The following is a 72089-nucleotide window of genomic DNA, read 5'->3' as shown; positions in this document are numbered from 1 at the left end:
TCACATCAAAAAGGGGGAGATTGTTGGAACCCCAAGGTTGTTTTAGTGTGATCAACAAGTTAAGTTAGGTCCTGTGTGTTTCTAACATTGTGTCTAAGTGTGTAGGAGCTTAGGAGCACAGGTACTCCAGCGGAAGACACAGCTAGCGAGAAGGACGGCACGCGGTGCGTCCGAGGGACAAGGTGTTGCGGAAGAGTACACCAGCGGACGAGAAGGAAGCGTGCAGTGGTTCCGAGGGATGAAAGCCGGAGCGGAAGATTGCTCGGGGAGCAAGAGACGCAGCTAGTGAGAAGGTCGGCATGGGGTGCGACCGAGGGACGAAGACTGAGGATGAGTACGCTGGTGGATGAGAAGGAAACACGCGGTGATTCCGAGGGACGAGAAGCCGGAGGGAAGCCTGTTCGAGAAGACCGAAAGTTGGGTTCGGGTGGGCCCTTTTCCGGATGACAGAGATCACCCAAGTGAGCGGATCCGGAGTAGAAGACCCGGACCAAGGCGGACCGAACCGGAGCAAAGGTTCCGATGGATAAAAGTCAACATCTATTGACTTGGGGGTCCGGGGCGCCCAGAACAATCCGGGGCGCTCGGACCAGCCAGGGGAGCCCGGAACCCCTCCGGGCGCCTGGACCAGGATGTTTGACCAGAACGCGTCTAACGCGTTCTAAACGTTGGGGGATAAAGTTTTATCCTCCCAACCCCCCCCCCCCCCCGAGGGCGCCCGGAACCCTTGGGGGGGCCTGACCGAGGCTATAAATATAGTCTTGGTCTAAAAGCTTTTCAACGAACTCATTACTTGTAATTCCTACGCTTGTGTGCTGTAGAGTTGTAGTTAAGCTTCTGTTTCTGCGCTTCAACGTTGTAAGAGGCTTCTCCGCTTGAAGGAGATTGATAATGGGCTTTATCTTCCTTGGATTAACAACCACATCGGTTGTAACCAAGTAAATACTTGTGCCTCGTTTTTTAATGTTCTATTTACTTTCTGCTTATTATTTATGCAAGTGTTAGCTTAAAGAGTTTAAGGAAGGGTTGTTTGTTTTTTTTTTTATTTTATAGGACTATCCAACAACCCTCTCCTAGCCGGCCGCAACGGTCCAACAGGTTGTAGATGTTAGTATATTGTTTTAGTCCAGTAAGCATTGGTCTATGTGCTGAACTGTATAACAACTTAGTTAGGGTTAATAATGTTACCTACTCTACTAGGGTTGCCAGTACGAACATTACGTTATCTCCCATTATCATTAGAGACTTTTTAAGATTACAACCCTCGGCATGTCCTTTCTAGTGATACGCCCTAGGGATCAACCATTTGGTGATCCCTATTCTCATATCACACTCGATACGATATATTCTTTTTTTTGGGGGGGGGGAGGGGGGGGGTGGGAGTTAGCATATACCGATTGTGACCTAGTTTAGATCTATCACCCTTAGGGTTCAGGATTATGTCCTCTTTAGGGTCTTAGTCACATGTATTCTACCTCTGACTACCTGCGACGTAGCTATGATGTGACCATTTCATTCATTCCTTCTCTATGAATTATGTCAGAGGTTAGACATAGATATCAGTTTGCATATCTTTCATTCCATCATTTATTCAGCAAGTATTACCACTAGCTAGCAGGTCCATATGCTTTATTGTCATATTTTAACTACCTACATAACATCATTGGGTATTGATGTCACCACGAGTGATGTCAAAGTCCTAAATGAGTTTGATATAGTAGGTGCTAGGAAACCTGTCCTTAACTGGTGTACATATAGAAGATAAGGGTATCTTATCTTGGAGGAGAGAGGCCTAGCATCAGCCTAACCCCGCAACTCAGCCGCAGCTTGACCCAACAGGCCAGCCTCAACCTGACCCAGCTCCAGGAGAGGAGGCAGATGATTTCATGGCTACTCTTTTTGGGCTGCCCCCACCTCCAGCGCCTTGTCCTTTAGACGACAGAGTTACTGGACTTGAGGCATCCATGACGAGCCTTCGACAGGAGGTCTCCGGTCTTCGACAAGAGGCCTCCGACCTTCGACAGGAGGTCTTCGATCTTTGAGAGGAGGGACAGACTCATCATATTGAGTTGATGGACAGGTTACGATCTTGGGGTTCCGATCCCTCTTCCTTGCCTTCTTAGTAGTCCAGTTGCTACTTTGTTTTTCTAACTTGATGTTATTTACTTTCGTTATTGGCTATTTTATTTCACTTCTCACATTATTCTTGAAATCAGGTTATCATTGCGTTAAAAGGGGGAGATTGTTGATGTAATTTACACTAATGATCTAATTTATATTTTGATGAATGACAAGGGAATTAAAGTTAGATGTATTGTTTGTCTAACCTTTCTACTAAGTGTGCAGGAGTTGACTAGTCTAAAGGACCTGACACTAGGCTGAAATCTAGCTAGGTCCGTGGGACTCGATAGCTGGTGCAAAGTTTAGATAGGTCTATGGGACCTAATATCTGGCGGGAAGTCCGGTTGGGTCCACGAGACCTGATAACCGATCGAAGTCTAGTTGGGTCCGTGGGACCTGACAACTGATGGAAAAACCTGGTAGGTCAAAGACAAGTCAAGCGACTGTAGCTGGTAAATAAGAGATAAGCAACTGGAAGAGAGATCCAGTGCAGACGCATTCCCGGTTGAGGGAACTGCGTGCATCGGTCCAACTTAGGTCCATTTAGGAAACCTAAGTTGAGATTTTAACTAGATCCTAGTCTCGAGGAGACAGAATCTATTTACTACTATTATCCTGCTATATTGTTCTAACTCTATTTTGCAAGATAAACATATTTTTGGTTTCTTGGACTAACCCTTTTTTTGCAGGGAAGAGTGTTGGAAAAAAGGGAGTCTGGGCGTCCAGAGCTTGTCCGGGTGCTTGGACTAGCCTCGCCCGGTGGGTACCAGGCACCATGCGGTTCAAGCGCCCGGAGTTGGTCCAGGCGCTCGGATAAGAAAAATTATGAGCGTGTTTCCGGCTGAACCCACGTCAATGGTCCATGCACCAGGAATGAGCCTATATAAGTGCCTTTAACCAACAACTTTAGGACATCATCTGCTACGACTTTCCTTCCTGCGTGCTACTTCAAAAAGGCTCCGATGACACTGTAACGCTCCACCGACAATCGGACATCAAACTTTACTTAGTTTTCTTTGTTGTCGGTAATCTTTCATATATAGTTTTTGTACTTTATTATTGTATCTTTTTGAACTATTAGTGGATTGTCCAAAGAAAGCACTCAACGAGTGCGGGCCTTGGAGTAGGAGTTTTTGAAGACCCCAAACCAAGTAAAAAATTATTTGTGTTCCTTCTGGTTTCCTTTTTTATTCCGCTGCGTAATTTATTTTAACTATTAATTTTCAAAAAATGCTATTCACCCTTCTCTAGCGTATTTATGGTCTTACAAGGAGGACTCTATGTTTTAGATCAACTCAAAGTACCAGAAGTAATAACTTCGAGTGTGGATTTATCGTCTTTTTATCTAAGTCGTTTATCTTCGGATTTTTATTTGTGGCACTCTCGTTTAGGTTATGTTTCAGTGTCTTGTTTATAATTTTTAGCTTTTACAGGAGTATTAGGACCTTTAAAAAGTTTTGATATTTCTTATTGTAGTGGTTGTAAACTGGTCAAATTTATAAGTATCCCATGGTAATTTTTGATGTGATCAGCCAAGTCAAGTTAGGTCATGTTGTGGTTTGATCATTGTGTCTAAGTGTGCAGAAATTTAGGAGCATAGGAGGTCGAGCAAAAGATGTAGCAAGTGAGAAGGACGGCATGGAAGAGAGTCGACGGGCTTAGTGAGTCCGAGGGACAAGGCACTACGGAAGAGTACACTGGCGGATGAGAGGGAAACACGTGACATTTCTGAGGGGCAAGAAGTCGAAGTGGAAGGTTGCTCGAGAAGACTGGAAAATGACTTCGGGTGAGCCCTATTCCATATGGTCAAAATCACCCAGCAAGTGGAGCCGGAGCGAGAGCCCAGGCAGAAAAGTCAACAAGTCTTTTGACTTTTGTCCAGGCACCTGGACCCCTGGAGTCAGCTAGGGCACCCCGAGCTTGCGCCCTGGTCGAGGGCTAGTTCAGCCTAGTCCGGGTGCCTGATCCTAGTCTAGGCGTCCAGACCATAAAACTTATCATTTACCGAGCTGTCGCGATCCATTGCGACATGGATAAATTTTTATCCACGCCTAGGCGCCCAGAGCCCTTTTAAGCGCCTGAATCATGTCTATAAATATAGTCCTAATTTCAGTAGTTAAAGAACAACACTTGTAAATGAGTTCTCTGTCTGTTCTACTACTATGTGAGCTGTCAATGTTGTAAGAGGCTACTCTTCCCTAAGGAAATCTTCATAGTGAGCTTTACTTGCCTTGGATTAGCAATCTTCTGATTACAAACTAAGTAAATTTTTGTGCCTCTGACTTTAATTAATTTGCTTCTTAATTCTTTTGTATAAGTGTTTGTCTCAATCAAGCTATAAGATCTAGAAAAGTTTGCGTTTGTATTTTCAGGCAATTCACCCCTCTCTTGCCAGTCGTAAGTGACCAACAAGTGGTATCAGAGGCCAACAATTTTAGAAGGACTAACCACCGACCAAAGTACCAAAGAGGATGGTCGGAATAAGCATCCACTAGATGAAGTTCGAGGGAGACTTCGTACACTAGAAGAAGAAGATGGAGGTATATTTAAAATTGACTTCGATATATTTCTAATCATAAAAAATGGTTTTGTAGTACCTACTGATAGCAACGGCGAGCTAAAGAAAGAATACTATTAGACGAAAAAGGAACAAGCCAAATTTGTGACGAATGGAAAAGTAGAGTTCCATATGCTAAGCACACTGCCATCATAAGAGGTAAACTGAATCGGAGTCGACAAGTCTGCAAAGAATCTCTGGGAAAATTTTTTGGAGCTTCACGAAGGAACTTTTGAAGCCAAGCTCGCAAGAGATCTTCTTCAAAACCAACTGGCGAATCTGTGACTCAAGGAAGGTGAAATAGTTCTTCAATTACATGCCAAGCTTAAAGAACTAGTCACTGAACTCATGAATCTCAAAGAAAAGGTAATCAACCGAGATTCGTTAAGGTATACGCTTAACGTTTTCCCTAGAACTCCTGAATGGTCAACTATAGTAGATGTATATTATATCTCTAGAGATTTAGAGGTAAGTAATTTAGAAGAGTTATTTTCCACTTTTGAAATTCATGAGTCTAGATGCGTAGATCTAAAGAAGGAGTCGAAGCACAACATTGCCTTGAAGGCCAAAATGGACAAACTAGAATCCGAAACGTCTCTCGATGATGACGAAATAATTTTTATGGTAAGAAAGTTTAAAAAGTTTATTAAAACTAAAAAATTTAATCAAGTGCAGGCCAAGAAAAGGAGAAGAAAAGTAAGATGCTATCAATGCAATGAAGAAGGGCACGTCAAAGACAATTGCCCAAAATTAAAGAATAAAGAAAAGGGCAAGAAGCCGACCCAAACAAAGCACAGAAACATAAAGGTGACGTGGGATGAAATGTCATCAGAGTCAGAGATCGAAGCTCACACCAGACTTGTTCTAATGGCAAGTCACCAAGAAGAAGAAGATTAAGCGAGCTCATCTAAGATGAGCATCAAAAGCATTGAAGGAGGAGCAACATCAGAAGGAAGCAACACTACAGGGGGAACTTCAGATAAAGGGAATGATGAGGTAAGTCAAGTACGGTCTCTGCCTCCTGACAAATTGTACAAGTTTATAAAAATCTTGTCTAAAACTTCCTATCAATTAGAAAATGAAAATAAAAAGTTATTAAAATAAAATAATGAGTTAAAAGGAACTTTAGAAATATCTTGTCGATTGAAAGATTTCGATAAACTAAAAATGAAAAATAGAAATAGAAAAACCTAAAGAATTCTGCATATTCGAATGTTGCTATTTTAAATTTTAAAAAGTATCAAGAACTAAATTGACCATTTAGATACAACAAGAGCTAAATAATAAAATTTTCACATAAATATGTTCCTAGAAAAGTTTTGATCAATCCGGTAGGAAGGAATCAATTTTGGATTTCAAAATCATGCTTAGATTAAATTTTTATGCATATATCACTTTTAAATTAATTTAATTTTGCTTAAAATTGACTAACATTCTAAATAAATTATTTTGATTTAATTATGTTCGAAATTAAGTATATAGTAATTTGTCTAAGAAAGATGATTGCATCTCTTATCTGTAGACAGATTTCCAGAATTTTCTGTTTGCAATATTATTTTTTATAAATTTCTAACAAAATTCATATTTTTCATTTTAAAAATATTTATCAGAATTATCTTTGCTAAATTTAGTTTTTCTTTGAAATCTTATCATTTTTTATATCTAAAAGAAAATCCTGAAACTTTTTCATCGTTGGTGAATTTTCTATAAATTAGTTATCCAAATACAGATTTTTAATATTAAAAATTCTCAAAAAGTTACTTTTTGAATTTTTTTTTGTAAAGAAACTAATTGTAATACATATTCATAAAACTTTTCAAGATTTTTCGAGCTTAAAAACTATTTTTAAGTAATTTTTAAAGAAAATATATCTTTATGCAGAAAAGAATTTATTACTCCTTAAATTAATTTTAATTTTTCATGAAAATTTTATCTTTGATTTGGATATGGATGTTTAACCATTATAAAAATTTTCATAATTTCCCCATGATTAAAAATATTTTTCAAATTATTTTTTCAAAAATAGTTTATCAATGGTAAAAATCTAAATTTTTGAAATTTAAAGTTTAGGATTTTTCTGGATAATAATGACCATAATTGTATCCCTTGGACTTTGTTTTGAATATACTTCAAGTTATTTTCATAGCATAACTCTATTTTTAATGTGATCAAAGGGGGAGAATTAGAGATTAAGTCTAGGGGGAGGGTACAATTTGATTTTTGCACATTTTTTTAATTAGAATTTTTACACTTTTTTTAATTTCAAATTATATACTTGTTACCAAACTATTTTAGTTTTTATTTTTACCCAAACTTAACTTGGTTTGCTCATATCAAAAAGAGAGATATTATAAATATCCCGTGATAGTTTTTGATGTGATCAATCAAGTCAAGTGATGTTCTGTTGTAGTTTGATTATTGTATCTAAGTGTGCAGAAACTTAGGAGCACAGGAGGTTGAGCAAAAGACGCAACTAGAGAGAAGGACGGCACGGAAGAGAGGCGACGGGCTCGGTGAGTCCGAGGGACGAGATACTGCGGAAGAGTACGATGTTAGACGTGAAGGAAACACGTGGCGGTTCTAAGGGATGAGAAGCGGAGTGGATGGTTGCTCGAGAAGGCTAGAAAATGGACTCAAGTGAATCCTATTCTGGATGGTCTAAATCACCTAAGCGAGCGGAGTCGGAGCAAGAGCTTGGACAGGAAAGTCAACAAGTCAGTTGACTTTGGTCCGGGCGCCCCGACCCTAGGACCAGCTAGGGCGTCCCGAGGTTACGCCCTGGTCAAGGGCTGGTTTAGTCCGGTCCGGGATTTTGGACCTGGTCCAAACGCCTAGATCACAAAACTTATCATTTGCCGAACTATCATGATCCGTTGCAATGCGGATAAACTTTTATCCATGCCTAGGTGCCTGGATCAGGTCTATAAATATAGCCCTAATTTCAGTAGTTAAAGAACAACACTTGTAAACGAGTTCTCTGTCTGTTCTACTACTGTGTGAACTGTCAACATTATAAGAGGCTACTCCGCCCTAAGGAGATCTTTATAGTGAGCTTTACTTACCTTAGATTAGCAATCCTCTAATTGTAAACTAAGTAAATTTCTGTGTCTCTGCCTTTAATTAATTTACTTCTTAATTCTTTTGTACAAGTGTTTATCTCAATCAAGCTATAAGATCAAGAAAGGTTTGTGTTTATATTTTCAGGCAATTCACTCCCCTTTTATCGGTCGTAAGGGACCAACAAAATTTTCTGTCTTACTATTTTTTAAAAGTCTTTCTTTTTCTTCTACTCCATTTGATCTTATCCATTCTGATGTGTGGGACCCTCTCCTATTTCTACAAAAGGTGGGTCAAGGTATTATGTTTCATTTATTGATGATTACACTCGTTACTTTTGGGTCTATCTTATGGAAAACAGGTCTGATTATCTTACAATTTTCAATAACTTTAGATCTCTTATGAATACTCAACATTCCAGTATAGATACTCTTAAATAGAATAGTTTGGCTGAACGGAAATATAGACATCTTGTTAAAACAATCCGTTCATTTTTATTGTTTATCAGTGTTCTTAGTGCCTTTTGAAGGGAAGCAATTCTTACTGCTACTCACGTCATTAATAGAATTCCAACCTCACACAATTTAGACTTCTCACATTTTGAAAAATTGTATAGTCATGCTTCTCTCTATTCCTCTTTCTATGCTTTTTTATTGTACTTGCTTCTTCCTTCATTCACATGTAGAGCGTAATAAGTTAGTCTCTCAGTCTCCTCTTTGTGTCTTTCTGGATTATGGTGTTAGTCAAAAAGGATATCGTTGCTTTGATCCCATTAGTAAAAAATTGTACATCTCTCGTCATGTTATGTTTCTTGAGCATATTTCATTTTTTCCTATTCCGGCTAGTTCTTATAATATTACAAAGTCATATCTACGTTGCGTTGATCCTTTCAATACCAACACTGAGGAAGCTTTACCCACAGCTCCTACTAGTAGCTCAACTGAATCTGGTACTTTGGTTCCCAATATATCCACTCCATATACTCCTCCTTCTGTCACCACTTATTCATCTCCTGAGGTTGCGGATGATCCTTCTATCCATCGTTGTCAATCCACTCGTGTTCGTAAGTCTACTAAACTAAAAGATTTTGTTGACTCTTGTTATTCTCGTTCTTTTACTTTATTTGTTGCATCTATTCATTGTCATTCTGAGCATGTATCTTATAGAGAAGTTGTTTGTAATCCACTTTAACGGAGTGCTATGACTGAGAAACTAACTACTTTGCATCAGACTAACTGTTTGTAATCCACTTTCGGTTCTGCATCTTGCTTTTGGTTCGTGTGCTCTGCTTGTACCTGCAATCAAAGCTATACTCTTCTCGGTCGATCAAGCATTAATTTGTCCATGCAATTCAAATTCAACAAACAATTCATCTAGTTTAATTAAAGATAAATCCTTAGATACCTTGTAAGCATCTACCATGGATGCCCACAAGGTATTCCTCGGAAAGGCATTTAGGGCGTACCTTAGGATGTCGCGGTTATCCACTTTCTGTCCGATTGCGTGGAGTCCGTTGAGTAGATCTTGTATATGGGCATGGAGCTGGCTAGCCGTCTCACCTTCCTGTATTTTAATATTATATAATTTATTAAGTAATAAGTCACGCTTACTTACCTTTGTATCGGGCGTGCCCTCGTGCAACTTGATCATCTTTTGCCACAATTCTTTGACGCTCAAGAACGAGCCGACATGATTTGGCTCCTCCTTGGTTAAGTCACACTGAAGTGTACAGGTTGCTTTGACGTTTGCTTCTACCTTCTTTATCAGAGTTGCATCGCAGTTCTTGCACGATATCAGTTTGTCGTTGCCGTCAGTTGGGAGTTCAAGACAAGTCTTTGAAGGGTGTTGGAATTTCGTTCTGTTTCAATTTCCCTGTACAAAAAAATTGTACAAGAACAGAACTTTTCCTAGCAACCCGCATGTTCGATCAAACATGTGTTTGATCAATCAAACAAGTTCTTGAATGATCAAAGCACACCTTGATCGAAGTACAAGATCGCTGGCCTCTTGTGTTGGCATTCCAAAAACGATACAAAGAAAACAAAACTAGATACGCAGCGGAATTAAAGAACTAGTTGTACCTTTTCTTTGTAGCTAAAGACCTCTTGATCTTCTGCTGTATTCCTCTCCTCTTCTTGGACGTCGTATGGGCGACGATCTACCAATACAACACCACCCTTCCTCTCTTTGGATCCAAACCACCGGCCACAAAAGGAGGCTCTAGGATGGGGCACCTTCTAATCTTCTTCCTTCTCTTCTTCTTCTTCTTCTTCAAGCCCCCGCCCACCAAGGAGGAGGGGAAAGGGGGCGCCAGCCCTAGAGGGAGGAGGAGAGGTGCTTACCGCCGACCCTAGCAATGGGTGAAGAAGTGCTTGCCGCCGGCCCTAGCAATGGGTGGAAGAGAATTGTGGAAAGATTAGAAAATTAGGTTTTAGGAGCTACCACCTACTCCTTTTTATAGGTTTGTCGTCGATTACAAAGAAAGAAAAATAACAGAATTCTGTTTAGAAAAAAATCTCTCTTTCTATAACCGAATTCTGTTTAGAAAAAATCTCTCTTTGTATAACCAAGTTAAACCAAACCAAGTTAAACCAAACCAAGTTAATTTAAACCAAACCAAGTTAAGTTAAACCAAACCAACTTAAGTTAAACCAAACAAAGTTAAGTTAAACTAAACAAAGTTAAACTAAACCAAGTTAAACCAAACCCAGTTAAACCAAACCAAGTTATGAATGGGTGGATGCGAGGCCTTATATAGAGGCTACAACAGGGACCTAGAGGAGGAATTGATTTAGGCCTCCTGATGGGCTTGAGCTTCCTGTGTTCGGCCTGAACACCCAACCCAAGTCCATTAATAATAACTCATACCACTAAAGAGTTATTATTGAACTACCGCACCAATCCCATATTACAATATGGGCTCCTTCTTATCATGAGTGTGTTAATCTCTCCGAGTTTAAGATATCGTATGCCCATTAATTAAATGAGTTACTGACAACTCAATTAATTAACATCTGATTTCAATAGTAGTACCACTCAACTTTATTATCATGTCGGACTAAGTCCACCTGCAGGGTTTACATGATAATCCTTATGAGCTCCTCAAGGGGACATCATCAACCAAATAATTAGGACACAGATTCCTTCTATAATCAACAACACACCATATAAATAGTACTATTTCCCAACTCGTCGGGCCTATTGATTTAACAAATAAATCTCACCCATTGATAAGTTAAAAAAATAAATACTAAGTATACGTGTTTATTATTATACAGGGATTAAGAGGACACATATCCATAATAACAGAGGTTCTGTTCTCTTATATAGTCAGTACAAATCTAACAACCTCATACGGTCCTGCTCAATACACACATAGTGTACTAGTGTAATTTTATAGCCAAGACAGACTAATACCAAATTACACTACAACCATTCTAATGGTTTGTCCCAATCCATCTTGGTTGTGAGCTACTATTTATAATTTATAAGGAACCGATAACATGATCTTCTGTGTGACACCGCACACCATATTATTTATAATATAAATTAAATGGACAACTGCATTGACATATATATAAATATAATATGCAAACATTTGACCAAAGTGATTCTCATTTCAAAATATTTCAAAACAGATGTTCATACAAAAGCTAGGCTTATAGTATACATCATGACAGTCTTGATGATCATCCATACTTCGAAATGAGTCTGAAGGTACGACTCCATTCGGCCCTTCCAGTAGCCGAAGTCTTCTCCGGTGAAGAGCGGAGGTCGGGCTGTACTGTAGCCTTCTTGAAGAGCCATAGAAACTTACACAAGGAAAACAACAAAAAGAAACTTGTCTCAAGACTTGATCCTCGATTAGTAGTGCGGGTTAAAAAAAAAACTAACACGCGATCTCGAGTGGTGTTGCACCAACTTCGAGAAAAATTTGATTACAAAAAAATAGATTGGATGGCGGCAATAATACTAATTCTGATTGACTCTGAAAAACTAAAAATCACTACGAAAAAAATGCTTGATTGGTGGTTGCACCAAATTGAAGCAACCCCACTCTGATACCAATTGTTGAATTGAGATGCGCTAGAGGGGGGGTGAATAGTGCTCGTGGATTTCACTTTTCGTATTCAAAAAACTTTAGAAGTAAACGCAGCAAAATAATAAAGCACAACACAAAGAGACACCAAGATTTACTTTGTTCGGAGCCTGGGGCGACTCCTACTCCAAGGGCCACGCTCGTTGACCGTTTACTTTGGGCAACAACTATAATCGTGCAAAAAGTACAAGAGATTATTACAATTTAATTGTACTAAAATACTATACCGACAACAAAGAACTGAAGTTTCGCAGCTTCGAGTCGTCGGGGTCTTGTTGTAACTCAGCAGGATCGTCTCGTTAGCAGCGTACTGAAGAAAGATTGCCTGGAATGTGTTGATGCAAGCTGCTGGTCGAGACTGCTTTATAAAGGCTGTTGAGGGTGCCTTCAAGCCCCTTGAGGGCGCCTCCATGACCGCCAGATTCGCAGCGTGGATCAGCTCTGAAACAGTCTTCATCTATCCACTTGAGGACGCCTCCAACCTCCTGGAGGGCGCTTTCAATGTCATCCGAGGTGCCTCAGCACTCCATGAGGGCGCCTCCAACTTCGCTGCACGCACTCCTCGGCCTTTGCACCCGAGGTGCCTCCAAGCTCCATGGAGGGCACCTCGAGTACTGTTCATCCGAGGCAAAACTTGCTCCTTTATCCCTGCAAGATATGTTAGTCCCAAAAATACCCTGCAACACAAAGTTAGCACATAATAACATGAATATAAAAGTTTGACGGTCACCGGACTGTCCGGTTCTGACTTCAGATTTCCGACCTGGAAACCCTAGGTCGAACCGATACCTACTGTTCCCTTTTTGGGGAACGCGTCCTCACCTACTCCACTCAGAAGAGTATACCTATTGCCAGACCGGTTCTCCAGATCGACTGGACTTTTGCTCAGCGCCCGAGTCTCCAGGTCTTTCCGCTGGACGTCCACTCCATGACCCGTCCAGACTTTCCACCTGGTTCGCGACACCAGGACTTTCCACCTAGAGTATCTGACTCTAGGACTTTTGCCCAAAGGCCTCGACCCACCAAGGCTTTCCGCCTAGGGTTACCATCCCCTAGGACCTAGGGTTACCACCCCTTAGGATTTTCCTACCTGCCTAACCGCAGCTAGGACTTTTCCCTAAGATACCTTAAGACTTTTCTTGCAAGCTCATTAAACACATTAGATCACAAATAATCTTAACTTTGAACCCTTTGCCATTATCAAAATTCAGGTTCGATCGTCGGATGCTTTCCACACCAACATATTCTAGTAAACAATATACAAGTGCAATCAACAACAAAGAAAAGAAAAAAAGATAGTACAAATCAAGCACACATATGACACGCTAGACTAGGTCATATTTCTCAAAGAAGGATGACTAAGTTAGTAAGTGAAGGATTGTTTGATTCGTCAAACATAAATTCCCTACCAACTTGTGAATCTTGTCTGAAAGGAAAAATGACTAAGGCGCCTTTTAAAGGTCAAGTGGAACGTATGCATGATATATTGGATTTGATCCATACTGATGTGTGTGGTCCATTAAGTGTTAGCACGAAATATGACCATTACTACTTCATTACTTTTATTGATCACTATTCACGGTATGTGTATATATATATGATGAAATATAAGTCTGAATCTTTTGAAAAGTTCAAAAAGTTCAGAAATGAAGTAAAAAAATAACTGGGGAAGAGTATTAAGAAGCTTCGATTAGATTGAGGTGGAGAATACTTGAGTATAGAGTTTAAGGACTATCTAAAAGAGAATGGGATTCTCTCACAGTGGACTCCTCCTGCAACACCACAGCTTAATGGTGTAGCAGAACATCGTAATCAAACGCTGATGGACATAGTTCGATCTATGATGGGATTCACTAATTTACCACCATCGTTTTGGGGCTATGTGCTTGAAATTGCGACAATGTTGTTGAATAAAGTCCATACAAAAGCAGTAGAAAAGATATCATATGAAATATGGATGGGAATGTTAGTTAGAACCCTAGAGCCAATCATTTGATGATTGTATGGACTCATGTATATCATATTCTTGTTTATTAATAAAGGCATTTGTTTGGTTATTATACTTATTTATATTAGTGCCAAATAGACTAAGTATAATAGCGTCCTTGAGTAGAAGGTTCATACCTATATCAATCGATTAGTTGAATCGATAGTGAGATGATATAGGGAACACTACTCTAAATCATTCCTAGTCGAGTATTAGCATTCAGGGACAATGTTAATACAATAAGACTAGCATGTAGGTCAGCTCGATGACTTGATCTCACAAGTCATGGATATAGAGATATCAAGCTGACACATGGGTATGCATTAGAGAATGTATACTGAATGACCCGCCATGAGAAAGTATCATGGATCGTTATATGAGTGTCATATACTTTCTCATGTGGCTATTAGTATGACTATTAGTCCTTAGACCTGAAGTCACCATGGATCCCTACATAAGGAGTTATGTACTTTAGTTTCGTCAAACATCACCCGTAATTGGGTGGACTATAAAGGCGATTACTGGGTATATAACGAATTATGTAGAGGGATGTGAGTGATGTAGATGGGATCTATCCCTCCCATATGACGGGAGCGACATCGGTATTCTTGATAGAGTGAGACCACTAAGTGCATGGCCATGCCCAAATGAGTCAACATTAGATGTTGAGCTCATTTGATCGAGTGAGTCTACTTGGAGTTCAAGATTTAGATTGATTAGAGGATGACACGGTCTATGCCTCACATTGATCAATCTAGATGTCTAGGATAGAAGGACACTTGTCATTATTTTGTGAGTAGTCACAATTGGTAGTCACGAGGTGATGTCGGATCTCGACATTCTTGTAACTTGGGTAGTAATGATGTGTTGCTAGATACCGCTCATTACTTATACTCCTAAATGGGTTTAGGGCATTGCCAACGTTACAAGAACCTATAGGGTCACACACTTAGGACAATTAGGTGGAGATTAGGTTCATATGATGAACCAAGAGGATTAGATTCATTTGATGAATCAAATTGGATTAAGAGTAATCCTAATTGGGCTAACTTGAGTTCGACTCAAGTTGATTCATGTGTTAAATGAGTCTAATTTAGATTTTGACTCATTGAATCAATTTAATTTAATGAATTAGATTCATTATATTAAGTTGGCTCGAATCAAATGGTTGGATTAGATCCACCATGGTAGAGATTGAGTCAAGTTTGACTTGACATGAGAAGGAAGACCAAAGGTCAATTTTGACTTGACCTTTTGCCACCTCATTGGTGAGTTGACATTAGGTGGACCAATAATGATGTTCCACATCATCATGGGTGCCACCTCATGGAAGTGACAAAGCCACTCTCTTAATGGTTTCATATTAATTGCAATTAATGCAATTAATGTGATTTTATGGTTTCATATTAATTGCAATTAATGCAATTAATGTGAATTTTGAAAAGTGGCCGGCCACTTGGTTTTTGGGTGAAAAAATTCATTTTTCATTCACTTGTGTGCATCTTCCTCCTTCTCTCTCTCAAGCTCTCCCTCTCCCTCTCCTCCCTTGGCCGAACCACATAGGTGCTAGCACACCTTGGTTTTTGGTCATCTCCATCTAGTGTGTCCGTGTGGATACTTCTAGATGACCGGCGCTTGACGGTCTTGAGATCCGGCATCATTTGGACGAGCGGGAACGCGAATGGCATCGCATCAAAGGTATAAATGGTTTATCCTTATGTAGATCTACTGTAGATTAAAGTTTTCAAACTCGTACTCGTATTTTCGTTCGGTTTTACCTTGCACGAGATCCGTGGCTTGGGCGATTCGGGGTTTCCGCGACGCGAAAAGCGGTTTTCGCGGCCCGAAAAACCCAACAGGGAAAACCCCCCAAGTATTCATATTTGAAAATATAGGGATGTCCTGCTTATGTGAAGCAAGCAGTGGGAGACAAACTAGATAGTAAATCCACTTTGTGTTATTTTATGGGATATCCAAAGAACTCTGTTCGATATTATTTCTATAATCCCAAGAAAATAGAAGTATTTGTTTCTAGAAATGCCACCTTCTTAGAGGAGTTTCTATTAGATAGAAAAGGCGGGATGATAGAACTCGAAGAGGTTCGAGATGATTCCACAACTAATATAATAGAGCTCACACCCCAATAGCCAGTAGAACAAGTAGACACCTTAAAGAGATCAATTTATGGTCTCAAACAAGCGTCAAGAAGTTAGAACCTTAGATTTGATGATACAATTAGACAGTTTAATTTTATTAAAAATCCTGAGGAACCATATGTGTACAAGAAGGTTAGTGGGAGTGCAATGACATTCCTAATACTATATGTTGATGACATTCTACTCATTGGGAATGATGCAGGAATGCTTCAGTCAACAAAAGTATGGTTAGCCGTAGATTCTCCATGAAGGATTTGGGTGAAGTATCTTATGTATTGCGAATACAGATCTATAGAGATAGATCAAAGAGGATGCTGGGGCTGACCCAATCCACATATATAGATACCATACTTAAAAGATTCTCAATGAAAGAATCTAAGAGAGGATACTTACCAATGTGTCATGATATAACTTTATCCAAGTCTATGTACCCTAAGACAGACGAAGAGATAGAGATGATGACACGCATTCACTATGTGTCTGCCATTGGTAGTATCATGTATAGTATGATATCTACAAGACCTAATATATAGCATACGCTCTGAGTGTCACAAGATGATATTAGTCAAACCCCGATCCATTGCACTAGAAAACTGTGAAAAATATTCTTAAGTACTTATGAAGGCTAAGAATTTGTTTATGACATATGGGGTTGGAGATTTAAAATTGGAAGGCTACACTGACTCTAGATTCCAATCAGATGTGGATGATTCAAAATCAACCTCTAGATATTTATTCACTTTGAATGGTGGTGCGGTCTCTTATAAGAGTTCCAAATAAGATAAAATTACGGATTCCACCACAGAGGCAGAATACATTGTGGCTTCAGAAGCAGCAAAGAAGACACGTTGGATAAGAAATTTCATCCAAGAGTTGAGTGTTATTCCAAATGGAGTTAATCCAGTACCGGTTCACTGTGACAACACTGGTGCTATTGTACAAGCAAAGGAACCAAGATTTTATCATCATATACTAAGAAAATTTCACATCATCCGAGAGATTGTGGGAAGAGGTGACATTATAGTTGAAAAAGTTCCCTCTACAGATAATATTGATGATCCACTTATAAAGCACTTGCCAGGACCATCTTTTAAAAAACATCGCGAACTGATGGGTTTAAAACTAGTGAGTAGTTGGCATTAGGGTAAGTGGAAGTTTGTTAGAGTAGGTGCCCTGCAAAGCCAACTGTTGGTTAGGGCTTTATTGACTCTTGTAAATAAATAACTTTTATTTTAATATAATTCAATTTAGTTTGACATTACTTTATCTTTATACCCATGCGATATGTATAGATAAAGTCCTTGAATATACTATAGTGAGATGTGGTGGTACATATGATGATCATCATAAAATACATCAATATTCACTGTATATTCTAAATTTGTTCCTAGTCAATTGGGTCGCCTAATAAATAAGGATAAAAGACTGCTTGAGTTAGAGACTAGCATCTGTGATGTAGTGTACCATGTTTCATTAGTAAGAACATAGAGATGTTCAAACATATAGATGGGTGATCATATGATGAATTCATCGAACATCCCTCACACAGACTTTCCAAGTGGTTATCATTTATCGAGTGGATAAGTCTTTGGTTGTGGTTGTACACTAGTAGTCCTTATGACTCGGGACAACACTGAGACTCTATATGTTGGGGCTGCACTTTGACTCATTTATTGACTCTAATAGGGTCATCAGGTGGTGAGATTAGGTGTAGTAAAAAAACATATAGGAGTCGGTGTATTGTAGTCGAGGATTCACCACACACCCACAGCTGTAGATATCCTATGTAATATATTATTTTATAGTATATGAACTCTCTGATCAGAGCTGTAAGATGTACTTTAGGAAAGGAGTTTCCTAATTACACATGCGATATCACTATAAGATATATCACATGGTTGTTGAATCAATATACAATTCTCGATATATCAATGATTGTAGATTCGACTGGGATATATGAGATGAAGGGACCGAACTATACATTAACCATTATCGACTGATTCTTGCAAGCACTATTCAGTGATACCTAGGGAATCATGGGGCAGTACTACTAGACGCTCTTATCATGATTCATTGGGTGTTAATCAGAATTAGTTCTGACATCCTATAATTAAGGAGTTGATCATAGGATGGGGATATTAAGGGTATGCCCGAATAAAGGACAAGTATAGTCCTGAATCACAAAGAGTTGTGAACCCATGACTAGCTATATCCCTGAACATTGAGGGTCACACAAGTATTGGTTTCCCTATTTTCCGTTGAGAAAGTCAAATTCAAGTAGTTGAATTTGGCGAATAAAGTTATGTATTGGCAAATAAAGTTTGATATGATCAAATATTAGAATGATTTCCAATCAATGAAAACAAGGAGAGTGGAAAAGTTCCACACAAAGTCTATAAATTAGATTTATATTATTGTAATATCGAGCAAATGCATTTGTCATGTAAATGATATTGGATCATATGATTACAATGGACTTGTATTATTGTGTTCTAGAAAAAATTTAAAAATTTAATAGGTAAAGATGGAAGAAATATTGGGCTTTAAAAGTTTAAGCCCAAAAGAAAATGTAATATATTAATGTTTACATCATGAGGAAATGCAATACATTAAATATTACATCATGAGAAAATAAAAAAATAAAAAAAGGAAAACTTGGTTCAACGTGAGAATGAGAAGAAAAAGATCCCTCATCCTCCACTTTCCCACTCACCCATTAATTCCACTAACACATGAATGAACTCCACGTTTTTCTTTTCTTTTTGGAGAAGAACGAATTGAGATTGGTCTTCGGTGGAGTATTGTTCTTCCTTTGCTTGCAAAAATTTGGATAGCAAGTTTTCTTCCTCTTCTTGGAAAACTTCGGCGGCCACATTTTCTTCCTTAACTTAGTGTTTGGATAGCCACATCTTCATCTTCTCTTTAGAATTTCGACAGCTACTTCTAGAGAAGAAGATAGAGATCTTCTCCCTCTCTTCCAATGAAAAGGTCTCATCTCCTTGTTATTACTTCTCCTCTTCAAGAAGCATTGTAGCCGTCCACCTTCTTGCAGAATTTATAGAAGGTGTAGTCCCTTGTTAAGGGCTATTAGACAACTCCTTGCGAAGGGATAATTGGGTAGCCCATTCCTCATCTTCGAGGAAATCATTTTGACCGTCTCGATGAAAAATGACACCTGATCTCTAGTGCGATCAAGTGTTGGAAAGAGGACTCCGATAGTGGACCGGATTAAATGAAGGAAATACAAGCTCGTGACAATGACAAGGAGTTATTTCGTTACAACCGGAATAGTTGGAGTCATCCCCAAATACAAGTTGTTTGGAAGGTATGTTTATGTTTGTATTTTGATTTATATGTTTATTAATACATGTATAAATAAAATGATTAAATTAACATTATATGAATCAATCACATAATAGTGTGTCTTTGTTATGCTTTTAGGATCTTATTTATATGGTTTGATTATAATGCATGCTTAGATAAAGATCATGCTTATGTTTGTTTTAAAAATCATACGAACACTTCTTTGATTTAACAGTTAAATCACAAATAAAATTTTAAATTTTCGCTGTGCATAGGAGTGTAGAAACACGATCATCGAATTTCGAATTCGGTTCCAACAATTTCTAAATCTTTCACAAAATCTGAGTATCGTGTCATGACCTCAACTACTTGTAAGATAGTTTGGTTACGTTGATTGCTTGCAGATATGGGTATCTCTCTTCATCAACCTACTCTGTTATATTGTGATAATCAGAGTGCTATTCAAATTATGCGCAATTCAATTTTTTATGAGCAGACAAAACATATTGAAATTGATTGTCACATTACTCATCATCATCTTCAGATTGACACTATCACATTACCTTTTGTTCCTTCAAATCTATAAATTACCGATATGTTTACTAAGGCAAATTCCGATTTATCTTTCATTTCTTATTTGACAAACCCTTAATGCTTCTAGCTATAGCATCGTAAGTTTGAGGGAAATGTTAGATTATATATATTTATTTGTTTGTAACTTTTAGGATAATTTGGTATTTTTTCCTTTTCTATTTAGGATTTAAAATTTCTTAACTTAACTATATAAAAAAAAAGGTAGATCCGCTACCTTAACAGCCCCCTAGAATTGGCCTCACGGATATGGAGGGAGGTTCATACAGATACACATGCATTGAGTGCATAGATGTTAATTTAACTATATAAGAATTTATATTCTGTATTTCTGACTATGAATTTTATATTCAATAACATGACTAACTTTCTCTTTTTCTTATTTTCTACAAAATTGATATCTCCAATACTAACAATAATAATAAGTTATAGTTCGAGAACAAGTAACTCAATCATTCAGTAGATTAACCAAATAGCTATGGTTCCGATCCTAATTACGGGCAGGGCATTTTCCTTCTGTTAAAAAAATTGAGACGTTGATTGTTGAGCAAGGAGTTGCACTTTCAAATTTATCCTATGAGCAAACTGGGGGAAGGCCATTGATAACCATGAGTTTACTGTATTATTTTGATTCATATATGCATGGTTTGATGTTGATTTCATATGTTTAAATCACGGTTACATCACATTTTATGCATTGTATCGATTATGGACTTAATTGCAAATTATTTTATTTTCGTGTTATTTGATGCTAATATTTGATTCTTATTTTGTAGGCATCAAAGAATCTTAGATTTGGATCTATTCGAACCGAATTTGTGCTCGAATTGGAGTTTAAACAAGAAGATCAAGCTGCGAAGCATTATGGGTCGTTCATCAAAGATTGGATAGATCTGAACCATCCAGTGAAGATATGGTCCATCTGACCTAAGGGAGAGTAGATCCAGACCCTTGATCAAGATCAACACCCTCGGATCAGATTTTTAGAGACTTTTCACCATTGATCAAGCTCCAAATCAGTTTCAGCCGTCCGTTCAGATCTGGATCTGATTCAAAACAGAAGCTATAGTACCCTTTCTCTTCGTCGATCTCCTCACGCAGCTTCGCGTCGTGCGTTCATTTTCCAGTGGGATTTCCGACCCCATCTCCACTTCAGATCCATTTTCCGGCCAACTTCATCGGCGATGATGTTCTCAGATGCTTGCGACCAGCTTCTGGTGATCTGACCTCACTCCAAGGCGTTCCTACGGCGAGAATTGTGTCCACGAACCTCTGCTCTGTCGCGTCCGATTTGGAGGTGTTCCTCCAATCGGTGGTTCCGCTTCCATCAGTGAGCATTGGCGGCGTTCCTCCACTGCTACTGGACCATTCCCGACGACATTCCATCCATCATCTTCTCCACATAAGATCTGAGGTTGCAGCTCACAGATCATCAGATTTAATGAGGTTGGCAGCCCTGATCTTCATCAGCTTCGCTTGGAGAGGTGTCCAGTGAATCTGGTAAAGGTTTAGCTGAGTTTAGCTACTGAGATTGTCTTCAACGATTGCTGAAGTGAGGTTTCTCCGATGCTTCCTTGTGTGACGGCAAGGAGAAGTTGCCGTGAGAAGTGATTTGGTGTTGAGATGGTTTAGGATTTAATTTTTGCATTCTTTTACTGTTGATAAATTTAGATTTCAGTTTATATTATTTGGATTCAGTAATCATAGTTATTTTTAGCTTAAGTGTTTTAATTCAAATGTTTTTGGTAATTTAGTTTCAATTGATGTTTGAAATTGTTCTTAATTCTGCTTTAGCTTAATTTGTAGCACTGTTGAGAAGTTTAGTTTCTGTAGTTAGGATTTAAATTTTGCTTTAGATCGTATTCATTTATGTCTTGTTGTTCATTCTTAGTTTAAGTGAGTGTTGATGGTTTAATCACAACGTAAGATGACAATGCGTTATGGTTTGATTATTGGCACCTAATTAGATTTTCTTTATGCATTAAAATAATTTCTTAATTGTTATGCTTTCATTTGTTAGATTTAAATTTAAAGTCTAAACTTCTCCATTTATATATTAAAACCCCAAAAACGAGAATAACGTACAATCCTAAGTTATCATCCGATTGATAATTCCTCGAGGTTCGATCCTGAGCTCGTTATTACAATATCATTGTATAGTTAAGGGGTTCAATAGAATATACATTGTTAATTTATTTTACAAGTATGACAGACTTGTTATCAGCCATCCATCTTCCGAATTAATTGGGTAACTCGATAGTTCATAAATAAAATACCTGAAAAATATATAAATCAGATTTCCATTTAGCCTAAATCCCTCAAATGTCGAACCTGATTAAACAAGTCAAATAGTAATGATAATATGAAGAGTGATCCACTTCTCAATATACTGAACTAACTCAAGCATCTCTTTTCAAAAATATTTGTCTGTGTACACTACGTACTTATCCGACCCACTCAAGCTTTAAAGTACATTTAAAATCTCAAAAATATATTTTAAAAAAATATCACAGTGGATTAAATATATGGTAGATTGGAGGATATGATTATAGTTTCTGAATATAATGATATTAATTTGGATTGAACTGATAAATTTAATACCATTAATGAGTTTTAATCAAGACTAGCTAATGACCTCTCAATCAATTCAAATGATGCATTCTTAATAGCCTTTTGAGTTTTACCATGCCCTCAACCTTGATTTACATTTTAGATTGGTTGTTTTGAGTTTCTAAAATTTATATAATTTTGAATAAATTTGATTTAGACTCACTATTGAATTTAAAATTTTGAGCATGATCAACATCAAGAGAATCCCAAAAACACATTCATATTGGTGTTGAGTAAATATAAAAAAACTTAACTCTAATGTGAGTTGTGTTAAAATTATATTAAATTATCTAAATTTCATAATTCCATAGCAGATTATCTAGAATGTGGAATTAAGACTCAAGGGTGTGGTGAAACTCAAGAGGCTCTTATTAATACATTGATTCAGATATGTCTAAAATCATCGATTGATATGACTTGATAAAATTCATTGATGACTTTAAAAGTAGTAATACTTAGACTCTCTTGAGTATAATCATGTTCTTTAATCTTGATTCCATCCTATATTTAATCCGTTGTGAAATTTTAAAAAATATATTTTTTAGAGAGAAAAATAATATTTTTAAAATCATTATAATGTGATTTATTTTTTAAAATTCTAAAGGTACTTTAATGATTTAGATGTGATAACCATAATTTGTAGGATACAATTCTACGAACTGATTTGGGGTCAAAATTAGATCGTAGAATCATATGATCCTACCAAAAATTATTAAATTTTAATTTAACATTTGATAGGATGATTAAATTGATTAAGATTAAATCAATTTAATATTTGATTAAAATTCTCTTTAAAATAGATTAAATCAAATTAACAATAATATTGTTAATGATATTAATGACAATAATAAATTGATAATATATATAATAAATAAATAAAATTTATTTATAAATTTTAAATTAAAAAAATTATATACTTTTTAATAGGATAATTCCTTTAGAATGTCTATTTAAACTATCTCAAATTGACTAAATTAATTAACTAATGTTTTAATTAAAATCCTAAATTTTTTATTTCAATGTTGATGCTCTTTATTGATGTCACTGTGCCGCTGCGCTCACCCACAACCTTGTTGCTGATGCTCCCCTCACTCAGACTTGCGCCATCGCTACCGGCTACCAACCACCGGTGGACGCTTCCCATCGCGAGTAGTTCCATCGGCCATCAGAAGCTGTCCATCCCCTCCAGAAACCTAAGCAAGCTGTCGGTGTTACCTCCTCTACTATCACTGCTCCTCGGTCAACGTGTCCCACTGCGATCAGTCTTATTGGTCGTCGAAGATCGTTCGTCCCTTCTGCAAACCGCTAGCGTCACCTCCTCTACTATTGCTTCCGTCGACAGAGAAGTTTTCCGTCGGAGGAGAATCATTTAGTGTGTCAATTTCCCATTGATTTTATACAATTCCAACTATATGCTCTGATTCCATTATAAATCTAGAAACAGGCTTTTGTAAAAAGCAGGATAAGGTTATATACAATGGATTTTTTCTCGGGACACCGTATAGCGGGAGCTTCGTGCATCAGGTTGTCTTTTTCATATTTTGATTCTATTCTAAATCCAACCCTCAATCGATCGGGAACACGATTTTACAACCCCATGTGAAGGTCAATTACAAGGACTTCATCCATCACCATGGTTTTTTATGGGAGGTCAGGTGATCCACGGTATATTTTGCATACGATAAAAATTGATCCTATGATTTATTATAGTAATATTATAGATAAGCTCAATTGTGACAATTAATATGTGGGTAATAATTTAGGTATATATGATAGCAAAAAGGTGGACCAACGACTCCACATGGTCAATTTTATTATCATATGTGAGAAAGTAAATTAGAAAATTATAATTGTAATTGGTCAGTACGAAGAGGATTTTTTTTCTCAATTTTATCGAGATTCGAACTCTTGTTCTATGATAGTAATTCTGCCCTGAACTAGTCAACCCAACCCTACTCCGGGAGTAATAATTTTGATGCATATGATTAACTAGGCTGAGTAATATCGAGCCTGGGGTGATCAATTCGGCTTCATAAAAATTTTTTATTGATCATCAGGATAAATATGAAAATACTTATGATGGACGGTCTAAAAAATCAATATCCTTTAATTGTAAATCTTATTTGAAGAAAATTTTTTTATAAATAAGTCATAATGGAAAATCGAATTGATATTTGAGAGATAATTGAACGTATCGTTGTAGTATAGCCCGGGGAAATAATTTAGATGTATATGTACTATGGATAGAGAGAGATATCTTAAAATAGATATGTTTAATAATTTGAGGATTAAGATAAGTCAATAATATGACTTACTAACATGTCGTTTTCTTGCCCTTACCGATGCAAGCAGGAAGTCGCCTGCTGGCATTACTTAAAAAGGTTAAATTTGACCAAAGAAATGAGGAGGAAATCTGCACATAGAGATAATTTCTCCATGGCGTGAAGTCATCGCCACGCATCGGATAGAGTCAGAAGTGACTTTCGTGGTGCCCAACGCTCCCGTAGAATTCCCAAACTCCTTTCCAGTTTTCTCATTTTGTTTTTTGAATTGATATGGCTTGCAATAAATGCTGTTTTGCTTGTCTGGTCCAGAGATTTTCCCTTTGAGACAGGTTGAAACTTTTGGCCAAGTCTCCTTATGGATCCTTGTCGTAAGTCATGGCCCTGCAAGACCTAAAAGGGGTCGCCACCATTTTCGAAGATGCAGATGCAGACCTGTTGCTGTTGACACTTTGAGAAGGAAATTGGTGAATTGACTAGATCAGGCCTCTAATTTTCCTATTCGAAAACTTCCAATCTAGGCTCTTCCTACTCCTATTAAAGCAAGAGATCTATAACTTCAATCCTACCATTCTAACTTCTAGCCTCATATGGACAAGTGTGAAAGTTTTAACATATAAATATAAAATTGATCAATCATGTTTATCAAGTTGTTTGGAGATGTTATTTTTTAATGAGCCAAAAATTTGCTAAATTTTATGGTCTTCACAACTTCTCCCCATGTGTTATCAAAATTTAGTATGTCCGGGATTATTGGTATCTAATAAGTTAAACAAAAAAAAAATAGCAGGAATCAAAAGAGAACCTTTCTTTTTTTTAGGCTTTTTATTTTTTTAATCAAAGAGCGCCCAGTCCCGCCCCGCCCCGCCAACTCCCTCTAACGGTATGTTTGGGAGGAGGTGAGGGAAGGGGAAGGAAAGAGAAATAAGGGAAGGGAAGCTTTGAACTTTGTTTAGGAAGGAGTGAGGAAAGGGAAGGAAAAGTAAGGAAGGATAAACTTTAACCTTCGTTACCCATGGAAAGAGAGATTTTCTTACACCCCGAATTGGGGTGTAAGGAAGGGAAGGGAAAACAAAAAGATTTTTTATTCTAATTTTATCCACGTTCTTAATAGTTTAAAAAATGTTTCAATTTTTAATTTTGCTATATCGTCGGAGTCCAATTTCCTCGTCTTCTTCGCAGCTTGCTATCAAATTATTAGAGGAGGAGATCCGGCACGTCTTTTAACTGAATTGAAGGGAGAAATCATTTTTCTTGTCAAAATTTAAGAGGATATCTATTACTTTTTAATTTTTCCTCAAAATTTAATAAATTTTTAAAAAATAGAAATTCTCATTATTAGCGTTATTTTTCAAATTTTTTTATTTAAGGTTTCTAAAATCATTATTTTCATTATTTATCATTTAATTATTTGATTATCGGTAATTCATTATTTTGTTATGAATAGTATAAAAAATTAATTTTTTATTAAAAAATAACTAATTTAAATGATAATATAAAAAATTAATTTTATTATTAAAAATATCTAATTTATATTTATAAAATAAATATTAATATTATGAAAAATGTCTAATTTAAAAAGTAAGGATATTTTTGTAACTTTATCTATTTATCCTTCATTCCCATTCCTTTCCTCCCAAACAAAGTAACACATGTTACGTTAATGAATCTTCTCTCCCTCCCAAACAAGGAGAAGTTAAATACTTTACTTCCCCTCTCTTTCCTTTTCGTTAATGAACCTTCCCTCACTCCATCCAAACAGAGGGTACAGTTATCTCAATATTAGTATTTCCTATCAAATATATTAAATCCTAAATTGATTAGTTATTTGCACGAACAAGATAAGTCTATAATTATTATAGTAACTATAATTTTATAACTGATACAATATAAATATTATTGAATAAGATAAATATAAGTTGTAATAATAACTATGAAACTATAGTTGCTATAAGGTGAATATTAAATAAACAAGTCAAATTCGTGTTATATGAATATAACAAGTCCGCGTTGTAATAACTACGAAATCTTAGCTGCTATCATAATTATAATTTGGGGTGCAAACGAATCAAACATGTTATGAGCTTTTCGAGCCGGCTCAAAAAATATTTAATTCATATTCAAAATTATTGAATCAGAGCTGAATTCGAACATGTTCAATATTTTTTTCGAGCCGAATTCAACCCCATAATATTTTATTCAAGTATTCACGAGCCACTCGGGAGCCGAATTTGAATCGAACTTTGATTATTTTTACACAATTTTAATTTAAATATGTTCAAATTAAGGTTTGAATAATTAGAACCAAACTCGAATTTAAGGCATTTTGAACTATAATTTGATTTTGCTTGAATCAAGGTTCAAACAATTTGAACCGAACTCGAGCTCAAATTTTATTTCAAACCGAGTTTGAGCCAAAATTAGTTGTATTCTCTCACTGCAAATTGAATTCGAAGCTCATATATTTTTCGAGCTCGAACTCAAATATTAATATTTTCATATTATTCAGCTCTATTTAATTCATTTGCACCCCTAGTAGTAACTAAAGTTTCATAGCACTACTGCAATGTGAATATTATTGAACAAAACAAGTTTGTATTGTAACAACTATAAAACCGTAGCCGTTATAACGTGAATGTTGTTACTCGACATGCCAAAACAGCTAGTTACTCGAGAGGAAACATAATTCTAAGATGCCAACACAATGAACCATCACACTTATTAGCATCTTATCTTCAAGACACTGGTTTTTATCGAGTTGTTTGATGAACTAAAGACAATCTCAACAGATTATCCAATTGTAATGCACCATCTATGTGAATTCTTGAGATTCTTTCAAGGGTACAAAATGAAATTGGATGGGTTCTTCCAACAACAACTAGGGATTTGAGGTAAAATGAAATTGTAGGGCTTTTGGACTTACCTTAAACCTTGACATATAGATTCACAGATTCAATACTCGGCCAGTTTGAAACAATTCAATCAGATGTTTTTCAAGTGGTCTGATAAACATGTTTCATTATGTTATCCTGATCAAAACCTACACAGCATGGTACTACAGAAACTAGATCATGGTTAGATGGCAAACATAATCTAAACACCAACAATTAGACATCAAAATGAGATGAGATGGGGATAAATATTGTAACTTTCATTCTCCAAAAGCATAATCATCTGCTCCGATCACTTTTACAGGATACAAATTTGAAGAATAGAAAGAAGAATAACAATCAGAGAACAGCAAAGACATGGTTGGATAATGCGGCCGAGTCTAAAGAGTTCAAGTTTTGCAATAAACGAAATGAGGAGGAGGTTTTCGTAATTTTACCAACATCGCATCGGAAACCCCAGACGAAGAGTCTAGGGCGGCGCTTCACCTGGCTGAGGGCTGTGGCGCCGCGGCGGCTGCGGCCTCCTCAGCGGCAATCGCCTCCGTGAGCGACGCGAGCTTCTGGAGGTTAACGCGGACGACGGTGTCTGCGAAGAGCCGGGTGTCCTCCTCCGTGTTCCCCTCCGGCACGTCCACCACGTACGATTCGAGGACCACCGCCCAGGGCGCGCCGCCCCCCTTGGGGCGCACCTCGTCGACGGTGGTCACGGATCGGTAGTTGCGGAGGCGGTGCTCGCCGCCAACGATGGTGAAGCCGGTGACCCGCGCGGCCTCGTCGAGGACGTCGAGGCGCTCGGTGCTGGTGCTGGCCGGGAGGCCGGATATGACGCTGACCTCGCGGAGGCAGCCCGGGCGGATCTCCCCGCCGCCCTTGATGGCGCAGCTGCGGATGAAGTGCTTGTAGACCTGCGGGCGGTCGAAGCATCGGACCACGGACCAGACGGTGTCGGCTGGGGCGTGGATCCGCTGCGCCAGGAGGGAGGAGCACGGCGCGGGGCCAACGCGGTAGCGGTGGTGGGATTCGACGCGGGGACGCAGATCGGAGTACTCGTCGGCGGTTAGGCCAGCCGGGATCTCATCCTCCTCGGATCCAGGTGCCTCCGCCGGGGATCGCAATGGAGCGCCGTCGTCGCCCTCCATGGACGAGTCAGCTCGGAGGAGTTCGAGTTGAGGTAAGCTGAGGCGGTGGTTGGTTGGAATGGACGGCGGAAATAATGCAGCGGACTCTGGGGATTTTATTTTAGGAAAAGTTGACCACTTCTATATTTAGAAAAAAATTATTTATATATTTAAACTTAAATAAAAATTACATTTGTCTTAAATTTAATGTGCTCATATTTTTAAAATACTAAGATAACATTTTGATGCGGTGATCAGGATGAGCTCCACCTTGTCTGCAAAGGATAGCTGTCACGTCACGATGGAGGTCAAAGTTAAAACGATAAACACTGAAATATCGTCGGTTGGTCAAGCGATCAAGTCAGCGTTAAGGCACCATCGCCCGATCGGGCGATCATGCCCCCGACCGGAAGGAGGTGTCAAACGACCGACGCTCAATTGAGTAGGGGACGCCGGACAGAGAATGAGTCGATGTGCATAAGCCGGGCTGAGTGACACAAGCACAGTGGAATTCCAACCGAGCCGACGGAACACAGGAATAGCGAAGTTCTGACCGAGCGACCAACCCGCTCGGCCTAACAGCATACTCTCTCTGGCATCCATCGACATCCTTTTGGAAGTTAATGTCGCCGACAAAGGGCATAGACAACCAGAAGATAATATGACGGAAGCTTCCACTATCACTTCAGAGATATGCTCAGCCCGTTGAGATACTGTGTCAGGGACACTTTACTGATAAATCTTTCCAAAAAAAATTTTGGGAAGCGTGCTCATCTTGGAGAGCGTGCACACGCGCTACAAGAGTTCTATATAAAGAGGGGGTCCAAACATCGACAAAGGTACACAATACGCGATAAACACTGTTGTCACCACTGTTCATTTTGCTCCGCCTTTTACTTCATCATCGATGACTGACTTGAGCATCGGAGGACCAACATCGAGGATCTCTTTCCTAATTTTACACTGACGTAATTTATATTACAGATCTGAATAGAATCCATAGGAGATCAACAAAAATATCATATCCTTAACTTTTCATCTCATCGACTGAAAGATCACACTTCTTATTTAACTATAGTATATTAAAAAATTCTTTTACAACTTAATGAAATTCACTTTAATCTAATAAGTTTAATTAGAATTACTAAATTTTAAATACAACTGCTAAATATTATAATTACTTTGGTCAAAAATATCATAACAGTGCAATATTTTCTTAGACAAAAATTTAATTTTTGAAGAATAAAAAAAAGGGATTGATATGAATTTTAATGTATAAATAAAAGTTTACATAACTAATTTAAGAGTATTTATAAAGAAACAAGGGATAATCTTTTATCCAAAAAAAATAACAAGGGATAATCTTCCAACATCATACCATCATAGCGTCTCTATGGACTTTACTATTTATCAACAAACCGAGAACTATTTATCAACAGTCCGACTTTACTATTTATCAACACTCGGCCCACAAAAATGGAAATCCGAATCTTACTCGAATGCCCACTCTTCCAACAAAAAAAATAAAAAAAAAAACAAATAAAAAAAAAAAACCACTTTATTGCTGACTGCAACTTGCATGGCTGTTTCTTCAAGCCCCGCATCCATGATTCCATATTTCCATGATCCATCACCACAACTATTTTACACTGCATTTATCCGATATTTTCTTTTTTTTTCTCTCTTTTTCACTTTGCAGATAATTATAATCTCAACATTTCACAATATTGCTTAGATCTACATAATCAAGAAAGCAAGGAAACATCAGGCTTCAAAAATTATTTGTTTGGATAAAAAAAAATTATATAAAGGTGCTACATGAGACTCTCTTAAAGATTCATAATTTTTGCCCTTTACTGTTTTTTCACTTCTCAAGAAAATGTTAAAGGATAAACTGAAACTAACAAATTCATGTGATCACTAAATGCAAATTCAATACACAAGGTTCGAGCAAGTTGATGGGAAGAAAAGGTACCTCAAGATGTTCGAGTTCCTGCTCTTCAAAGATATGCTATACAGGTGGCAAAAGGTGATAATGCTCACCGAGACAGCCCAATCAAAGCTATGCTACATGATTGAATAGGGAGTGGATTTGGCAGCATGAACAAACCCTGACCGGAGATAGTTGGTTATGTAACTAATGCTTTATGATAACTGATCCAACAAAGGACTTTCCTCTTTTGCGAGGATAAACAAACCCCCATCCTTGAGATTCGAAAATCTTGATTGAGGTACGTTTTCAGAAGCCATGATGCAGCTCGGTTTCCAGGCAGTGGAAATTTGAGAGGTGGCTGGCCAGAGATGGAACGAGTTATGTTTGCGGCAGCCTCTTGTATGGGGTTCAGTGTCTGTTGAACAGGTTGCAGGTTGATCTTCTGGCCGAATATATCAACTGTTTCTGGTAGGTCTAGTGATGACGATATCTCTGGAGGTTGGAAGATTCCTTCCTTGAACTGAACCTCTGTAGATGTAACATGCATAAACTTTTATTATATCATCTAAGCAAATAACTTGGAAAGACAATAAAAGAGCAGAATGTTATCAGGACTGGAGTTTGCTAACTTCAATCCTACATTTGATGGACAAGACATTTGATCTGACTAGTACCAAAAAATTCACACAATCTAACAAGGTCTAAAAGGAAGCATACACTAGAATTCTGCAAGGCTAGTGTAATATTCTACTTTCATAGTAAGCTTTTCCAGCTAACAAGGTCTAAAATTTCATTGTGTGATAGTCTCCGGCTAGAACAAATCAGTATTGAAACTGTCAGCATGCCGATGTGGAACTGGTGGAAGCAAAGAGGAAGAGCAGGATAAATAGAAGAGCCTTATTGCTTATCTTGTCAAACCTGCCCTAGCACCTCGTCAAATCTACCCTAGCAATAACCTGTCTCGAAACCTATATCGCGCTCGCTGAGAGTAACAGCTTCAAGAATATGCTGGTATGCACAAAGAGAAGACATCAACGAAAGAAAGTTGTAACTCATTTTTCTTATCCACCTATTTAGCCTTGGCAATCAGCACATCTAACTATAGTGTTGGGAAAAATAGATATGAAATCACTTTTGACTACCGAGAATACTTCTCCCTAGCTAGAAAAGCTGAAACTAGGAAAGAGGGGACATGAGATGCTCTTATAAAAATATTAGTTATTCGGCAAATAGAACATAAGAAATTACTTTTAATCTCATAGAAGATACCTGTATTCTGGATGAAGTTTGAACCTCAAAAGAAGCGGTAGAACTAAAAGAGAAGGTAGCAAACGGGCTGGAGAGGGTTGTGGCATTAACAACTTCTAGTGTCTTACTGTCAATAACTTGAGATATCCTTTTAACTTTCAAAAATGGTGTTGCCCCCATTGCTAAAAGAGGTGAGAGCTCAGCAAATGCAGTATACCTGAAGAGAACAAAAAAACAATACAAAATTAGCTAACAACAATCACATTACATAATGCCTTAAAAACAACAATGGAATGTTGGGGTTGCAAGTTGCAAACATAGTCCCATGTTGGAAACATATGGGAAAGATCATGAGTTTATAAGAGAAAAAGATATCTCCATTGGCATGAGACCTTTTGAGGAGAGCCCAAGAGCAAAATCATGAGGACTTAGGCCCAAAGTGGACAATATCATGCAATTGTGGAGATATCTAAATTCTTTTCGATCCTACAATTGGTATCAGAGCCCGGATTGCCAGAAGGTTTAGCCACCGACTGTGCACAAGAGCTATGATCTGATTGAGCCATGTGGGTACAATATTGACCTCGATCAAAGAAAGTGGGGGCTCCTATGTTCGGATTAAGAGGACCAGACACCAGGCAAGGAAGTCCTAGTAGGTCGGGTGGACCGAGGGGCAGGAAGACCTGGTGGGTCTAGGATCGAACGTGGGAACAAAATCATAAGGGCTTAGGCCCAAAGTGGACAATATCATGCAATTGTGGAGATATCTAAATTCTTTTCGATCCTACATGGAACTCTTTCAATATACCACTTATCCTCTTCAACCTAATAATAAAACAACAAGGCATAGTCAAAAATTTTAGCAATGAATCAGAATCTAGTAATTAATTATTTTTCTAGAAAAAAATGTAAGAATTTTATCAAAGAAACTAGGTCCAAAGTTATCTCTCACAATGAACATATTTTAAGAAACTACAATTGAAGCATTATGCATCAGAATGAATATCATGGCTCACAGCAAAGGTTCACTTTCTGCAACTATAGAATCAGCAATATCTATTTCACGCTCTCTTTTTTCTACTTGGTATAACGTGAATAAATTCACATCCCTCCTTCCCTCTACAATTAGTGATAAAAGTTGTGTAACTATTTAAGATTCCTCATCCATATCATGTAATAAGTATTTGTTGCAAGGTTATATGAACAAGCAGTGATAAAAAAAAAACTAACCTTCAATCTGTAAAGTATGATCTTTTTCGGATGCGTTATGCTAATCTGATCACTCATAATGTTCTATGTTACAAATTTCTCCCTAGAAACTCACTTATCTGACACCTATTAGATGAGATTATTGTAGGATAGTCAATGCCTATGGAAGAAATCAAGGTTAGTAAGTTTACATTACATGAAAATCCGATTTTTCTACACATGTTAGTAATTTAGTTAATTGTTTTAAATGCAGTGAAAGAGGGCATTATAAGACTTAGGCACATTGTCAAACATCGAAACTCTGGAGGTTGATTGTACCAACAATTACAACATACATGCAAAACAATAAAGAATCATCAAACAACAAACATAGTTTCTTGACACAAAGAAACATATTTTACATTGCCAAAATCTGCAATCTAAAGGCACTACAGTGACATTGTTATTCATATATATATGAACACAATGATCTTCCTTGAACAATGTATTATGTATTAAAGCAAAAATTGTGCAACCAACAATTGTTTGATCTAGTAGTAACTGAACTATAACCCCAGGATACAAACCACATTGTTGGGAGGAGTTCGTAATAGCTTAGATCAATTTCCTAGACATGAAAACAATTGGACTGGTGCTAGAGAAAAGTAGAAGGACGAAGTTTGAAGAACTCACAATAAAATCCAATTTCCATCAAGAAGATCGGGCGCCTCGGTCGGAGCCTTAGTGGGATTGGCCGCCTCAAGCTGGTTTACCAACTCCAGGATCTCTGCCCTATCTTCAAGGGTCTCTCTCAGTCCTAACTCCCTTCCGTAGAGCGAGTCCACAAGGCACCGCTTCAAATCCCTGAGTTTATCATCCTCCGGCACAAGGCTTCCATTCCCAGACAGAAACCCTACTTCCGCGCCCCACTCGTCCTCATCTATAGGTGGATCCGGTGTATAAGGAAGCTCAGCATCGGGTTCTGTCTTATTCCCCCCACTCATCGGGGATTCGAAGAACGGGGCCTTCGCCCGAGCGAACGACGACGGAGGAGGGCCGACGGATTGGTGGAACGGCGGCGGCGGCAGAGGAGAAATGAGGGCGGTAGAGAGTTGGAAGGAGGACGGAGAGGCAGAGGTGGCGGCTAGGGTTGGGAGAGGCGGCGGCAGCGGAGGAGGAGACGGATGGAAGCCAGGTAGGGAGAAGGGCCGCCATCTGCGTCGGGAGAAGTCGAAGCAGTGGCTGTGCCTGTGGTGCTATAGCTTTGCTAGTTTTAGAGATCGCCCGTCTCTGCATAGGCACATTTCTATTTAAGTAAGAAAATTAATGGGTTTAAACAATAGGGACCCACACGTCGGGTCCACTTAAATGATAGTAAGGGGATAAATTTGGTGTTTCGAATTTTTTTTTATAAAATTTTATTATTTTTATAATATGATTCTTCCCGTGAGACAAGGAAGGTTCTAGTAGTTAGGCTCTGCCTCTGGTGGTCGATGCTCGACGCGATCTCCTTCCCGATGCTTCGTCTTTCAGCGAAATGAAGGCCCTTCCTTGGATCGGCTCCATCTGTTCTTGGTCATGATCGGTTACGGCGCGCCTGCCGCTCCTCCTCGGGCTTTGGGTAGTTCACTGGCGGTGCACGGGTAAGGAGGTGGCTCTTGCTTCGGATATGGGGGGCGAACGAGGTGGATCGGTGATTCTAGGTGTTCTCTTTGGACATGGAATGGAGGTGTGCGTTCCTCTTGTTAATTCCCTTGTTCGTTTCTCCTGGTTTATTGGGGAACAATTTTTATCCAACATTCATGTATAATTCGATTGGAAAAGTAAAACTATTTTTTATTCTTGAAATGTCGAGATTTCGTTGAAGAGCTTGTTGGCTACCGACTATTAAGTCTGAAATTGAAAATAATTTTTCAAGTTCGCTTCTTCTAAATCGCCGCCGGTTCGACTGCTTTGTTCAGAAATCGCTCTGGAGGAACTCTACGGCAACTACCACTATGCTATAAGTTGATCTTGATGCATGCATTTTGTTCTCCTTTTTCAACATCAATACAGCTTGCTGTATGAGTTATCCGGTTTATCTCTCGATATTTTCATTGTTATTTGAGAAGTGGGTTGCAGAAAGTCTTGCCAATACACTGCAATAGATTGTTAGCATATTTTCTGCTTCTGAATGGTGTTCGTTTAATCTCTTTGCATGATCATGTTGCTGTCTGGAAGCTAGTTACTGACAGCAATGAATTCTACATTGTGTATTACTAATATTGAAGTATATTGGGCACTCGATATTAAGCAATACATAAACCTCTGATCTTGAATAAATGATGTTTAATTCACTGAAGCCATTGTGTTTTTAATTTCAACTCATGTCCTTTTGTCACAGCCACAAGTTCTTTAATAAAACTGCAACTTTTGGTATCAAAGTAAGCCCTTTTGCAATTTGAAAACTCATGTGTTTTCTTTCAATCTTATTTTGCAATTTGTTTCATAATTGTTTATCTTATCATCCGCTCGTTAGACTGATAAAAGGTTATTTGTGCATCTCTTCTCAGTAACTTGGACCTTCATATGAAGCTAATTGCTTCCACTTTATCATGGAAATTGCATTAAACTGTTTTCAGTTTGAAGTTCATACTATCCTCTAAATTGAAGATCATACTAATTAATTAAGTATATATATATATATATATATATAAAGTATTTTAAAGATTTATATTTATTATAGCAATATGTTTTATCGTGTCAACCAAAGTTTAACTCCAAGTAGAAAAATCTTCTTAATTATTGCCATTATCAACCATCCTTATATGATAACTATAATTCACCTTATATGAATTTTCTGTTTCTATATAAATATGGAACACTAAGATAGTGTTGCATTTTCATATATTTACTAAGTTAATACATGAGATAAATATAAAAGTCAAATATAAGCCGATAAATTCTATTGTGTTTTTCATAAATTTACTAAGTTAATACATAAGATCAATAATAAAAGTCAAATATAGTATGATCTTAAAACCTATAGACTACTTAAGGTTCTTAGGCAGGATCTTGATCCTGACAATTTTGTCCAGGATGCTTAAATAAAATTTTCCCCCCCATTTGCACCTCTTGGCAAATTCATGTAATAAAATGCCCCTGGAGTCCAAGTTTTGCATCTCTGGTAAGCTCTTTTCATCCATCCATCTAATCTTTCCAACTCCCTGAATTTATTTTTCTAAACCTATATCGAAAAGGAAACTTTATTCTGATTGAAAATCCATGTGGCCTAGGTTTTTTTCTTTTGTTTTTGGTTGGTAAAATATGTCTTCTTTTTTGTTTGGCTTCCTAGAAGTTTGACTGCTAGTTTTGATTAATCCTTTTTTATTATATTTTTTTTGTTATGTGATTTTGCAGGCTAAACAGGCTCTTTGTGGTTGCATCATACTTGTTCCATCAAACTCTATTGTGTTTTCATAGCCATGGTTAGTCTATCTACTCTTCGATGTTGATTACTTGGCCTTTCTTTAATTGCTGAAATTTTTCATATCTCAAAGTTCAGTCACACTTGTGTTCTGATATTAGCCTGTTAACTTCTGTGTTCTTTTCAACTGAGTTTTCACAATAGCATCACTTTTGAACGGAGTAAACAAAACACCTCGTTTAATTCATACTATTATATATAATAATTACCATATTTGTATATAATATTTGTTACCATCTTATATCTATATTAGGTAATATATAGATCAATTAGATAAATTTATCAATTATCCTAATTATAATTTCCTAAGATAGATTCTAGTTTGTATACAAATATGTCTACTCTAAGTATGTACTCTTTTGTATCTCAAAATAACATGGTACACTTTTCCTAAGATTTTCTTTTGCTGCTAGATCGAGCAGATCCAGACTTGCCGAAGTATCCTGAAACCATCGCCACTGTCCATCAGAAATTACTCGCAGGAGTAGAGGAAAAGAAAGGCTTCTGTTTTTTCCTCGCTCCTTGATCGACCTCCTCTGTTGTTGAATCCGAGTTTCATCTCGGGTTCACCTGCTAATCAAGCGCTCTCTTTTGGCTTTGTTTTGTTGGTTCTTCCTCGATCTCTCTTTGGCAGGCAACTCTTTGGCAGGCAGCTGGAAGCATCCACATCACCGAGCAACGACTATGCATGTGTTGTTTCCATCGCCGCATCGGGTGTCGGCTCCTTCCACGATGTAGAGCAGCGACTGCATCAACCTTATCCCCAATGACCATACCAGATTTTTTTTTTTTACTTTCTTTGGGATAAAGTGTTATGATAGAAAATAAGTCTTCTATTATGATAGATGTGGTGCCATGTCTAAGATCACATAATATAAACTAAATGGTTTAAATTGTTTGGATTAAAGTAAAACAGTTCGTCTTTATCTACAAAGTATTGACAAAGATGATCATTTGATTGATGACCATCATTTGATTGATGACCCGCATCAAGATGATTCGAAGCATACATGGCTTAGAGAGGATACTCGTATGTTCCTTCAGATTCAGAATTGTATTGATAGTGAGGTAATTGATTAATCAATCATTGTGAATTTGTTAAAGAATTAATGGATTACCTGGAATTTCTATACTTTGGAAAAGGGAATATCTTCGGTATGTATGAGGTTTGCAAAGCATTTTACCATGTGGAAAAACAAGATTAGCCTCTGATTAATTATTTTATAGCATTCAAGAAGACGTATGAGGAGTTTAATATGTAGCTGCCCTTTAGCCCTGATGTGAAGGTTCAACAATGCCAACGAGAGCAAATGACTATTATGAGTTTCTTTGTTGATCTATCTCCTGAATTTGAGTCTGTTAAGTCATAGATTCTCTCTAGCTCTGAGGTCTCTTCTTTACAAGATATATTTAGTCATTTTCTCTGTACAAAAAATACTACACCCATTCCGCTTAGTAGTGCTTTCGTGAGTTGCAATAATAGTTATGTGGTTGGAAAATCAATTGGTCGCAGTGGAAACAAAGGAGACCTCTCACGGGACTTTATACTCGAATGTCAAATTCGGCGGTATTATGTGCAACTATTATCGTAAGTTGGGTCATACGAAGTTTGAATGAAATTTTCAGTATAAAAATCAGCAAAAGCACTTAGTCCATATTGCATCCACTGATGATGTCTCTGATAAATCAGTTCTTATCTCTGAGGATGAATTTGTCAAGTTCTCAAAATATCAGGAATCACTCAAGTTTTCATATCCCTCTGTCACTACTATTGTTGATTCAGGTAAATAAAACACATGTCTTCTTTCTTTATCCTCCAAATGGGTCTAGTGCCAGAGATCATATGATAGTTAATTTTAGTCTATTTTCTACTTTTCAATCCAAAGCTAATACTCTTATTGTTACTTTAACTGATGGATCTCTGTCTTGTGTTCATGGGTCTAGCACTATCAATCCTCGCCCCCCTATTTTCTCTATCCTCTGTCTTACATTTGCCTAGTTTATCCTTTAATTTTCTCTCTATTAGTTAACTAACTCATAATCTTAATTGTTGCATCTTATTTTTTTTCCTGATCATTGCTTATTTCAGGATCTTTTAACGAAAAAGATTATTGGTAAAAGACACGAGTTTGGGCACCTGGACTAGTCCATACGCTTGTAAGGGGATAAAATTTTATCCTCTCATCGTTGCGTAGGAGGCGCCTAAAGCTATTCCAGGCGTCCGGAGATGCCACATCATCAGACTGGCTACTTCGACCTGTGAGCTATAAATAGAGCTATGGTCCTCTTAGTTTCACACAACTCTTAATCATGAATTTTGTGCTTTCACTTCTTCAATCTATAATTTTTTTTACTAAGCTTTCAACGTCTGTAAGAGGCTTCTTTGCCTTCTTATCTTTAGTGCTCTCACTTGTCTTGGATTTGTAATCTTTCTAGTTGCAAATCAAGTAAATCTTCTACCTCTTATAATCTCTTTTATGTTTTATTTAACTGTTTAACTTGTTTTTATCTTTGCTAAACAATAAAGCAAAAGCCATTGTTAAATTGAAATTGCAAGGCTATTCAACTCGGCCCCCCCCTAGTCGATCACCAAGGGACCATTAGATTATTCTCGTGTAACTTGGTTGTATTTAATGAAAAATTACTCTGAGTTTTTTTCTTTGTTTTGTGCCTTCCACACTGAGATTATAACTTAGTTCAATGCATCTATTGGTACTTTGCAAAGTGATAATGCCAAGGAATATAAGTTCGGTTTATTCCAATCTTATATGAGTCAAAATGGCATGTTTCATGAAACCTCTTGTGTTGATACTTCATCCCAAAATGGTATGGCTGAACGTAAAAATAGACATCTTCTTAAGACTGCATTGGTTCTTTTATTCCAAATGAATGTTCCCAAACTTTTTTGGGCAGATGCAGTTTCTACAGTATGTTTTTTCATTAACTGTATGTCATCCATAGTTCTTCACAATGAAATCCCTTACGAAGTCCTTTTCCCAATAAGTCGTTTCCTGTTAACCTTAGGATATTTGGCAACACTTGTTTTATTCTGGATGTTCATCCACATGTCATTAAATTAGATCCTAAGTTTCTGAAATGTATCTTCCTTGGTTATTCTCGTCTTCAGAAAGGTTATAGGTATTATTGCCTTAGTATTAACAAATATCTCGTCTCAATTGATGTTACCTTGATGGAAGATACACCTTATTTCACATCGTCACCTACTCCAACTCGTCAAAGGGAGGAAGATGATTTGTTGTATATTTTGTCACATCCTCTACACCTGTCCCAGAACCGACTCCTGTCAAGCCACCTATTATTCAAGTTTATTCCAACCGTCAACCTCCTGATTCATGTCTTGCACCTACTACTTCGTTATCAAATTTAGATCCAGTCTAAAGTGATGATCTTCTTATTGCGTTACGCAAAGATAAACGTCAATGTACTTATCCTACTTCTTATGTTTCTTATAACGACTTATCATCTTCCTCTTGTTCTTTTATTGCTTCACTTGATTCTATCTCTATTCCTAAAACTGTGCGTGAGGTCATATCTCATCCTGATTGGAAAAATGCAATGATAGAGGAGATGAATGCTTTAGATGATAATAACACTTGGGACTTGGTCGATCTACCTTCAAGGAAATGAGCTATTGGATGCAAATCAGTATTTACAATTAAAGCCAATCTAGATGGATCAGCTGCTAGATTGAAAGCACATTTTATTGCTAAAGACTATGCTCAGACCTATGATGTGGAACTTTTTATCTTGTCGCAAAATTGGCATCTGTTCGATTGTTTATTTTAATGGTTGCTACTCATAATTGACTTTTACATCAACTTGATATCAAAAATATTTTTCTTCATTGTGATCTTCAAGAGGAGGTGTATATGGAGCAACCTTCTGGGTTTGTTGCTTAGGGGGACTCAAGGCAAGTTTGTCGTCTTCGGAAAGTTTTGTATGGTTTGAAACAAAGTCCTCGTGCTTGGTTTGGAAAATTTAGTCAAGTTGTTGAAAAATTTGATATGATTAAGAGCAAGTCTGGCCATTCTATATTTTATAAATAGTCAGTAACTGGTATCATTCTATTAGTTGTGTATGTGGATGATATATTATCACTGAAGTGATATTACGAGAATCTCATATCTTAAATCTTTCCTTTATATGAAAGACTTGGGAGTGCTAAAATATTTCCGAGGTATGAGGGATAAAAAAGGTATATTCCTATCTCAGAAAAAATATGTTCTCGACTTGTTAACTGAGACAAGAAAATTGGGAGCAAAGCCTTGTAGTGCTCCAATGACGCAGAATATGCATCTCACAAGAGAAGGGGAACTATTTGAACATTCTGAGAGATATCGAAGGTTGGTTGGGAAGTTGAATTAACTTACCATAACTCGTCCGGATATTGCATATTTGGTTAATATTATCAGTTAGTTTATGTCATTTCCAATCGTTCATCATTGGGTAGCATTAAAACAAATTTTGTGTTATTTGAAGGGAGCACCCGGATGAGGTATCGTATATAAAAATCATGGGTACACTCAAATTGAATGTTTTTCGAATGTAGATTGGGCATGTTCTAAAATGGATAGAAGATCTACTTCAGGTTATTGTATTTTTGTTAGAGGAAATTTAGTCTTATGGAAGAATAAGAAGTAAAACGTTATGTCACGATCTAGTATAAAGTCATAATATAGTGCTATGGCACAGTCTGTGTGAGATAATATGGATATATCAACTCTTGACTGAAGTAGGACTTAAATTTTATCAGTAAAATTGTGGTGTGATAACCAAGCTACTCTTCATATCGTATTGAATCCTATGTTTCATGAGCGAACTAAGAACATTGAAATTGATTGTCATTTCGTTCATGAGAAAATTCAACAAAACTTAATTTCTATAATATATATGAAGACTGAAGAACAACTCGGGGACATCTTTACAAAAGCTTTAAGTGGGGTTTAAGTTGATTGTCTTTGTAATAAGTTAGGTATTATTAACATCTGTGCTCCAATTTGAGGGAGAGTATTATATATAATAATTTCCATATTTATATGTAATATTTGTTACCATATTATATCTATATATTAGGTAATATATATAGGTCAATTAGATAAATTTATTAATTAGTCTAATTATAGTTTCCTAACATAGATGGTAGTTATATAAATACATGTCTACTCTTTAATGAAGTACACACTCTTTTGTGTCTCAAAATAACACATTCTATTGTGATTTCACAATAGACTAGGAATTGAATAGAATAAGAATTTTGTAGTTTTATTCGTCTAAAAGAATAGAGATGAGGTAACATTTTTATATTTTGATTTCTAGGTATATTATGAAGTATAAACCATGAATGATATTAATAATGAGAAAATAATAAGTTATTTAGCTTGCACAATCTGCTCGATTTGATCCAGTCGATCTACTTTGCTTGTTCAATCTGATTGGTTGCTGTAGCTCTTTGGTTTGCTGTCTGGCCCTTCAAGCTCGGCTAACTCATTCATCTTTTCCAATTCACCTTGCCTAATATGTTTGACTTTGAATGCCTCAATTTATTTGTCCCCTCGACTGGCATGCTTGCCCTGCTATTCTTTCCCACCTCCCATGGTTGCCCGGTTTGAACTTGCTAGGTCCTTTTGGGACAGTCTAGTAATTAGCGTATGAAATGCTGTCAATTTAAGATCTGAGATTCAAATTTCGACATAGCTGAAGTAACGTCAGTCACTATTCTAAGAGCAAGTAACCACATGTGATTTATTTTTTCCGTATTGGTCCTGGAATGGATTGATAAGGATGCTAGAGGTGAGTATAGTTGTCTTTTGCCAACTCGATTTGAACTTGCTAGGCTTGTTTGGCTGATTGGATTAAGTCCATCCTCTTGCTCGGCGGAGCAACTCCTTGGGTTTGCTTTGCTCATTCACAACATATTTTATTTAGTGACAATTTTATAAATAGCTAGTCGGAGAATCACAATTCAATAACAATTAGTATTGTGATTATTTTATAACAAAAAAAAACAATTTCACTATCTTCTGTGAGAGTAATTTTTTTATTTAAGGAGATTCTTTTTACATTTATAACAAACTCAACCTCAACCAACTTCATCATTTTATTCAAAAGGAAATGAGCACGTACACACCCAAAAAAAAAAAAAAAAATACTATATGAACTTTATAAGTAAAGGTGATCAAGTTGTAAATTTTTTTTGATAAAAGCTGTGACTTCTGAAAGGATAGAAAAGTTTAAGAAAGTTGTAACTTTCGAAAAGATGGAAAAGTTTTAGGCTCAACTAAAGATTACAAATCCATCAAGGAGTAATTGAAAATTGAGAATTAAAAAGTTCATTTATAACCTCTGAGTGCATGCATCTAAATCAATGTTAGAGATTGCAACCATTTAGACTCTGTGTCTTCCTACACAATTTATGAAGGTAATGCTTTTTTTGTTAACTAAAAGCAAAAATCTTTTTCGAAATTCATGTTAAAGTGCTCAGATATTCTTATCATAAAATTGTTATTTAATCATAGCAGGTCATGTGGAGGGATGACAATGAAATAAGATTTAAAAACTTCCTTAAAATTCTTAAATCATTTTTTTTCTGAAAGACTAAGCCGTAAATATCCAAATAAATATAAATGTTGTTTCTTTAGCAATTTGCCATTAATATGGTTGAACCTTTCAGGTTGACTGACGAGAATGAAGCTTTTAGATGACATCAGTCGCTTTACTTATAATAATCGTTTTCTCCAGATTGGTTCCTTGTTTGGCTTACGACAACAGCACGGCGTCGGCAAGCTGACCGCACAAACCGCCACTATCTCTCCACCAACAAATTGCTGGGCTTCGCAGGTGATTTCGACGTTTCACCCACATGTTATATATCAATTTTTTTTTACCGACAATTTCAATCCGGTTTTCAAATGGATGGAAGCGGTTTGAATTTGATTAATTATATTTTTTATCCGCGGGTATTTTTAAGTGAGGGGAAGGGACGTTTAGGCTCAGTGGTTAATGCAGTTTGCATTTGAATGGAGCTGGGGGACCGGTTTTTCTCCTCCGTCCGTGTTAGACGAGCGTTTTATCTTTTGCACAATAACCCTTAATATTATATAAATTTATTTGTTTGTTAATTTTAATAATTTTTATTTTATTTATAAATTTGATAAGAAGTTTGTTAATATGGATATTATTTATGAATATTATTTTATGAATAATTTATAATAATAATAATAATAATTTGAAAGGTTAACAAAAGTCGGCAGTGGATGAAGGAGCAGACAACCAAAGTCGAGATGAAAAAGGTCCCTTCCTCTCTTTGCCGTTGGATTCCCACTTTGCCTTTTGCCATTTGCTGCTCTGCCCTTCCTTCCTCCTCGGTCCTCACTGCCTCCTCTCTCTCTTTCCCTCTACGATCAGCCAATGGGGTCGCTCTGCCCAGCATCTGCCGTGTGGTCTGTCGGCTCCTGATCTCGCTTCCGTCTCCGGTGCTGCCGGAGACATCGTTCTCTTCCGTGTAATGATTGCCCACGTCTTTGAAAAGGGTCCGAATGTGCCTCTCTAGAAAAAAAAAAAAACTATTCTTTTTCGCAGCCAGAGATCCTGTTTCATTGAGGTTTCTCCTCTCGTAGAGTTTTTTTTACTTTTCAGTGAAAGATTTGATTTTTGGTAGTGTGGAGTCTAGAACGAGTTAGGGTTTCGGAGCGAGATCTGAGCCAAAATTGAGTGACTTTTGTTTTTGCTGATGACTACTGAAAATTGTCGGGCATTTTTTTTTTCCTGTTTTGAAGTGCTTGAGTGATGGTTTTTGAGAGAAGCAGAGGAGAATATAAATAGGGAAACGAGTGTGTGACCACTGACAGTTAGAAGGGAACCTCGGTTAGAAGATGGGTGGAAGCGAGACTGATAGCAAGGTGCCAAAAACATCTGCTTCGCAGGTGCCATATTTTGCCTTTGCGGTTGTAAATTGTTGGGCCTTCTTGTTTGAATCTATAGCTAACTTTTAGACTTGTAAGTCTCTTTTGTTGTTTTTTTTTTCCATCCAGGAGCAGCCACCAGCTACAAGCTCCAGCCACTCTGCAGCAGCCTACCCAGATTGGCCTGGATTTCAGGTGATAGTGGAAACTTTTTATTGTCTGAATTGTTGCATCCGTGAGCTTCTACTTGAAAACTTGTGGGTGGTCTTCAGATCCCATCATGCGATTCTCAATAATTTTGTTTGAATAGGCATACTCGCCTATTCCTCCGCCTGGTTTCTTCCATTCCCCAGTGGTGTCAAGTCCTCAAGCTCATCCCTATATATGGGGGCCTCAGGTGTTTCTTTTCTTTTCTTTCTTTGGAAGCTTCAATTCTGCTGTTATTCCTCTTGTTTTTTATTTCAACCTGGTAAGGCTTTTAGTTGCTAGTTACCTTGTGTTTCTTTCCATGTTTATGGTGTTCAAATATCTGCAAACTGCTGAAGTGACTTAACAAGAATAATCTTGCAAGAGCATTTCATGTATGCTCAGCTATAGCCGCCTATGATGTTCCAATATCTGTACTAGTTCAAATTTTCAGTTGGTGAACTGAGCACCACATCTTGTGTTTTATACCGTTACCATTATTAACATGAACAAAAATGAAAATATTCTGAACAGCATTAAGAATGACATGTGAGGCATTCATGGTTATGTATGTCTGGAGCAAGTTTATTGCAGAGTTTTTCCTTCTCATTTGATCTCTTTCCTTGTTGACTTGTGGACTTTGATGCACATTGGTTTTTTTTCTTCAAATTATAGCCTGTGTTGTTTGTTAAAGTATAGATGTTTAGGCATGTTAAATAGTTTGAAATCTTGTAGTAGAGGATTGCCTTTCTCTGTCACATCGGTCAATTGTATTGATAATTCTCACTCTTTGTGTAGCACCTTATGCCACCTTATGGTACACCTCCACCTCCATATGTGATGTATCCTCATGGAATATATGCACATCCAACAATTCCACCGGTATGTCTACTAGGACATCACAAAATATGTGAATTTTAAGAAATAAAAAAAAAAGGGTTTCTCCATCTATGGCTCCATTATAGTTTTGTTTAAAACTAATATCTGTTCAGGGTTCACAGCCGTTCAGTCCCTATGGTCTGCCTTCTCTAAATGGAAATGCTGAAGTTTGTGTGAGTTCCTAGCTTATGCATGTCAAATTTTGCTAGTGAAGGGTAGAGAATCATGTACCACATCTTTCCATTTCTTACAGGGAAATATGCCTCCTAGTGCTGAAGGAGATGCGAAATCATCTGAGGAAAAGGAAAAGAAACCAATTCGAAGATTGAAGGGAAGTCTTGGAAGTTTGAATATGATAACAGGACAAAACAACACCGACATGGATAAGCTATCAGGAGGAGCTAATGGAGTCTTATCTCATGGGTAACAATATCTTTAATTGATTGTATCATGATGAGATTTTCTTGCATCAAGTATATTACTCCTTTTAGTTTGGATAGTTCTTCCACTGATTTCAATCTCTTCTTGTGCCAGTGAAAGTGGAAGTGTAGATTCAAGTGAAGGCAGCGATGCTAATTCTCAGGTGTGTTATTCCTCTAATAATTGCTAAATTTTTATGGAATTTGACATAAGCATTTCAGTTTAAGGTTTCATGTTTCTCAGTATATATTAGAATATTGGTGATAACTGAGAATTGTCTCAGCACCAGTAGTGACATGTAGCATATCCATTTATAGAAATTTGTTTTTCCTATTATTCTGGGCAATAATGGTATTTGTCTTATTAATTATCGTTGTTTCTGTACTGATCTAACATCTTCGCAAATAAATGCTTAAATTCTTTGACTAGTCGACATCTATTAATCGCCATGTCGTTTCACATAATCTTAGCTATATTATGAATTTTGCAGTCAATAATGTTATCTGCACGATATTCATACAATTTAAACTTTGTCTAACTGGTAATTGTGGTGCTGGCATCATGTCACATATATAATGGATTTTGAAGTCTCAAATGCTGAATAGTCCTGCAGTAATTTGAATGAAAATTAGATATAATATCAATTAGCTTAACTAAGTTTTTGTTTTTCTCTTTCAGTAGTTGTACATTATGGTCACTGTGAACTGCAACATTTTTAAACTGCCCATTTGGTAGAACACTGGCTTTTGTGGAGTCTTCCAAGTTCAAGTTTTAACAAGTCAAAGTCACTTTTACAGACTTTTTCTCAAGCTAAAATTTAATTCCCAGTTATCTATCGCATTAGACATCCCATTTTAATATGAATTCTTGCCTTATATTACTTTCTCAAGGTTAACATGAACGCATTGAATTTAATATAAGACTGACACTGGTGAATGGAGAATGAGCCACCTGCATTGTAAGATATTGCCCGTACTTTGATTTGTTCATAAGAAAGACGAGCCATTATTTGACCTTGGAGCAACATTCACTTGCTTTCAAAAAGCGTTGTGCAGTTTTAGTAATGAATTAAAATCAAATCCATTGAAACTAATCTCTAGCCATGAGGATGTTTTCTATATCTTTTTAGAACCTACTGCTCATCTTCTTTCGTGCTTTTCTTTCCCCCAAAATTTGGCCGGTTACCACTTGATTTTTCATAAGATATGAATTCTCTCTCATAATATTGTTTAAAAATTAAATGCCATAAGTTTAAATATCTATTCTCTCGCCTATGTTATAGCAAAAGGGGGATTACGCTCACCCCAGGCGTCCCTCACAGTCCGTTCCTAGGTTATATGAAGGGAGGTAAACCACGGGGTTAGCTTATAGCCCACCGCCGAGTTGGCAAAGGGGTGGGACGGGTTTTCTTTCCCCGCGGATGCATGAGTCCGTCGAAAATTGATCTCTTGCCCCATGGTAGCAAGTATGTCACCCCTCTAGCCAACTGGGCGTCTCGTGGGGACTATTCTCTCGCCTATGTACTTTCTAAGCTGATTGCTGATGATGCCCCATATATTGTGTAATTATCGGTAGGCCATGTATTAATGTTGTGATAAACTTCTATAGGATTCGGAACCAAAGACAGGTGGCACACAGAAGCCTTTGGATGGTAAACCTAGTTATCTTAATGAACTTTACTTACGATGGAGGCTTTAACCATATCTTATTGCAGAAACAACTAGGAATGGCACAACTTCCATAGATACTACACCATCACACACGACATCATATCCGACAATGCCATTAATGCCTTTGTTAGCCACTGGAGTGCCTGGAGCTGTTCCTGGTCCTACGACAAACTTGAATATAGGAATGGACTACTGGGTTGCTCCAGTTTCGTCTGCCATAGCTCCAACTGGGAAGATATCTGCTACAGCAGTCACAGGATCAACAATCCCTGGCACACTTGTCGGAGTAAGTGGAAAGGTTCCATCAGAGCTATGGCTACAGGTTTTTTCTCTGCATTTCTTTATCATGTCGACAAACAATCTTTTTACCTAAAATTTGAAAAAAAAAAAGGGGGTAAGTTATGTGTTTTTCGGTTGAACCAAAATGTTTGATGATGTTATCGCACTTCTGTTCCTTGAGTGAAGATTTGAACTTTGATCGAGGTAATTACTTATTTTCTCATCTCGAAATTATTGTTCATTCCTCCTTGTCATATGCACAGTAAAGTTTTGCTTCTGCTTTTCCAAGTCTATCATTTCTGTCTGATTCACAGTGTGTTTAGAAACCAATTCTAATAGTTGTGTCGTCGATTAAGGATGAAAGAGAACTAAAGAGGCAGAGACGGAAGCAGTCAAACAGGGAATCAGCACGTCGTTCTAGGTTGCGCAAGCAGGTACACAACACATCTGCCTGCAATCGAATGAGACTCCTAGAAGTAAATATGTGGGTAGTTATTGATTTCAAATTCCTTTCTACAGGCAGAATACGGAGAACTGGCTCAGCATGTGGATGTTCTGAAAGAGGAGAATACAACTCTTAGAGCCGAACTCGACAATGTTAAGAAAGAATACGATGAACTTCTTACCCAAAATGCTTCTCTTAAGGTAATCAAATTGTTTGTGTCATCATGCTAAATGCAAGTAGGATCACTGATAATATTTCTTACAGGAGAGAATGCAAGGAAAAGCCAGAGGACTATCTTCAGTAATCAATAACATCCAGATCGACTTAGATTCCGATCCACAATCTGTGAAGTCAGACTGTAAGCAGGGTGATCACTAACCTGCTTCAATAACATCAACTGAACTTAACCCTAACTAAACCTTGACAGCATCTCCGACTCATAGCGGAGTAGATAATCTGATGCGGGTTACTTATTTCATTCACTGCATCATCCATGTCATCAATACCGAATGCGGATTTGCCTCGATTGATCTTTTAGCAGTCAAGGCAGAGCATAAGCAAGCTGGCTCATCATTTAAGACTAAAGCCATGTAGTTTTTTTCATACCGAGTGAGATTGTAATTGCGAGTGACCATGCAACCTGACATATTCGATATGATATTACGATCGAGAAGTAGAATTACTATCAGCTACTGACTCGATTTATCCATTTTATTAAGTGTGAGCTTTTCGTAAAGGGATTGTTTGAAATAGTTCATCAGTAGCCTGCTTCTAAATCTTTGCACGTGAAAAGTTATTTTTCTTTGGTTGAAACTAAGTCAGCTTCACACTTTTGCAGATAACTTTTGATGTGGCTAGCTCCTTCGTGATTGGTATTTTACTAAAACACATTTCTAGGAAAGGTGTTTCGTGTATATTTTTCTGTTCGTATAATTCTTAGTTGTGAAAATTTTTTCCCTTTAAATTTAGTTTGCAATTATTTTGTGCTCTCAAAATCATGATTTTTGTCAGGTTGATTTATTCCTCGGGTTGAATTTGAATTTTTAAGTGAACAAAAATTGTTTTTATTTTATTTTAAATCTTGTTAAACTGATCTATAAGTTAATTTTATGCAGTACATTTTATATCATTTTTATTATCTCGTGTGCAATGAAATTCATAGATTTATTAATATTTAAACCTTTAGCTAGTAAACGTAAGTACAAAGGTGTATTATTTTATTCTAAATTTTATTTATTAGTTTATGACACATTGTTTTAGAAATCATAAATAAATTTTGAAATATTTCAAACTGAAAATTTAAATTTTCATGTTTTTTTAATATGAATAAAAGTATTACTAAAAAAACTACTCGCATTCAACAGATCGGATTTTTTAATCTATTTTTTATGGATAAGGAGAGGATCCATAATTCAATTATGGTTGGATTGTGATCGTAATTCTTCATTACAATCTCCCTTAAATGGGAAGGTAAATATAGAAGGATCATAATTAATTACGACCGGATCAAATTACGAATCATAATTCAATCGTAATTGAATTGTAAATCGTTCTCATCCTCTAATCTAAAAAAGTGTACCTAAGGATCATTTCCACATTCATACACATTTATTCAGTGAAAATAAATTTTTAAAAATTCATCAATAACTTCTTAAAAATTCACAACATTGAAAAAAAATAATAAAAAAATCATCAGAATTTAAAATCCGAGACCTGTTTTTCAGAAATACGAGTATTTAAAGACTTTCATAACTTTTTTTTTTTCTGAAAAAGCTTCTAAAACATTCATATCATGTGGTCTTTGGAATCTCTTCATCATCTGTGAGTATAACTAACATTCCAAAAACTTTTCATAAATCTATTATTAAAGAAATCTAAAAATTTCATCGTAAATATAGTAATGCTTCTGCCCAGAGCAAAATTTTCACTCAATCTCTATTAAATAAATCAAATGAATTCCTTAGGTCAAACGGACCACTAACATAGAGAAATAAAATGAGCAATTGAAAGAGTAATATAGATCAATCAAATGCCAATAAAGAAAACTGGTCGAGTTAGGCTGAGCAAGCCAAACAAATTGAGAAGTTAGATAAAATAATCGGTCAACTGATGAAACTTATCAAGCATAAAATGAATCATCATTTTCTACAACCAAATAAATAAATAAAAAAGAATGAGCCATTCTCTTTTGCATTTCATTCTAGCCCCATTCGACAGTATCGAATGCACCCTAATTCCTTTCGTTTACTTACAAGTAGCAAGAATAGTTGGAATCCGACTTGCTACAAACAACTAGTGATGTTTATACAAATGGCAGCATCCACATCTGAACCAGCTTATATTGATTGCTTTATCAGTATTTACAACTTTTGTTTCCTCCAATATCAAATTTGTACAAGAGCTTAATATTTGCTAATCTAGTTTACTGAATGATTTGGACGAATGAGGATACAATGTGACCTTCATTTAGAGGGAAATTTTGACATCGTACTAATACTTACATTCTCACTTCAATAATATCGCCATCCTTCAGCTGGGTATGAGGCAACACGAGCTGTCCATTCACCCGCACGAGCTTCCCGTCCAGGCCTATCCTTCTAGCTGCATCAGCAGCAGTGCTACCAGATTTCATTCTCATTATCTCACCATGCGGCCAGCGTATAATCGCAACTTCGCCAAGACCTGTGTGGTTTGATTCACTGTACAAGCTAGATCGACGGTTCTTCTCCCGCAAAGCTGCTTGATTCAACACTTGTTCTTCCCATTGAAGCATCGCACGAAGAAAATGAACCTTCATTGATAATAAACCAAGTGAGCACAGTGTGATAGGAGAAACTATGTGACGTAATCGCAAGGTCGTGTTTACTTGAGACAAATGAAGCCAAAGTAGAGGATAAGAGTAAAGGATCAAAGATTGCATGCCTACTTTAGAAGAGATAGCACAGGAAGATGAAGGGAGTAATTTTGAGTTTTTCCTCATTTGGTTCCGTCCAAAAGTGGTAGGAAGGTTAGGAAGAGTGGAAGTGTTTGAAAAGACTAGTTTAACCTTGTAATTGTAGAGAACAACAAAATTAAGGGGATGTTTTCGTTATTTATCTTATCTCCATTTTCTCATCTCCCTTTCGCTTCTTCCTCCTGACCCTAGCTGTCTTCTCTTTTCTCTTCTTCCTTAGAGTAGAGGGGACATAGTGGAAATGTTGTAGCCCTTTTCGAATTCATTGACAAAATTGACTGATGCTGGCTAGACATAAAAAAAATTACTCTACATGAAGAGGTTCCCCATCTAGACATGACAATTTTACTTTTTTTTTTAAAACAAAAAAGCATTACAAGACACAAAAACTGATGTGAAGCTACTACACATTCTATATAGATTTCAATATCTAGTTGATATTTACTAACCTTATTGGTGACCTCATCGTCGAGAAGAGCAGAGGTACTAGAATTGAAAGTAGATTTGTCAAAGTTGGAAACAGATGGAACGGCGACAAGCTCTTTTCCCTCGAATAGAGCAGAAACAACCATCCAGTACTCAGCTTCCTCTTGCTCCATTAAATCTATTATTTGGATATAAGTAGGTAATAGACGCTGGAACTGATCTTGCTGCAGAAGGAAAACAAGTTCTACAGTTAGGCAGATGTTAGCTTATTACAGATGTATTTTCATCCTCATATTGTGAATTTGTCATGGAAGAGAAATAATTGGTCCTTTCTCATATTTCAGGAAGCATTAACAGTGAAGGCAAAGCTAGCTAAAGAAAGTTTAGATAGTCTGAATTTGAAAAGGTCATTGCAATTATAGAATCAAGATTTCTAGAATGCCAAAGAAATTTTAATGCATCGATCAGTTAGAGAAATTGAGTTTTCGTTCTTTCTAATTACTGCAAAGCAAAATTCAATTGCTGTGTTGGAGTCTAATGCACTAAAAATCAAATATGAGGCATGTGTTAGAGAAAGATAGAGCAGAACTGAACTATTGATCTTCACTTCTCTTTTTTTAGATAATTCAGATATTCAGCTCTTCGAATCAACTAATTTTGAAGGTGAGAGATTTGGCCCACGGAAATTTCCCACCAACCACATGGATAAATTGGAAAGCACTCGCAAAGACCCATCCAAGTGGTCAGATTTCTTAGGTTTGTCATCCCACTAGAGAAATATACCTACAGTGTGCGCTGCAGCTGGGCTTCAAATCTAAAATTATTGATTAACTGCTTGGAGGGCCTAACCACTACACCATAGTCCAGGGGCAAACTATTGATCTTCACGAACTCACATGACTTGATCATTCTTGTATTCTTTGTCTAGATTCATGATGCTAAATAAAAGTAAGTTTATGTGAGTTTCACCTTATGAAATATCCCATCTCGGCATAATGTATACTTCTCAAGGCATGTGCACCAGTCACCATGTCCTGGTGCAAACCACCATTGCTCAGAAACCTACAAAACGTTGAGTTTTAAAGAAGAAAATAACAATGAACTTTCAAAACAAATAACGTCACACCAAAAACCAACTTTACTAAAGATAATTTTAAGTTAAAAATTAAACCAAATTGACAAACTGCATTAACAATTTATGTTTTCCACTTAGGAAGTTTTTTTCTGAATTGAATAAAAAGGATAGATAACTATTTTTCTGTGACTAGCACCATACAAGGTCAGATTTTGTGATACCTATGCACACTGATAGTGTACGTCCTATCTTTTCCAAATTCAGGACAAAGATAAGGGAAAAAATACCACAAACCTAACCTTTTTATAAAGCTTTGCAAAAATTTCCCAGCGGTTCATTTGAGAAGAACTTCGTCTGTCAGCTACAGCTTCAGAAGCTTCAAGAAAGCTCACAGCAATAAGTAGCTCTCTTCCATCATTATCTATGCTGGAATAGACATGTCACATGATAGCGTTAGAAGTGAAAGAATGTACAAATAGAAACTCAAGATAAAAAAAGGAGACACTGTACTTGACAACCACAGCTGCAAGAAGTTGACTCCCCTCTACCCTTAGGACAGGATGGCCGGTTTTAATAGCACTGTACTTCCAGGAACTCTCATCTTGAGCATACACTTCATGCTCTGAAATGTTTGTTTGATAGGGAGAGAGAGTAGCAGCGGAATCACTAGTATTGATGTGGTCCACCTTGTTCTCCTTGTATAACCAATGAGCAGCAAGTCCAAATTCTGCATGTTCATGCATTCGCTACTTGGGAAAATAGGAAGTGTCAAAATTATAGCAAATTATCAATTTTAACAAAATGTTGTTAATAATGTACATATGAATGAGTTATACCTGTGTTCTAATTTGAACCTCCAAAGGTGTGTTATCAGGACCTTGCACAGCTGTATGAAGAGACTAAAAGGAATTTAAATAAAAAATGTGTAAGATTGAGAAAGGTACAATCTGGATTTTTTAAGAAAACGTTTGATTATTTTATTGCATTCAGCTTTCATGAAACCTCTTATTCACTTAGTTAACTACCCAAAATCAATGTCAAACAAATCCTACATGCAAGTTAAATCAAATATAAATGAGCCATGGACATACACTCCAGAGAATAATGGAGGTATCTGTTGTATCATTATCATTCGCAGAAATGAGCATCAACTATTAAATACCTCAGGGGTCAGAACTGTGCAATTTATCTATATAAAAACCTATAAGATATGACTGTATAATATAATGATTTTATCAATAGAAGTTCACATCTAGAAGAATGGACTGCTCAATGTAATTTTTAAAGCTTGTTGAGAAGTACTATGCAGAATTGCAGTTGATTAACTAAATCTAACATTAAGATATAAATTTAACAAAATTTACCTGATAACCACTAGGCTTAGGATTGATAATATAGTCATCAAATTCACCATCAATTGGAGTCCAGAGCCTGTAGGAAGGTGGAAGATTTAAAAAGTTATCAATAAACCATGTCCAACAGTTACTAGAATGTGAAAATCTATTTAAACAAATTTAAACATGTCCAATAACATTTTTAAAAAATGATGACTTAATAAGACTCATGAAAAAGTTATCAAGACAGCAAAGTAACAAATGAAGACTAAAAATGAAAAAAGGAAACATTAGATAATGATCTTGGAGAAGAGTGGGAGTTCATATTAGCTATATATGAATTAGTGAGTACCAGAACTCACACTTTTCATATAAATTTTCAAGTGCTTGATACAATACAAAATAACATAGATGGTTTAGCAGGCAAGTAATTTTATAACTTACTTATGTACGATTTCAAGAAGGTAGTAGCAGTTCTTGACAGCAGGTCCATGCAGCTTCCCATTTTGATCTCCGACAATTACCCTTAGTGCACGAGCATCATAGATTTGCTTGATGCCAACACCTTTCCGTCTCATCTTTTTGAAAATAGGAAAAAGAAAAATGATAACTAATTTATAACAGGAAACTTGACTAGAAAAAGTAATGGTTGGAATTAATTGGTTACAGTTAAATAGAAGTGTTGACATGTCAAATCCATTTTGATTTTGGCATGCACATGGAGTGGAGAAACTAACATGTAAAAACGATAGTTGTCCTGAGACAAGCATTACAGAGCATAATGATTTATTTGGTCAAATATTTGTTGGAAACACTATCAGAAATAGCGTACATGGAAGGTAATAAGTGATCTTATTTTGTTATTGTATAAAAATTGCTTGGCAGCATTCCAAGAAACTTAAGGAATAAATTACTCCAATTATAGTTGGGACGCAAGGCTCAATGTTTTAACTATACACTCTCTGAACTATCTGAGGTAGGATAAATCTTATAAAGAACACAGCTTCACCAACTTATTGTATGTCTATCAAAATACATCCATGTACATCCATAGATTGGTCATTTCCAATTCTTCATCCTTATAATACTAAACTATGAAGATAACTGATAGAAATCAAGAAAAATACTGGAGGAATAAGAAAAGTTATACAATGCATCAAAAAGGTCACATGCACACTTGTAGAGGAATTTTTTACAAAGGAAAAGAAAGAAAATGTGCTTACTCAAGATCTATAATCAGACATGGATGTACCTTGGAATAGACACTATACAAGCTTTTGAGCCGACTAGATAAAGATACCTCCATTCCTGGTATGTAGCTGAGCAGTAAAGAATGTTACTATCTAGTTAGATAATGCACTAGGATATGACAAAATCCATGCATAAATTTGAATGGACGAAATAATTAAATACATCAGAAAACACAAACCAGTTAGTCATACTATAACAGAAACAAATCTTACGAGGTGGATATATGCAACTCTCTTTCAAGTGCTTCCTCACAAACTGCTAAAGATGATAAAGCAATAACAGAGTCACTGATACCCTTGGTTATCCCATCAGGTGATTCTGATAATTTCCTCAGATTATTAAGAAAGTTAGCGCGCTTTCTCCTGTCCAGCAATAGATCGAAAGGCAGGACAGCTTGTAGAAGATCCTGTAGGTACAACACTAACTGTTAATGTAAGTTAGAATTTACTGTGAAGAAAAATGGCTGTAGAAGACCTAAAAGTATACTATGTGTGCTTCAAGAAACTTACAATGTTTGACTTCATTTTTTGTAGTAAAATACTTTACAAAAATGCACTTATCAAATATTAGTGCAAATTACATAGGACGACCAAAGTTTCTAGTGAACAAAAGTATCAAAAGGAAAAAAAAATATTAATAGAACATGCAAAGTCAGATAGCTAGATTATTTTAACATCAAAACTCTATACAATAGTGTCTAGTTGGTACATATGGCCCCACATATTGTACATCTACAACTTCGCTTTGAAGTTTCAAGTTGTTTGTCAGAAGCATCACATCCAGAACTTATTAATTCCTGTAATCCATAGTTTCATACTTACCTTCATATTTTCTCCTTCATTGGTTTCAACAGGCCAGTTTTCAGGTAATATTGTGCAGTCATCTTTTGAGTGGGGAAGAAGGTCGGCCTTTGTAGAGAGTTTCCGTAACTGTCGAACTTTATTACCTGGAGCCCACATTGAGGCAAGCTCAGCTCGTATCATCCTGAATGTTTGTGGCTGCACAAGATTAAGATAGGGTATTATAACATTAAGCCATTTAGAATACCTACTGAATTATGTAAGAAGTAAATTTGAGATTACAAAATCACATCATGGTGTATCTCACCACAATTAGCCACAAAAATCACTTCCAGCACAGAAGAGATTTAATTTGATATGAAACTCTTTAAATAATAGAAGGAAAAAACATGTTACCATATTTAGTCTACTCTGAAGATTGGTAGAGAACAAGTTGATTCTTTCCAGGGTGCTCAATTTTTATCTTACAGGAATTGTGAGTCTTCTTGTTATTTTATGTTACTTGTATGTACATGACTTGCCCTGGACATACTAGCATGTCATTATACTTCATATTGTCTGGCTCATATTATTGTCTTGGCAGTTCCACATATAGTTGGCACGACAAGAAGAGAAAACTTTGTTTTTGTATTGGATTCCAGCAACAGTTGCACAGGAATTAGGGGTGTTTTATGTTGGATTCCAGTAATAGTTGGTTTTAAACACATGGGATTCCAAGTAAAAGAAAGCATGAATGCTTTGAGTACACAAACAAAAATATAAAGTGTGAAAATTGAGACAAAACTATCGTAATTATGTGCAGTTGGGAGATTTATCAACTCAGCAATCCCTTTTTGAATACTTCGCGATTCCAAAATGCATATTAATAAAAATAAATAACAGACCTGAAGGACTGCAAAGCATAAATCCTCCAGTTCAGCTTTTAAAGCCCAAACACCTAATCTAGATGCAAGAGAACACCAAACTGCCAATGTCTCTTGGGCAACTGCTTGAGCTTTGGGCGTTGACAAAGCATAGCTGAAAGAATCAACAAAAACTGAAAAACTTGAGTACAATAACGAGTATTGCTTGAGATATCTGGGACAAAAAAGAATCAAACATGATTCCAAATTCCTCTAGACGAATTGACTTTGACCAGATGTTTATGACATGACAAAGACTTGAATACATGGCATAAGCCAGAACGAGAGAAAATAGACTTCAACATCACAAATTTTGCAATGTTGAAAATTCTACAAGGTGTAAGAGGAGAAATCTGTTCTATAAAATTATTTACCTCGGCCAATGAATAAAATTGATCTATCAGCAAGAATAGTTCCTTCATATCTAGAAGAATGGATTATGCGTATTCAGCATGCATGGCTAATAATCCTTCCCCGAGACCCCGCATGGCAGGAGCTTCGTGCACCTGCCCTTTTTTTAGCATGCATGGCAAGTAAGTGCACTCAATGAATCCCATGTTCATTTGACTAATAAAACATCCTCCCTTCTCCCCACAATGGCCAAAATGTGTATGGGCAACAAAGACATATGGCACAAAGTGATACACATCCAGGGAGAGTGGAACTCAAGCTACCATGCAATTTATCCCATCTTACAATATGAAAACTAAATTGAGCCATACACGGTAGAAATATTCTAATTGATAGCTCCATTGGCCTACCATGTCCACAAAAGAGGACAAAGAAGTGAAGTGAAAAGGAACCATTAACATGTTAGCACAAGAAGCATTTGGAACAAAATTTAAGAACAATGTCTAGTAAAAAACCTACATTGTTCGCATGTTATGCAAACGATCTGCCAACTTGATGAGGACAACACGTGGATCATCAACCATTCCCAAAAGCATAACACGTAGGTTATTCGCCTGCAAGATAGGTTAAGATGCTAAACAACTTTGTAATATATCAAAGAGATCAATAGGCTAAACAATGTAGGTTGACATGTATTTCAAATGTCAAGTTAAAGATCACAATCATAGCATCAAGAAATGCATCGTACAATACTACAATAACAATGGATTATTATATATATTTCTTATTATTTTTTTATGATTATTGTGTGCATATGCATGTGCACATGGCCGTGTGGATACTTGTGCAAGCTCTTCCTTCACTACTAGAGTTGCCTAGTCCAAGATTCCAAGTACATTTCCTACTAAAATTAATTAGAAATAGAGCAATGCAACATAAAGATTGTAAAAGATAGAGCATTCCTTTACACTGAAAATCATGGTGTGTTTCTTACAGTGGAAAGACTTGGGGAAAGAAAGAAAGGATCAGGAAAGTGGGGTAAGAGAAGGGTTTTCCTATATTTCTTTGGAAAGAAGGGGAGGAAGAGAAGAGAATTTTTTTCTCTCTTCATTTTCCCTATCTGGCTTCTGTTCAAATTGGGTGGGAAGTGACCATAACCAACTATGACAAGTAGTTTTAAAAGAAATAATATAAAATATTTATCAATACTTAATTTAGTATATTTTTGTATTCTTTTATGTTTTTGAAAAGTGAAATCGCTAAGATAACTTCCTTGCCCTTTCTTTCCCTCCAAGGATACAATGTGAAGAAAATTATACATGTTTCTTTCCCCTTCAAGGAACAAGATGTAGAAATCACTCTACCACAGCTCTACCACTGACTTTCTTTCCCTAAGGACATTTCTTTTGACCCCATTATCCATCACTCCTGAGAAATACAACCTTAGAGTATAGCAACTTGCTAGTTGCCATGATACAAAGGCAAAGAATTAAGAAAAAATAGGTAAAATTGTGTCTTCGTGTACACTAGAAAATTTAGCTTCTCAAAATAAAACAAGAATGCAAGTATAGTGGAAATATAAATTATAAATAAGACTAGGAAACTCCTATGGAAACTAATCCGAAATAAGCCAGTTTATCTAAACCTTCATCTTTTGAGGTTTGAACAAGCATCTAGAACAAAGTGACATAAGAAAAAAACATCCTCAAGTTAATAGGAACGCTTGAGTTTCTATGTCATTTTTACAATAGAACTAAATACAATGTTCAAAGAGAATCTACCTGTATATTCATGGAATAGAAAACAACCCAATGTGCATGGTACCCAAATTTTCAGAAAGAAGACTATCTTAAAATGTATAATATTTCAGATTGAAAATAGTTTGTGGTACTAATAAATGCAATACATTACAAAACACAAAAACCATCTTCCATGATGAAGATTAAGTAGAATTCCAGAACTTAAAACTTCATATTCCCTAGGCAAAAGAATGCATATGTAGGAGACAAGCATACGTCACCTCTTCAGAACTAAGGGTATTTTGATTTATGCTTTCACGTCGATGTCTTCGCAGCAGCTGCACAGCACAGATGCTGATAATAAGCAAGAAGTAAAAAAAAAAAAAAATCTCTGCAACACAGGATCCAGGAAGGGCAACTCCTGAACGAGACGGGTGTACTTAAATTGGTGTTAGAATCATAACAGGCCAAATTGTTGCTAGATACAATAAGTTCAGGTTCCCTAGCCAAGATAACAAAGTAACATAGGTTGTAGCTACATCAGTTTTTAAATACCACAGTCCAACAAGTGTCAAAAATGATTGTACATGCATGTGTATAGGTATTAAATACCAACATAATTTATTTGCTCAAGATGGATCAACTTAATTTCTGCTTCACACTACAAGGCACCGCTGAATATACAAATTAGATACCACCATGGTCAACTTGAAGAACATATTTACAAAAAATCCATGGCTCAGTTTAAGGATTTTCAAGTTAGTATTGTTCATTATAATGTAAACAGATGTGGTGCACCTACTCACTCAGTCACTCTAGCATACATTCTAATTTGAACGCAGTCTGAACTCTCCTGGGGAATAAACGGAGTATGCAGAGAAAATCCAGAATGTATCTTAATTATATCTAAATTCTAAAAATAAAATAAATGGTATCATAAAGTTTGGATGGTATTTTATGGATTTTCTCTCTATTTTAAATCGAAGGAAATTCATGACCTCCAATTTAACCATCAAAAGAAGAAAAAAATCAACAAAGAAGTTCATTGACACGATATTCAAGCCCAATCGATTATATTAATGCATGGAAAATATATAATTGAAATTTAATGAGCATATGAATGAGGCTTATCAGTTCTAGCCAAGGTCGAGTAGACACATCACAGATTCATGTTTCTTTATATAAGTTTGTTAAACATCTAACATGTGAAAACATGTGGCAGCAAGGTTTACAACTTTAGTTTTATCCAAGGTGGCTAACAAAAAGTCTGCCCCGGCAGATGGTCTTCTTTTGATTTTTTTCACCTTTCCAAAGGCGATGTACATACATGGGGATGTGAAACACTTAATGGTATGTTACTGAAGCCTTAAGCTCGTGTAAGAAAAACCCTACCAGTGTTATTTGAAAGGTTTCAGAGGCTATGAAGGCAAAATAACCCCATAACTGGTGTACCTGTCTGGACTCGTGCTTTTTTATTTCACTCTAAGAAGTAATCCTAAGAAGTTTTGCCTAATACAATCACTTGCCTCAGATTGAATAGACAAATAACACACACCACATAAACTTCTTTGACCATTTTGAAATACAGTCAAACCATCAAATCACCATGTTGATATGCAACTCTAACCTTTTGGTTAGGTAGTGCAAAATTGCCTACATTTTATTCCCATTAAAAGTCATATGGGTTATTGTGCAGTATAAGATTAGTTGCATTGCACAAATGTTGGAAATGACATTTTTAAACTTTTCTTCAACAAATAGATATCATAAATACAATTAATTAAATCAATAGTCATCGAGCTTAACTTCACTACTTTCTCAATTCAGCACTTCTATTTTTGTATCAATATTCAAAACAAACTTTGAAATATCTTTTCAGCACTTGAAAAGTGATATTAATAGTCATGTACATTTTAGCAAGTTCTCCTGCATTTAATGCCATCAGTGTCCAAGGGGTATGTATAAAATATAATGTAAAACGTGACAAATATTTACATTTTCTTAAAAAAAAATCAATGATATAGTGGCATGCCTGGTTTATATAGCTTAGTTTTGAAACACCAGCAACCAAATGTGCCACATCATCACCAAACTCTCCCTCAATAGTCCTGAAGTTTTCTAGTGTGTCATCAATTACATCGTGTAGTATGCCAGCTACAACTGTGTTTACTGCCTGCAATAGATTCACTATTAATCAGTACAGACAAAAGAAAGAACCAATGACAATTGCACATCTAAAATAAGTATAGATCCTTGATGTAGAGACTAAGCATGACTAGAGCCATCAAAGGAATCTATATACCCTGTCTCCGCCCATTGGGACTAAAGCGGCTAAAATCTTTCCGGTATGAATGCAATGCGTAACATAAGGCTCTCCTGTTTTCCTAAATTGAGTTAAATGTGCTTTGCTAGCAAATGCAATAGCTTTCTGCACCTGGAGAAACAAACAAAGGAAAATTATGAAGAATCTAGATAACAAATGTACTAGAAGCTCAGACAGAAAACCTTTATTTCTTTAAAGATTGGGTATTCTGTTACATCTACTCCTTCTAGTATTTGAGAATCTGCATCAAAGAATAGAATTAGGAAATCCGGCAGTGTGTAAAAGGGGAAAAAGAAAATACCATTACAGACAACAGGGTTTCATGCTTCATAATTAGATACGAAATTAATTTGTATTCGTTTCACGACCAGAAAATTTATTAACTACTTTTTGAAACAAATAATGTGCAATGCTTCTTAATTTCAGGTCATGCCAGGAACTCTAACAACGCTTTTAATTTTCAAGATTGTTGCATCACATGTGCTAGGACCTAGCAGTACCATAGAACATCAAGATGTTTACATTGGTAAATTCCAAAAGAGATATTAGAACATATTGCTGATGAAAGTGTGAAAACTAGTCCCAGGTTTGCACAGTCTGTAATGCAATGATTTCATGTCCAACACAATTATCAGTTTTCTTTGCATCTTATGGTTAAGATATTTCAAATACACTTATCAATACCACTCAATAGAAGAAAAAACTATTTCTTTATCTGTATTAAACTTCAAATTTATCAAAAAAGTAGTGACTGGGGTCTTTAAAGCTGTAGTTAACTAAAACAAACCAGTATAGATATTTGTTAGAGCATATACTATATGTCCTTCCAAATGCTAATTTATTACATTCAAGTTTCTTTTAGAGTTTAGAAAATGACAAATGATAGGTTTCTCTTCTTCCACTGGTCTCACTCAACATCTCAGACTAGAAAATCCGAAACAGAAAGACCAATTAATCGATTGAAATTTGAAACAATTGGTTCTGATAAAGGAATTTAGGTCAAAACCTCTCAATGATTCAGATTTTAAGTTTGGTTCATGTTGAAGATAGGATGGTCCACACCCATACTCTCAAATATTCAAGGATGGCTTCCCTTGATTTGGTACATGTTGAAGCTAGGATGGTCCACGTCCATAGTCTCGAATAAACAATCATGGCTGTCCTTGAAGTCTATAATTGAGAGGGTGTGCCCCTCCCAAGTAACTAGTCATTTTAGTACAAAATATGCTCTCACTTCAGCATCGTTTTAGAGTCAAAATCATGCCTCTAAGTCATGATGGCCATGAGGGGACATGCTGGACCTAGGATGTTCCAAACCAACAATCCCACAAGGACCGATGCAGTAGTTTATGGAGGAGGTTGAAGCTAGGATTTTCCATTTCCATAGGTCCACAAAGAAGAATGTAGCAGTTTAGTCTCTATATACCAAGAGGATGCCCCTCTCCCAACTGATTATTCCATTTTTTTGATAAGAATGAATTTCACCCCATTTCAATAGTGTTTATTCTGGTCTAAGCATGGACAATAACAATATAGGTGTATTGGGTTAGAGTGATAATATTAAAAAGCTTGAGCAGAACAGAAATATCAATAAATGACTGTATATTGCTATGAAATTGTAGGTATAGAACCAATGTGCATCAATCCTTTGTCATATTAATATGAACCATGGTATTAAGCCAACCAAATTAAACACTCTCATCCTTTATCAGTTGATTTTCGTCAGATTGTGCTTCTCCAATTTCAGTCCCATTCTTGTAAATACACGAATGGGCATTTGAATTCTCAAGCTCAATGGCACTCCATAACCAATAGAGTGGAATATCGAACTAGAGAGCAAGGAAGTAATCCCATTTCCACAACAACACCGAGATCAAAAAGAGTAACTAGGCAAACCAAAAGATGGGAGAAAGGGAACCGCACCGGGTCGCTGTTCCACCCTCGGCCACAAGAAATCGACCTTGGTGGAGAGGCACGCGCCGGACGCGATGGCGACGGCTGTCACGGCTACCTGCGCGAGCGTTGACCCCACCGCTGCGTGCGCCGCCCCGGTACCGCCAGCGGCCTCGGCCGCGGCGGCTATCGCGTTTCCCGCGGCCAGGACGGTCCCAATCGGGGGAGGAGAGGCAGCGATCCGAGCGGCGACGTGATCGAGGACGCAGCGGATTCGAGGGGCGCCGCAGCCACGCAGCGCGGCCGGCAGGAGGGCGTGACGGGAGCTCCGGAGGCGCATCATAGCGGGGCGGTTCCGCAGAGGACTGCCCAGTCCGGCGCAGGCCGACATGGTAGATCCAGATCTCTAGGGCTCGACGCTCGCCTCGCTCGCCCTCATCCGCACCTCCTTCGAGACGCGATGACGAAGGCGGTCGGTGACGGTGGTTGAGTGTGTGGTGGGGAAGAAAGAGAGAGCGAGTAGGCCGTAGAGTAAAACTAAGTAGATTTCACTTTAGCACCCTGATATTTTCGAAATTCTTATATTCATCCCCCAGTAGTACAATAAATTTGCATTATAAATCCTGCAATAACACGTAAAAATAAATAAGTTTAATATTTTTTAAAATTTAATAAAATTAAAACTATTGTTGATTATCAATTTAGTAAAAAATTATTTAAATTTATCAAAAATATTTTTTTAATTACGATATTAGCTATGTAATTGCTATAATAATTTCAAAATTATTTTTACTGAATTTAAATAATTTTATTCAAATTGATAACAATGCTCTATATATAATATTTTTAAATCAATTAGAGTAATTGTATTTTAAAATAACGGTATTTTTTACGATAGAAAATATACTAAGTATTATTTGAATATTAAAAAACTCTTTTTGACAAAAAAAAAAAAGATAATAAAAATAATTTTATTATTTGTAAAACTAGGTATCTAAATTTTGTCCGATTAATCATAAATATAGATGGTCTTCACTCTTGATTGGCTTATTAGGTAGTAGGTATCCAAGTACAATTTGTATACACTTTTATCTCTAAAATATTCATCCCTATTAATAAGGATGGATCCAAGAATTATAATTTATCCCGGCTAAAAAAAATTAAGGGTGTTTGATAGGTGGATTTAGGAGGCTGGAATGAGAATGAAATATATTTCATTTTCATTCTTGGTGTTTGGTAAATGGGAATTGGAATTAAAATAAGTGTTTGATACCTTTGATTTTATAACCCTTCTTCCTTAGGTTATCACTAAATTCATTCCTCCTCATTTCTTCCTCTCTTTTTTTCCGGATAGCCCAATCCCAAGTCGCCCGAGCCTTTTCTCCTCCTGAGCCTCTTCTCTGCACAAGCGTCTTCTCTGTCGCTGTTTTTCCTCATCCGCTCAAGCCTCTTCCATTCTTCTCCTCCTTCTCTTCCTCTCGGTCGCACCCTCTTTTTTATCCACCTTTCTTCTTGGTGCCTATTTCTCCTACTCCTCCCTGCTCGATCATCCGAGCTGTTGCCATCGAAGCTACTTCTCCCCCTTCCTCCTCTTGCCTTTCTTCTACCCTCTTCCCCTTCTCTTCCACCTCCCAACTGAAGTTTCCTCTGTAGGATTGAGAAGCGTTAGAGAGAGGTAAATAGTGCTCGTGGCTTTTTCACTCGTTTCAACAGTTCGAGTAAAAATGTAGTGGAAATATGAAATAAAGCAGAAGCAAAACAAGCGCTAACACTTTTCTTTTACTTAGTTCGGAGCATGTGACGACTCCTACTCCAAGGCTTACACTCGTTGAGTGTTTACTTTGGCCAATTCATTATCAATCCGGAAATTACAAGTACAATAATTAAAGTACAATAATTGAAATTATACCGACAACTATAAATAAGGAATTTCGGGCTTCCAGTTGTCGAAGTTGTGTTACAGCTTCGTCAAATTGTCTTTTGAGCAGCATGCAGTATAAAGATTATGAAGAACAAGTGTATTTCAGCACCTGCTCGAGACTGGCTTAAATAGCCTGCTGAAGGCGCCTTCAGCCTCCATGGAAGTTGTTAGGGCCATTTGGTGCTAAGGGGGGTGAATAGCTCGTTGCGCTTTAGTTGCTTGCTCCATGATGATGATTTACAACGGATAGTCTTCACAACAAGCTCACAATGCTAACAATAGAATTTACTTGATATCCACCTCAAGAAGAGGTGACTAATTCAAGGATCCACACGCGACACACACTTCACTAATCAAAACACTCCTTCTCAGAAACTACCGAAGGAGGAGAAGTCATGTACAAACTCTTAATACAAGAAGAAAGAAAAGGGAAGCAAATATAAGTAAGATCTTACCAGATTTATAGTATGAAAACCTAACCCTAGCTTCTTCTTTTTGTGTGGAATGCCTCTTGATCTTGGAAGTGCAGCAACCCTTTGCTCCAAGAAAGCTTCAAGAACTGGCATGATTCTCTGAGAGTGATCGCTGGTAGTAGAGTGAAAGAACTTCGGAGAAGACGCTCGCCAATGGCTTTATCTTGCGCAGTGGTTGTCTCCCAATCGATCGGTTGATCGATTGGGGAGGTTGAATCGATCGGTTGATCGATTGGGGAGGTTGAATCGATCGGTTGATCGATTCAGCCTTCATCTGTGTTCTCTGAAAAACGCTTGAATCGATCGACGGATCGATTCAAGCTTTCTCGCGATTGTGCAAGAAAAATCAGCCCCTAATTGATCGACCGATCGATTAGATGTGCCCGATCGATCGGCTAATCGATTGGGAAGCGTTCTGTGCCTGTAATAAAGGCTCCTAATTGATCGACGGATCGATTAGGCCGCTGCTTGTTGCAGCACAATGCCAATCGATTGGTTGATCGATTGGTCTCCCCTTGACTTGCTTAAACTAAGTCTAGGGTCCCCAAACTCAACATCCGACCAACTATGACCTGTTGGAACCTCATCCCTAGCATCCGGTCAACCTTGACCTGCTATGACTCCTTCACCAAGTGTTCGGTCAATCTCTTTGACCCACTTGGACTTTTCTCCTTGTGCCAAGTGTCTGGTCAACCTTGACCCACTTGGACTTACCGTCTTATGTCAAGTGTCCGATCCTCCATGACCCACTTGGAGTTCCACCATATGTCCGGTCACCCTTGACCCATATGGATTTCCTCTTACCAAGTATCCGGTCAATCCTTTAACCTACTTGGACTTCCCAACACCAGGTGTTTGGTCAATTTTGACCCACCTGGCTTTCCACGTGCTTGGCTTCACTCACCAGGACTTTCACCTAGCTTCACTCACTAGGATTTTCACCTTCCTTCACTCACTAGGATTTTCCTTTGGCTGGCTTCAATCACTAGGACTTTAACACTGTTTGGCTTCATTCACCGGGATTTTCATCTAGCTTCACTTACCAAGACTTTCCAACTGCCTAACCTCTAGTTAGGACTTTCCTAGTTAAATATCCGGTCAGCCTTAACCCACTTAACTCTTCTTCACACCAATCTGGTCAAATCCTAACCAGAGGAGCATTGCACCAGCAATCTCCTCAATCGGACGATTGCACCTACAATCTCCACGTATTGTCAAACATTGAAACTAAAACACCAAGACTCAGGCTTGAGCCAACTCAAGCCTAATCAACCTGGTCAACCTTGATCCAGGGGATATTGCACCAATAATCTTCCCCTTTTTTATGTTTGACAATACCTTTAAGTTAGGTTAATCCATAGCCCCAACTTCTTCCTCATGCCAAAGCATGAATGAGGGTTCCTTCATTTTCTCCCTTTCCTAAAAGGCAAACTCCCTCTTGAAGTAATGAAGGCATAGTACAGACCCTGCATTCTCCCCCTAACTTTCCTAGAGGGGCAAAAACTTAACTTAAACCCTACATTCTCCTCCTATTATCACACATAAAAAACTTTCCCCCTGAAAAGTTACCCAACGTTGTTCACAACCTCACATGTTGTTCACAACACCATAATGAAGGTCTTATACCCTTCATTGTATTCAATGTTCATTCATGAGCATTAACTGTTTTATAAACACAATGAAGATCTCATACCCTTCATTATATCTAATGCTCACCCTTAAGCATATACAACTATACAATGAAGATATCCACTCTCCATTGTTTCCTAATGCTCAACCTTGAGCATTTGTCCAAAAGAAGGATATACCACCTTCCACATCTTCGGAAAATAATTTCTATGTCTTTAAAGAGTAGCTCTACCTAAAGACGTGCTCGAAACTTTTGTCATTGCATCAACAATGACTTGGAATCCCTAAATCTTTAGGAAACCCAACATTTGAAGTTTTGAGGTTCAAAATTCAATATTGAAACCAAACCTCAACCTAAACTTCAACTTAGTCTTCCCTAACCAATCTTGTAATACCCCGGTTCTGAGATTCTAGTTAAGTATGGCTAAAAAGGGTTAGATGGTACTATCCATATCACCAAGGTGCACCTTCCTTTTCGGAAGCCCAAACTTAAGAACTCCAAAGTTAAGCGTGCTTGGCTTGGAGAAATCTAAGGATGGGTGACCTCTTGGGAAGTTTTCCAGGGTGCGTGCGAGTGAGGACAAAGCACGCTGAAAGGACCTCCGGTGGTCTGTGGAGCTAGTCGTCAACCCGATGGACAATTCTGGTAGCGTGCCCGGTTCGGTTCGGGTGGGGCCCACCCGGCCCGGGGCGTTACAGATGGTATCAGAGCGACCTTGCGACCGTGAGTGCGCCTGTGGCAGGAGCACCCAGGGCACCACCTAGCGAGGGAGATTATGAGATTTGTCTGTGGTGTGATTTGTGGTTACACAACGAGGACGTTGTGTCTTTAAGTGGGGGTGATTGTAATACCCCGGTGCACCTTCCTTTTCGGAAGCTCAAACTTAAGAACTCTTAAGTTAAGCGTGCTTGGCTTGGAGAAATCTGAGGATGGGTGACCTCCTGGGAAGTTTTCCAGGGTGTGTGCGAGTGAGGACTGTTGGGGTTGCAAGGTTGCAAACATAGTCCCATATTGGAAACACATGGGAAAGATCATGGGTTTATAAGAGAAAAGATATCTTCATTGGCATGAGGCCTTTTGGGTAGAGCCCAAGAGCAAAAACCATGAGGGTCTAGGCCCAAAGTGGACAATATCATGCTATTGTGGAGATATCTAAATTCTTTTCGATCCTACAATTGGTATCAGAGCCTGGACTAGCAGAAGGTTTAACCACCGACTGTGCACAAGAGCTATGGTCTGATTGAGACATGTGGGTACAATATTGACCTCGAACAAAGAAAGTGGGGGCTCCTATGTTCGGATCAAGAGGACCAGACACCAGGCAGGAAGTCCTAGTTGTGACTAGGCAAGGAAGTCCTAGTAGGTCGAGTGGACCGAGGGGCAGGAAGACCTGGTGGGTCGAGGATCGGACATGGGAAGCCTATGGTCCTTTGTTTGAGGGGGGGATTGTTAGGGTTGCAAGGTTGCAAACATAGTCCCATATTGGAAACATATGGGAAAGATCATGGGTTTATAAGAGAAAAGATATCTTCATTGGCATGAGGCCTTTTGGGTAGAGCCCAAGAGCAAAAACCATGAGGGTCTAGGCCCAAAGTGGACAATATCATGCTATTGTGGAGATATCTAAATTCTTTTCGATCCTACAAGGACAAAGCACGTTGAAAGGACCTCCGGTGGTCTGTGGAGCTAGTCGTCAACCCGATGGACAATTCTGGTAGCGTGCCCGGTTCGGTTCGGGTGGGACCCACCCGGGCCGGGGCGTTACAAATCCATTCTTGCTTTCAGCATGAAAACTCCCCCAAAATATGTACAAAAATATTCCAAGGTATTAGGAATGGTTACCTAGATTAAAAATGGCTTAAAGTGCTGAAATCATACATTTACAGCCGAAAACAACCTTCTCAATAGATTGAAGTTGGAACTCAATCGATTGAAACCATTTCAATCGATCGCCTGATCGATTCTGCGAGCATCTGTTCACGAAAATTGCCTCTGAATCGATCCATTGATCGATCCAGGCAGGTTGAATCGATCGGCTGATCGATCTAACAAGGCTCTACTCACAAAGAAATATAGTTCAATCAAGCGACTGATCGATTGAGGCTTCCTAATCGATCGACTGATCGATTAGGTTTCTGAAATTTTAAAATCCAATTTCAGCCGAATTTTAGAAATGCCCTAAAATTCTACAAAATTCTAAAAATCATGAAAACTCTTGTAGACACTGTTTAAGATATATACTATCATAGAAAAATAATTTGCTAAGAAAATACATCTTATTTTCAAAAATCGACATAAAATTGGAAACTTGTAAAAACTTCAATATTTCTTCCAAGTTTGTGTTTAACTTTTCAATGATGATTACTATCAAAAGATAGTCTTCACCAAAGTTTTTCAAAGTATATTTAACATATGTTTCAAAACCAATATCCAACCATGTTCTTTGGACTCAATGTACTTGATTTGTACATTAGCTTTCCCAATGATTGAAGTACACATAACTATGTGTTTTGATAAAATCAAGACTCAAATAGATGCACTAAATCAACATCTTGAGTCTTTTTCATCATCCTAACATCTCATTTGTATCTAATGTGTACTAAAACGCATACAAGTTACCTTATGATCCTTTGTGAGATGTAGATTTGGTTTTGCCCTGAAGAATAATGAGTTATGGCAAACATCAAGAAGAACTAATTTTTAAAAGAAATTACACTATTGCTACATGATCTATGTATGACATGTCATGGTATTTTTGAGTTTTTCGTAATAAAAATGAATGCACACATGATGTCATGGCATATGATGGGCAAACAATCATGACAAATTAGTATAAATAAAATATACCTAGATTACCTATCTAAGTATCCTTAAACCTTAGCTAACTTAAAATTAAATCCTAGATTGCCCACTTTTTCTCAAGAAAACGTCAAACTCCCAATTTTGACATTTCTTTTGCTTTTCTTAATTTTTGTCAATTTAAATTAAGCATAATTCCTCAAGGTTTGACACATTTTACTCTTACAAGAGTAAACATCTTAAATTAAGGCCTAAATTTTACCCTTAACTCCTTAAGAAAATACCAAAATCTCAACTTGTTATTTCTTTTACTCTTGATTTATTATGCCAATTAGGTTTGTATCCCAAACCTCTATAGTCATTGGATGACTTTTGTACTCCTAGACCTAGGATATGCTCATTTTGCCCTTTTAGGATATTTTCCATCCTCTTTAGGGTCTTTTCTATTTCATCAAGCCTTGACCTCAAGACTTAATTTTCTTTCCATAAATTCCTAGATTTTGATTTTTCATTTAGTCCTTGAGCATTTTTATTTCTAGCCTATAACTACGGTCCTTAGTATTCTTGCCTAGTTTATCCGCCTTCCTAACCTTAGGTGAGGTAGTCTTAGCATGAAAAGCCACATCATTTTCATTAATTCTACCATGTCTCCTATTTTTATGGTAAATAGCATTAAAATAATATAAGTTAGAACTAGCATGCTTTTTACCATGATTTAAAGAGATATACTCAATAAATGATACCTTGGGGTTTACCTTGGAAGCTCCCCCTTGACTCGTGCTTCCTCCTTTAACTTTGACCTCTTTCTTCCCCTTAGGACATTGACTCCGATAATGTCCTTTTTGGTTGTAAGAAAAGTACACAATGTGCTCCTTGCTCTTTTTTTTATTGTGAGGGCGGTCTCCTTGGGCTTCTCCTTACCCTTAAGTGTCACTTGACCCTTTTTCTTGGCCAATTTAGGGCACTTACTTTTGTAGTGCCCATGTTCCCTACACTCAAAACATATAATATGATTTTTATTTTTAATTGAACTAAATATACCTTCATGTGTAGGGATGTCACTCGATCCTCCATTTGATTCTTCATGACTTTTGGAGGTTGCATCATCTTCTTCTCTACTTGACCCGGATGTAGAAGCTTCTCCTTCTTCTTGAACCGGTGTCAACGAAGGTCACTCCCCTTCAATCCTTGAGGTGGATGCCTCTTCATCTTTATCCTCTACATGGAATAAAGAGTATGCTCTCTCTTTGCACTTCTCGTTACACTTCGTTGAGGATGAAGCTTCTTTTTCTTTCGATGTTGAGCATCTCTCAACCTCAGTGTTCTCCTCCCTTTGGTCTTGCTCCAATGAGTTGCCCTCTTTGGATTTCTCTTGGTTTGGTGTAGTAGAGGGTTCTTCATGAATCTTGACCAATTTTCTCCACAATTCTTTTGCATCTTCAAATTCTCCATTTTTGCATAGAATTGTGCTTGGCAATAAACTAACCAATAATTTGGTTACCTTGTCATTCACCTCATACCTTTAGACTTGCTCTTGGCTCCACTTGCTCTTCTTGAAAATTTTGTCTTTGCTATTTGTTAGAGCTTGGAAACCTTCCATTAGAGCAAACCATTGCTCTATGTCTATCATAAGAAAGTTTTCGATCCTTGATTTCCAAGAATCAAAGCTCATCATTGTGAATGGTGGAGGCGCCCTTGTATCGAATCCAAGTTCATCTTGGAATTCCATCTTGAAGTTGAGCTTTTTGAATTCTTTGACTTTGATGAACTTGCTTCGACTTCTTCACCCTCTAGCCTTGTTGCCCCTTCCG

General features: G+C 37.2%; 3 protein-coding genes, 1 long non-coding RNA gene and 1 pseudogene across 9 annotated transcripts; 2 read left to right on the top strand and 3 right to left on the bottom strand.

The window, feature by feature from the left end:
• Positions 1–27888: 27888 nt before the first annotated feature.
• Positions 27889–28872, bottom strand: LOC122003787 (abscisic acid receptor PYL10-like). Its single transcript, XM_042558803.1, has one exon. The coding sequence runs from the start codon at positions 28791–28793 to the stop codon at positions 28137–28139; it is 657 nt and encodes a 218-aa protein (XP_042414737.1). The 5' UTR covers positions 28794–28872; the 3' UTR covers positions 27889–28136.
• Positions 28873–30136: 1264 nt separating this feature from the next.
• Positions 30137–34437, bottom strand: LOC122004395 (annotated as a pseudogene).
• A 125-nt stretch (positions 34438–34562) lies between these two features.
• Positions 34563–37585, top strand: LOC122005910. The gene is made up of 3 exons (XR_006118572.1): positions 34563–34870; positions 36541–36608; positions 37030–37585. It is a non-coding gene; the product is annotated as an uncharacterized LOC122005910 (long non-coding RNA).
• Positions 37586–43888: 6303 nt separating this feature from the next.
• Positions 43889–49144, top strand: LOC122005908 (bZIP transcription factor 1-B-like). Of its 5 annotated transcripts, none has more exons than XM_042561157.1 (13): positions 43889–44550; positions 44665–44724; positions 44840–44926; positions 45514–45597; positions 45708–45767; positions 45848–46017; positions 46129–46177; positions 47623–47665; positions 47729–48006; positions 48320–48397; positions 48483–48608; positions 48673–48766; positions 48836–49144. In XM_042561157.1, exons 1-13 carry the CDS (start codon positions 44500–44502, stop codon positions 49000–49002), a joined length of 1347 nt encoding a protein of 448 aa, XP_042417091.1. In that variant the 5' UTR covers positions 43889–44499; the 3' UTR covers positions 49003–49144. The 5 variants fall into 5 exon arrangements, with proteins under 5 accessions (XP_042417091.1, XP_042417090.1, XP_042417092.1 ...); XM_042561156.1 differs by having other exon boundaries at positions 43890–44550; positions 44659–44724; XM_042561158.1 differs by having other exon boundaries at positions 43891–44550; positions 44659–44724; positions 47729–47970.
• Positions 49145–50709: 1565 nt separating this feature from the next.
• LOC122005907 lies at positions 50710–63978 on the bottom strand. 2 transcript variants are annotated; one of them, XM_042561154.1, is made up of 18 exons: positions 63486–63976; positions 61745–61803; positions 61542–61673; positions 61272–61412; positions 59521–59577; positions 58020–58114; positions 57132–57264; positions 56269–56445; positions 55660–55853; positions 55449–55515; positions 54641–54774; positions 54227–54293; positions 53699–53761; positions 53373–53608; positions 53162–53288; positions 52757–52849; positions 51811–52011; positions 50710–51199 (listed from the first exon to the last, which is right to left on the bottom strand). In XM_042561154.1, the coding sequence occupies exons 1-18, from the start codon at positions 63844–63846 to the stop codon at positions 50906–50908; spliced, it is 2631 nt and encodes an 876-aa protein (XP_042417088.1). In that variant the 5' UTR covers positions 63847–63976; the 3' UTR covers positions 50710–50905. The 2 variants fall into 2 exon arrangements, with proteins under 2 accessions (XP_042417088.1, XP_042417089.1); XM_042561155.1 differs by lacking the exon at positions 51811–52011 and having other exon boundaries at positions 63486–63978.
• Between the last annotated feature and the right edge of the window lie 8111 nt (positions 63979–72089).

The sequence above is a fragment of the Zingiber officinale genome, chromosome 7B, assembly GCF_018446385.1.
Source record: "Zingiber officinale cultivar Zhangliang chromosome 7B, Zo_v1.1, whole genome shotgun sequence".
Classification (NCBI taxonomy): Eukaryota; Viridiplantae; Streptophyta; class Magnoliopsida; order Zingiberales; family Zingiberaceae; genus Zingiber; species Zingiber officinale.
This window is presented reverse-complemented; position numbering and strand designations above follow the sequence as displayed.

What these genes read in the sequence shown, in the direction of transcription:
- LOC122003787 (XM_042558803.1), bottom strand. Translation starts at nt 28,793, where the DNA reads ATGGAGGGCGACGACGGCGCTCCATTGCGATCCCCGGCGGAGGCACCT.
- LOC122005908 (XM_042561156.1), top strand. Translation starts at nt 44,500, where the DNA reads ATGGGTGGAAGCGAGACTGATAGCAAGGTGCCAAAAACATCTGCTTCG. An exon ending in CACATCCAACAATTCCACCG is followed by an intron (nt 45,598 to 45,707) that starts GTATGTCTACTA and finishes ATATCTGTTCAG; the next exon opens with GGTTCACAGCCGTTCAGTCC. An exon ending in CATCAGAGCTATGGCTACAG is followed by an intron (nt 48,007 to 48,319) that starts GTTTTTTCTCTG and finishes TCGTCGATTAAG; the next exon opens with GATGAAAGAGAACTAAAGAG.
- LOC122005907 (XM_042561154.1), bottom strand. Translation starts at nt 63,846, where the DNA reads ATGTCGGCCTGCGCCGGACTGGGCAGTCCTCTGCGGAACCGCCCCGCT. An exon ending in CTTCTTGAAATCGTACATAA is followed by an intron (nt 54,294 to 54,640) that starts GTAAGTTATAAA and finishes ACCTTCCTACAG; the next exon opens with GCTCTGGACTCCAATTGATG. An exon ending in TTGCAAAGCTTTATAAAAAG is followed by an intron (nt 52,850 to 53,161) that starts GTTAGGTTTGTG and finishes AACGTTTTGTAG; the next exon opens with GTTTCTGAGCAATGGTGGTT.